Source organism: Camellia sinensis, chromosome 10 (assembly GCF_055761805.1).
Source record: "Camellia sinensis isolate YWXY chromosome 10, ASM5576180v1, whole genome shotgun sequence".
NCBI lineage: Eukaryota > Viridiplantae > Streptophyta > Magnoliopsida > Ericales > Theaceae > Camellia > Camellia sinensis.
In genome coordinates, this window is record NC_138970.1 from 54,343,329 (window position 1) to 54,415,417 (window position 72,089).

Here is a 72,089-nt window from a genome sequence, read left to right on the forward strand (position 1 = left end):
AGACATACATCACACTCACGCACACTTATTACAATTATGCCCTCGCGTAGAGGGTCCGAATAAATATACAGTCCCGAATAAAAGAATATTACAGTCTGAATAATATACAAATTCCTAATTTAATTAACAAATTAACTAAGAAAACTGTAAAACTGGCATGCAAGCCAGGATCTGCCTTGCTTCTGATGAATGATGCATGTTTGGGCTGCCTTGCGCGGAAATCCACCGGGATGCCCCAATTAGCCTCTGTTTAGCAGTTATTCTTGAAATATGCGCCAAACTCTAAAAAGTTACTGATTCTTGATTTGCTGCAACAGAGAGCAGGAAAGGGGCATAGCAATATATTTTCACAGATATATGCATGCCTCGATCCTCGTGCCACCAATCACGCATATCGAGGCATGATGGCCTAGGAGTCGAATTGCACAATTCAATATAGGATGAATGCACATGAAAACACAACATGACCTAACTCCATCATGGATGATCCGGAGTGTCGGTGACTTGGAATTGAGACACATTCCGTCACTCGGAGTACGAAATGCACCTCGTTTCTCGTGCCCGGGCTAACTCCTATTCCGAACACGATACAATATGCATGACATGCATGAAATGCAACTAAGATACAATCCTAACATGCACAATGCTATGGAATGACATGCCTCGAAATGCGTGCACACGGGCACGCAAACCGAGAAAATGACAGAATGCGATCTAAGATACAACCTAGTATGCACTATGCTGTAAAAATGAGATGCCTCGAAATGCGTGCACACGGGCACGCAAACCGAGGTAATGGCATATGCAATGTAAATGACATGGAAATATGATATGGGCTTACACTAACATGAGAGAGCCTTAGCCATACTCATATAAGGGGCCGATGGATGAAAATGAAGTGCCTCGAAATGCGTGCACACGGGCACGCAGACCGAGGCAATGGCATATGCAATGCAATATGGCATGAAAATATGATATGGGCTTATACCAACATGAGAGAGCCTCAGCCACACTCACATAGGATGCCGATGGATGAAAATGAAGTGCCTCGAAATACGTGCACACAGGCACGCAAACTGAGGCAATGGCATACGCAATGCAATATGGCTAAAATGGCATATAGAATGCAACATGGATTTACACTAACATGAGAGAGCCTCAGCCACACTCATATAAGAGGCCAGTAGATGAAAATGAAGTACCTCGAAATGCGTGCACACGGGCACGCAAACCGAGGCAATGGCATATGCAATGCAATGGCATGGAAATGACATGCAAACATGTTAATGGATTTTCAGCAATGAAATGTGGGGGAAAACAGCCCCGAAATGAGGCGAAAACACACCCGATGCATGGAATCTCTCCCGAAATGCAAAATTAGGCACATAGAATGAACTATAGCTATATGAAGCATGCATAATTGGTACATGGAATGAAAAGACAGAATCAAGGCAGCCTCAAAATAAGCATTTTACCAGTACAAATCATGGTGAAACAGCAAACAAGGATAGGGCAACAATGGCATGCAAAAATAGGGGCCAAGAGAGGGCAATGAAACAAGTGGTATATGCAACGCCCAAACTGAAAAATTACCTTCTACAACATTGAATAGGGACCAAAAATAGGCACATTTACAGAACTGTAAAAACCCTAAAAACAAATATAGATATGGCTAAGCTCTTATGCAAGAAAAAGGGCCAAAAGGTGGCCAAAGAGGCAAGTGGTATATGCACAGCCCAAACTGAAAAATTCCCTTCTACAACATTGAAGAGGGACCAAAAATATGCATATTTACAGAACTGTAAAAACCCCAAAACAGTATACAAACATGATAGAAATGCAATGCAAAATGAGGCTCAAAAGAGGCTATAACACAAAGTCTACAAAATATTCCCCAAACGGCCAAAGACCCTTAATAAAATATGAAGAATGGGCCAAAATAAGACTATTTTTAGTTCTGTAAAATGTCTAAAAACAGAAGCAAGATAGGCTAACAAAACATGCAAAAATGGGGATTAAAAGAGAGATATAACATGAAGTGTATAAAATATGCCTCAAACCATGAAAGGCCCTTAATGAAACATGAATAATGGGTCAAAATAAGAACTTTTATAGCTCTGTAAAATGAGCAAAAATGGAACCAAGATAGGCTGCCAAGTCATACAAGAATAGGGGACCAAAGATGGATATAGAGACAAGTGGTACATGGAGGTCCCAAACAAAGATGAGCCCTTCTTCAATGTTTAAGAGGGGATCAAAATAAGCCTACTTACAGTTCATGAGAAACTCCAAAATAGATCACACGTAGGTTAGAAAAAGCATGCAAAATATTGACATACAAAGAGGGTATTGAAGCAAGTGCAAGATGGAGGGCTCAAACAGGGTTGAGACCTTAATGAGACATGAAAATGAGCTCAAAAAAATGACCTTTTCAGTTTTGGTCGGAGCTCAAAACAGTAAGCATGATGGCTAGAGGAATGGTGCAAAAATGAACTAGAAAAGAGGGAAAATGGACTCACCCTTGAAGATCAATACTTTTGTTGCTTCTTGGACCAAATTTGTTGCCTCTTAGCTGCTGGAATTCCTCCCCTTGCTGCTGGGATGGAGTGGTGGTGGTAGAGCTTGGTGGTGATGAAGAAAATGAGGCGTAGCTTAGGAATTTTCAAGGAAAATGAGAGAGGTGGAGTGAGATAAGTGTATCAAGGCTTGAAGCAATTTTTTCTAACCCCTAAATGTGATATCACCTGCTGGTTATAAGGACAAAAAAGAGGGAGTAAAGGAGGGGCAAAGGTGGGGGACAATTAGGCAAGTTTTCCCCCACAAAATATCCCCCGGATTGGGATATTTTCTGGGGGAAACAACTATACAGCTGTAAAGTGGATATTGAGAGGAACATGGCCGGCCCCTTTTTGGAGCTCTAGGTGGCCGGCCGGCCACCTCCCCTAGCCAGACGGCTAGGGGTCAAAAGGGTCAAGTTGAAATAGTGGCCGGCCACCACTTTTTAGGGTCCTCCCATGTGTGTACAACACAACCTTATGGTTCAAAATTCAAGAAAAAGGGCCTAGGCTGTTCAACATTAGCCCGGAAGGAGGGGGTCAAAAGGGTCAAGTTGAAATACTGGCCGGCCACTAACTTTTAGGATCCTCCCAAGTGTGTACATCACAAATATGTGGTCCAAAGTTCAAGAAAGTGGCCCCAAGGTGTTCAACATTAGCCCGGAAGTGTGAAAAACGAGCATCGGAGGGCGTCAGAGGATATATAAATGGTTGCTGCAACAATTACTGGCCTCCAACCCTTCTACGGCCTTCCCAGTGATAAAACAGAGGTACCTGCCAAAAATGAACGAAAACCGTTGCAAAACGAATGTTCGGGGGCCAAAACGCGCAGTTCGGGGTCCCGAAAATGGGCTGTTAAGCACCGAAAGTGGCATTCGGCCACGAAGTGGGTTTCTCAGACCCCAGTGTCCCTCAAAAGGGAGTAAATAAGATGTATGCCAAAATTTAGAGCAAACGGAGATGGTTAGGTGGTCCCGAACCGAGGCACACGGCCAACGGTCCCGAAAAATCGGAAACCGGACTCCGAAATGGGCAAAATGGCATGCGGCCACAAAGTGTAGCCCACGGCCACTGAGAGATGGTCTACGGGACCTCTCCCTTCCCTCGGGAAAGGAAACAGAGAAAACCGAGTCTGGTTCGCAAACCGAGGCAAGGCACAGAAGAGAGTTCGGAAATCCGGAGGCAGGGCTCACGGCTGCGACTCTGAAACTTCTGAACGAGCACATCATGCAATATCACCAAGTGCTCTACTGGCGACGTCTGAGTCTTAAGGTCGGTCAAAAATGGGGTGTCTACACTTGGTGAAACTGTTTTCTAGAATTGTTATTGAAATGAAAGTTTGGAAAAGAGGGGTAATGAAAAGAAAAGAAAGGTGAATCGGTTTCAGTGTTGAATGAAATGGCTGATTTTGAGAAAAATTCATACATATGTATATTTTGTATAAACTGCCACCTTACTACTCTAGTATGAGATTGAGCATTCATGATCATAGTTATCTGTAAGTTGTTATTGTTGAGGACCATGTTAAGATCCCTACTGGACTATATGTTCATCCCACGTTGTTGAATCTTTTTTAGGTGATAATCAGGATGTGCTACAAGATTTTGGATCTTCATATTTGTTGGCCACGTGGCCTCTTTTGTGTTGGTGGAATGCCATTTATGAAAGAAGGGTTATACCCTTCTTCTTGACTGTTTAATGATGTAAGCCCAAGGGCAATTTATTTCATATGCTCATGTTGTATTTAATTTGCATACGAATGAGAGAATGGTTATTCATTTCTACTAGTCAAACATTTGAGTTTATTTCCGCATGTGATCTCTGAACTTGAATTAAAGTAATGAATTTGGTAATGATTTCGAGTAATAAAAAGTGGGGCGTGACATGGAGACACCATGGGGTTGAGGAAGCGACTTGGGAAAGGGAGGAGGAAGTCCGCTCCAAGTATCCAGATTTGTTTGAAAATGCCTAGTTGATTATTTTGAATTGTAGTGTTTTCCTTATGTTCAAATGAAGAAGTGTTGAATTGTTAATCACGAGTTGCTGTATGTATTGCTAATTTGAGCAATTGTATTTTGGTGAAATGATGAGAAAGGGAATGACTAGCGTTGGTTAAATAATGATGTTGCGAATTGGTAGTGTTGTTAAGATGATCATGGTTGCTAAACACCTTTCTTTAGTCAGTTTATTTTAAATTTCGGGGATGAAATTTCCTATGGTGGGGAGGTTGTGACGATCGGGCCCTTTCTTTTCCTTTTTCCTCATTTCATTGTTTCGCTTTCCTTTTACCTTTGTTGGACTTACAACATCCGGAAATGGTCCTCTAAATTAGAGTTCTTGTTCATGTTTGGTTCGGTGTCGATTTTTGCTAGTTCCGGAGCGCGTGAGGTGAGGTCCAGAGTGGCCGGGGGTCGAACCAGAAAATTTTCTGGACTGGTTGGCTGGCCGCACGTGCGGGGGCCCAGGGCTGCACGTGCAGGAGTGGGGCCGCATGTGCAGGAGGCCAGGCCGTACGTGCGGATTTCAGGGGAAGTGTGAGGCAACACACTACAATATATGCAGGTACGGGCTAGGTGCGTGCGGGAAGAGCAGCACGTGTGGGGAGAGCCGCACGTGCGGAGATAAGTGCTGCACGTGCGGGAGGGGCGCTCCGCACGTGCGGGAAGGTGCGCCGCACGTGCGGCAGTCGAGCAGATCCGGAACCCTATTTTTTTTTTTTTATCTTTTTGGTTCGAAGGTCTCACTCATTGTACACATTCTTCTCTCACTCTAAACCCTAATTTTCCTCCCCCTTCTCTCTAAAAAACACCTTAAACATCTAAAACTCTTTGATTTTGCTAATCATGGGTCAAGATCATCATCATCTCTCTTAAAATCTTGAAGATTCAAGGTTAAGGCTCCACTTGGGTGGTGGAAGTCAAGGCTCTTTCTCATCTTTGAAACTAGGGTTTCTCTTCTCCATCTTCTCAACACTTTGAGGTAGGGAAATTTCCTTGAGTTATATATATTTATGTTTGATTTGGGTGATTTTAAGGGTTTCACTAATGATATTGGAAGTTTGGTCTTGTCTCATAAATGCTAGGGTTAAAAGGTGGGTTTGATCTCTCTCTCCTTCTAAAAACCATTTTGTTGAAAATTTTAACTCACATAACAAGAGAGGTGATGCCATGGAAGAAAATATTTTAAAGGATGGAGATGTTTGATTTGCATTTGACATAAAAACCCTAGAAATTTTGGGAATTTTGAAAGGTGTGAACTTGCTTAGAAGCATCTCATTGTTTTGTACTAAGAAGGTGAATTTTCATTACATGTTTAGCAAAATGGAAATTTATATGAAATATGAGAAATGAAATGTGATCTTAACATGATTGTTAAACATTTGAAAGTGTGTTGTTGTGAATTGAGCATGAAGAGAAATGGTTGGTGCCATAGATTGATGGCATGGTTATATTGTGAGGTAATATGGAGAGGAAGAAATGAAAATGTGGCTAATTGATATTGTTGTAGAGATAGTTAAAAATGGAGTAATGCTATGAAGTATGGAAAATCCTTGCATTGCATATTCATTTTATTATTAATTTTGCATTGTGAATCTCAACTGAAGATATTTATTACATGAAAGACGATAACATTGTGTCAAGTAATGTGGAAATGTGTATGGGCATTAAATACGGTGGTAAGTCCGGTTAGGGGGAGTAGATGAACTTGATAAGTTGGCCTGAGTATCCATGGTGAAAGACTAGAAAACTGCGCAGATAAGTGTCGAGCCTTTCGTGTAATACCAGTAAAAATGACAGTTTTGGTAGTACTCGTAGAGTCTACTTGCAGACACCAGCCTAGGGATTACCAGTGTCGTATTTACCGCCCCTTGTGTTTTAAAATTTGAAGTTTTGAGAATTGTCCAGGTTATAAAAATGTTAATGAAAGCATGGTGATTATCAAGGAAGACATGATATGATATTATTTTGAAGAAGCATTGCATCGCATTCGCATTTTTATTTAATGGTGGACATCTTACATAAATGTATATACTTTGTTAGGGATTTCTCTACTGGGCATTGTGCTCACCCCTATGGGATTTTGGTGCAGGTAAAGATGTGGTGATCCCGCCGAACTGAGGGCGTGGAGATTTTTGTGAAGAGTACTTAGCTCTCCTATTTTGTTGTAATTTTTTTTTGTAAAGCCGAGGGCTAATGTGTATGGGTCCAAGAGACCACTTTTGTATAGCCAGGCTAATGCCTTGGAAGATGTAAGCCCTTCAGGGCATTTTATTGTTTTGAGAATTAACAATTCACTTGCTATAGATTCATGTATTCTTTTATGTCATGAATGTATACCGCATGTGAAACTTTTGTATTAAACCCATTTATTGTATACGCGAAGATGGAAGGATTATTGTCATTGTGCAGTGTGTGGCTATAAATTTGGAGTTCTTATTGTATTATTTTTGGGGCGTTACACGTAGTTCCGTAAAATGGCAAGATAATGGAAGTGTATGATTGATGTTTATATGTGAAGTGTTAATAATATGAGTTGTAACTGTTTGGATAATATTGAGCTATGTCAATGAATTGATTTGGATACTTAAAGAGAAGTGGATCTATTATGATGTAAATGTTGATTGGTTATGGAAATGTTGTAAGTTGGTTTATAAGTGGTAAACATTTATCGGATGCTAATGTTTTAGTTAATTCTCATATAATGTTTAGCATATCTCTACTGGGCTTTGGCTCACCCTACTTGGGACACCATTTTTCAGGTACAGGTGATATGTCGCCTCCAAGGTCTTAGCTTGGGAGGTCTAGGAGTTGAAGACTCCGTTTTGTCATTTATCTTTTTTTTTTTTTTTGTGTGTGTGTTAAATGTAAATCCAAGACGAGGGCTTTTATGTATAGAGTTAGAACTCTTCTTTTGTTGTAACCAAGTGATAACTTGGAAAGCTGTAAACCCATAGGAAATTTATTTGTTTAATATCTTTTGTAAAGAATACTCTGATGAATGTAATATGTAACATTTCTATTATGTTTTATGAATTTTATGAATGGATGATGTCTTTTTTTCGAGGGCGTTACATATATAGTCAATTAATACTAATTTTTTTTTCCAAAATCGAATCAACTGACCCTACCTAACGAAAAAAATATAAGAACGTTGGCTTTCTTTGTTAAATCATTGTCGCTGTCCTTAATACAATCCATTGGTAAAACAGGTAAAAGCATAAAACAAAAAAACAAAACAAATCACCATTAATATCTTTATTTTACTTTACTTTTATAGAGCATCTCCATTTTTTCATCATTTTATTTTTAAAAATTTATAAAAAAATGTCTAAAAATATGCTTCAATCATTTTATCAAATTTGAATTAAATTAAGAAAGAAAGAATTGTTTCATTAAATCAAGAATGAATCAAATCATTCAACAAAAATTAAAAAAAAAATGATATTTTGATGAAAAACTAAATAAAGAAACTAAAATATACATTTTATTTTGCCTATCTATTAATTCAAATTTATCCACCAACACTGCTATTTATTTTAGTTATTTATTCAAACATTATTTATTTTATGAAATGCTATATCAACAATAATTAGCAATAAAGATGAAGGGAAAAAATTCATAAGAGTCAAAGATATTTTCCCAAGGCTTTGAAGGCTAACTAATTTTGCTAATGAATTTGGCATAAGACAAAATGCTTAATTACAAGCTTAGTGTGTTGGAATTAAGAAAAAAATAATAAAAATATTAGGCATTTTAGCTAACAAACATTATATGCTCAATTGATGGGTTCTGGCTCACCATCGAAGTTGTTCCTCCCCACAAGAAAACGCAAGCCCCTGAGACGAGGTCAAAACAAGGGCAAAACATTGTCAAAAAGAAAAATAAATAACCATCTTTTAAAGAGAAAGAGATTGGAAGGGAAAGAGCCTTAGCTTGAACCTATACAAGAAAGAGGATGTGTCCCTAGCCCCTCTAATAAAGATTTGCCCTGCATTCTGATCAGTCCCCCTCCTGAATTTGATCCTCAAGTAATCGATGAAGTTATAAGGCTTCAATACAAGGTTGGTGTCGTGGTTGCCCATGAATATTTTGAGAAGAGAAGATCTCAATGAATCGGTACGTGTTTGCTGAAACATTCTCGCACTTATTTCTCTTCGTTCGTCGGGGGCCAGTGTGATGATCTCGCCATAGCATCCCTTCGGCAATTGGCTCCGTTTCTCTCGAATCTCCATCTCGACACCGGACAAGTTGATTAGCACGGTGACTATTGTGAATGGAGTAGCAGTTGGCATTTTTGGGCAAATGCAGTAACTAATAACTGAAATTTAAAGATGTTATAAACTTAAAGCAATAGAAGAGAAAATGAGAGCTACAGAAAATAGCAAATAATTATAATTAAGAGAGTATATATCACTTTTCATTCAATCTTATCCATATCAAAACATCTAGCAAACATTTGCTTATATAGACAAAATTTTGATAGATACAACATGGGAATTTGGAGAAGTTGGTAGAAATTAAGGATGGCAATGGATAACCTATCCTATGAGTATCTATGGAGACCCAATCCAAATACATGGGTTTTTTCTTTTTTTTCTTGTCTGTCGGTAGGGTAAGTGATGTTCTTTAAATCTCCACTAGGGATGGGTACCCACTAATTTCCCCATAATATTTTTTTTTTAGGTACATCGGAAAATAATTTCTCCATATGTTTTCACTAGGGATGACAATGAGAGTTAATGGAGTGGATATTAATACCCGTACCCATTCCCTTATAATTATTTTTTCCCATTCCCCATTCCCCATAGGTACTACCCTCCCCATCTCCTAATGGGTATGGATTTTTCCTAACCTAACTTGACCCTTTTTTTTTTTTTTTTTTTAAGATTCACAACCAAAGCTAAATATATATTCAATCTTATTTTATTTTATTTGGCTCAACAACAAAATCAAATACACATTAATTGACATTGTCACATTATTCTTATCAAATTTTATGTACATTTAGAATTTTTTAAATTTATTTAGAAAAATTATATTCCTACAAAAAAAAATTTTCATCTTCTTTTTTATTTTTTTTAAATTTTATGTATCTCCTTCTCCTCTCTATTAATTGATCTTCGATAATTTGAAGGTGAGTTATTGCTCTCGTTTCCATCTTCTTCTTTTTTTTTTCCTTTTTCTTTTTTTTTTTCATTTATAGAATGAATTTTCTTGTTTCAATATCTCCTACAATTGTTTTATTGGATTTCTCTCTGATTTGATGGGAACCTTAGATTGAATTTTCCAATTTTCATCTTAACTAGTGATCATCTTAATTGAAATTTTGTACATTTTTGTCTTCAATTTCTGTCATGACCTGAACCCGCCCCTAAAAGTTTGGGTCATAACCGGCCAGTAATCCATAGATTACCGAAGGCCTCAAACGATCATACCGAATATTTATGCTAATGGGGCCATAAACGGAAGCATATAATAAAGAGAAGTCCATTGAGCTGTGCCAATCATGAGCAAAATCATGGAGTTAACCACGTAACACAATAATACATATACATGCCCATCAAAAATATAAGAGCCAGACAAAAATCGTACATAATGTTTACAACCCAAGACTATGAAAGCATAACATAATAGGGTTAAAGTGTGATGTGAGCCAAGACAAAACTCCATCTTGGAGGCATGACTCGATTGGGTCACAAAAGGCTCCTAAGGCTGACTCTAGGGGTGTGCTCGGTGTGCTCCATGCTGCTGATCACCTACATGTGCATATATAAAATTGGATGAGCGAAGCTCAATGAGTAATAATATAGTAAAACAGTGTAAGTAGATGATCATAAAGTTCTCTCAATATCTATAGTCATATAAACCAAGCGGCCTTTGGCCCAAGCATATAACAAGCGGCCTCGGGCCCAATCATATATCAAGTGGCCTTGGGCCCAATCATATAACCAGTGGCCTTAGGCCCAATCATTTAACAAGCGGCCTCGGGCCCAATTATTTATCAAGCAGCCTTGGGCCCAATTATTTAACAAGTGGCCTCGGGCCCAATTATTTAACAAGCGGCCTCAGGCCCAATTATTTATCAAGCGGCCTCAGGCCCAATTATTTATCAAGCGACCTCGGGCCTAATTATTTATCAAGCGGCCTCGGGCCCAATTATTTATCAAGCGGCCTTAGGCCCAATCATTTAACAAGCGACCTCAGGCCTAATTAATTAACAAGCGGCCTCAAGCCCAATCAATTAACAAGTGGCCTCAGGGCCAATCATTTAACAAGCAGCCTCAGGCCCAATTATTTAACAAGCGGCCTCAGGTCCAATCATATTGGTATGTATGGACCCAAGAGGTGACTCGTACGGACTCTAGAGGTGACTCCCACAGTAGCACTTAGTTCCGTACCAGAAATCAGTAGGTCTTAAAGACTGAACAATTCATATCATGTCATAGCATAAACAGAATGGATAAACAGAACAGCCTTGTGTAACGCCCTCAAAAATAGACATAATGGCAATCATACATAGGATACATAATCATAAAGAAATAACACATTTTCATTCATTAGAGTATTCTTACAAATGATAACACATGTTAATAACAAAAGAATGCCCCACGGGCTTACATGTTTCCAAGTATAACTTGGGTATAACAAAAGAAGAGTTCTAACTCTTTACACATAAAGCCCTCGGCCTGAATTGACATTTTAAACAACAAAACAAAATAACAAAAGACGGAGCCTTCAACCCCTAAACCTCCCAAGCTAAGAGCTTGGAGGTGGCATGTCCCCTGTACCTGAAAATGGTGTCCCAAGAAGGGTGAGCCAAAGCCCAATAGAGATATGCTAAACCAAATATGAGAAATAACTAAAACATTAGCATCTGATAAATGTTCAACACTTATACATTGATTTACACCATTTCTATAACCCATCGTCATTGATATTCATCTTTCAACCTGGTTTCATTTCTATTTCGAATTCATTGTATTGACATGGTTCATTTATCCAAGTAATTCAAATGAGACTACAACTCATAAAGGAAACAACACTTCAATTCGTCAACAATTCAAAATGAGACTACAACTCATATTATCAACACTTCAATCATCAACATCATTCAGATGTATATAAGGTTTCGGGACTTTCACCCTAGACACTCCGGCCAACTTAATTGTCAATGGAGTCCATCCCCTATCTCCTCCCAAACAATGGAGTACATCCCCTCTCTCCTCCCAAACCATGGAGTACATCCCCTATCTCCTTCCAAACCAAGATATGTATGCAATGTATTTAAACACTTTATCATATACAATGACCAAATAATGCACATTTTCAATGTGTTATTCCAACCGTCATATTCAATGACATATTCCAATTGATTAGTTTCAGTTTACCTAATCATCATGCGATTCTATAACATTCATGGCTATCCTCCACCCATAGCACAAAACAGTTATTTCTAAACAGATAAATAAATTTACCAAATAGATAAATTATTACATTTTCCACATGTGAGTGATTTATCAATCCAACTACACCATTCAATCTCATGTTTTCCCAATTCCATAATTTCCAAACCAATTTCATATTTCCCCAATGTTTCATAATTTACACAAATAATTTATATAGCTCAAATTAGGGCATCATTCTCCCTTTCTCAAAATTTGCAATCAAGGCCAAATTTCTTTCATTTTACATAATTATTCCCATTATCAAGACCTCATATACACAATGGAACCCAAACATGGAAAACCCCTCTTTCAAACATTTCAAATTTCAAACCCTAACTTCCCAAAATTTCCAAATCTCACCATTTATACAAAATGACTAGTATTTATGTTAAAACTCATAAGAAGGAGTAGTTTATCCCTACCTCATAGCTAGGAGCCCAAAGGAGAAGAAGAAGAAACTTGAAAGTGCTCAAGATCCAAGATTTTTTGGATCAAAACGTAGCCCACGCAAAGCTCTACCCTTTTAACAAAGGGACTAGGGTAGAGAACCTCTAGAACAAGTGTATTTTGTAGAGAGAAGGAGTGTGTAGAGAGAGAGAGAGAGTCAGACCTAAGGTTTGGAGTGAAAGAGGAGATAAAAAAGTGATTAAAATTACGCTGCTGCAATCTGATATATGTGAAGCTCGCTCAAGCGAAGGACTTGTCGCTCGAGCGACCAGACACAACGATGGACCTCGGTCGAGCGCAAGAAGCCTCGCTCGAGTGCAAGAAGCCTCGCTCGAGTGAAGATGCCAAATTCTGGACAGCAACCATTTGTTCCAACACCCAACCAACCTGTTTCAAACTTACCTTACATATCCCAAAACTCAAATGCAATGAATTAAAAGATAGAAATAAGATATAGACAACAATAAACAACCATGGAACCTAATTCCGGAACACAATACATGATGGGCAAAACCAAGATCGCTATACCTTGGGCCCACCATATCATATAACAACAATTCACATTTCTTGTTCATAACTCATTTCACATTCCTTGGAAACTTGTGGATTTTGACAAAATACGATATTTAGAAGATCATGTCGCACATAAATCAAAATAGATAATGAAAATATATATTTACTATACTATTACACACAGTGATTTCCAGAAATGGTTTACCGGTCCTCGAATCATGACCTGCAAACAAAATGCGCATGACACAACATATCGGAACATAGAATCACTCTTTTGATCAAATTTACTTCTCTTACTCTTTTCTTAACCAAATAAATCAATTCCTTACTTTGCTCTTTAACTAATTATTTTTGTGGGTTGTAAACTCATTAGACCTCAATGGGTCATAATCCATGTCGAGGAAAATAGCAAAAAACGAAAGGAAACTGAGTTAGGAGAGGAAATAACATGAAATGGTTAGAAAGAAAGTGAACAACCTTCACTAATTTGAACATATCTATTTGTGTATTTAGAATTTGAATGTGATACTACCAACATTGGAAACTAGACTTCCGGGGCTTGAATCAAGAATCATCTAAAACGGAGTTAGGATGAAGGAGATATGCCTTTTTGAAGTTGGGCTAAAACAGGGGTTCCGCACGTGTGGAAGTCTTCATCACTCGTGCGGCCCAAATCTGGCCGCGCGGAAAAATCGGCCACTCAAGCGCCCAAGGAGAAGAATTAACCCCCTTTTTTTCTTCATGTTCCACTTGTGTTGTGCCCGTGGCCACTTGTGTGGTCTGGGCAAAATTAGACAGTTCGAAAATGGTTCAAAGATGCAAACTTCCTAAATTCATTTCCAAGCCCAAATTCATGTAAAAACAACTCAAAAACATGATAACTAAGCATGATACAAGTGTAATCCCTCATTAAACATATCAATCTTGCATCAACAATAATTTCATGGTCTCATCATTTTACAATTTCATACATTACATAAACAAATTCAAAATACATGATCCATGACCAATCTTTCAACAAATCTTGTTTTCATGAATTATCTAGAGTTTCTTTCATACATTATTCACAAGATTGAACTCCAACCATGCAAAATCAAAACATTCAAGTTCCCATTTCTTAGTTTAGCTCAAATAAACACATAACCCAAAACCCTAACCCAAAAGGGTTTCAAATCTTCAATTCTCTATATGTTTTCAAGCAATAAATGAGTTGTATACAAGAATTCCAAGTAAATTTCCATACCTTAGCTCAAATCTAGGGTTTGCCCCTTGAATCTCCACCAAAACTCTAGCTTCTCCTCTTCTTCTCTCTCTAGCAAAGCTCTCCCCCCAAAAAATAAATGATGAACTCAAGAACTAGAGAGATATATATAATATAGGCTAATTAAAACATTACGAATCGTAATTTTACGATATTTCACCATAGGCTCTAAAAATCATGCTAATCACACATATGAAGTCGGTTTTGGTTTATCACGCCTCTAAGGCATATAATTTTCAGTTCAAAGTTCTAATTGCAACAAATTTTCCTACATTCAACAGATATAAAATCCAAAATCACATAATTCACATACTTAACTTGCAAATTCATATTAAACACGTAAACACATGTATAATTAAGCATAATACGGGTTGGGTTATCACAATTTCCATGTTTTGGTTATGATTAATTGTGCATTTTTTATCGATAGTCACAATCTTGTTGTCGCTAGATTGTTGCCATCAAATTGCCGTTGCTTTAGTAAGAGGATGAGAGAGAGTGAGAATTAGAACTCTAATTGTAAATAGAGTAATGAAAACATATGGGGAAATTATTTTCCAATGTACCTAAATATATATATATATATACATATATATGGGGAAATTAGTGATTTAACAAATCCAACTATACCATTCAATTATACGCTATTCCAATTTCATATTTCCCACATCAATTTCATTGTTTATTCAAAATAATTGTTTAACACAAATTAGGGAAAAACTTTCCCTTTTTTCCCAATATCATACCCAAAACCCAACCTCACCATTTATTTTCATATAACATCATAAGCAAGCCCTTATCTACAGATATGAAAGTTAAATATAGAAAACCCCTCTTGCAAAATTCAAACCCAAACCTTAGCTTCACCCAAATCTTCCCAAACTCCACCATTTATACAAAATGAAAAATACCTAGGTTAAAACCCATACCAAAGAGTAGAATATCCTGACCTCAAGAGTAGAAGCCCAAAGGAGATGAAGAAGAACTTCAAAAATTGCTCCAAACTCGGTTTTGTTCGGATCAAGAGGAAGCCCACGAGATACTCTAACTCTTTAACAAAGGGACTAAGGTTGAGAGGTGCTTGGATCTTGAAGTATTTTTAGAGAGAGAGAGAGAGAGAGAGAGAGCTTTAGAGAGAGAGTGTTCCGGATTAGGGTTTTGGGAAGAAATGAAATCAAAAAGTGATGTAAAAAGACCCAGCTGCGAACTGATATACGTGTTCTTCGCTTGAGCGAAGGAGTTGTCGCTCGAGCGACCAGACACAACAAGTGACCTTGCTCGAGCATAAGAAGCTTTGCTCGAGCACATAATGCAAAGCTTCAGGTCTACCATAAATGCACATGCTCACTCGAGCGCAAGAAACCTCGCTCAAGTGAAGAAGCAATTTCACAAGCCTGGCTCGAGCGAAGAACTTCACCTTCCCAGAAAAGTTGCGTCTAGGAGAGAGATCTGAGGACTCTCAATTATCGCTCAACCGCAAGAAACCTCACTCGAGCGAAGAAGCAAATTACACAAGACTCGCTCGAGCGCAAGAAGTCTCGCTCGAGTGAAGAGGCCAAAATCTGGGTAACAACAATCTAAACCATGCAACAACCAACCTGTCCCAAACACATCCAACATATTCCAAAGCTTAAATTCAAAGAGTTAAAAGAGAAAAACGAGACATAGACACAATATACAACCACGGAACCCGAGTCCGGAACGTAATAAAGATCGGGTCAAAACCAGGATCGCTATAAGTGGTGAAATTACTATTATATATTGTCCTTAAATATTATATATTGTCTTTAAATGTTATAGAGAGAATAACATGTCATTGAGTATTTTGAAAATAAAATTCAAATTAATGATAAATTTTATAAATTTTTCCGTGAATTAATAATTATTTTTTTAAAGTACAATTTATTTATATTTTCCCCTATATTATATATACTCAGGAGCGGAGGCCATGTGTGAGTTTTGATAATTATATTGAAACCCCTATATATATAGATTATATTATATATAACTTCTATAAAATTATAATAATATCCCTTCTTCAAATTATAATACTCTCTCTATTATAAATTTTCTTTCTAATTGCAATGAACCTACTAAAATAAGTCCTTCTGTTATACACCTCCAAAAGGAGTGTACCATATACTAATTATTACTTTATGGCATTGATATTATAAATTTTCGTAACAAAATTATTTTCATTCATAACTAAAATAACTACTATATAAATTATAACTAAACAACACATCTTCAATTATAAAACACACACACACACACACACGCACACACACTGTTTTTACAATAAGTCATAACTAATATCAAATTGAGTCATTACGAATCATTACTGGATGTATAATCAAAGACCTCTTCAATCATAACTAAATAACAACCACAAGAAGTTATATCCAACACTATAATGTGTCATAACTAAAGAGCACAAAGATTATAACTGTGACATACGATAGACATTTTTTTTTGTGGTGTGTTTTATAGAATTTCCCTACTAAAATATATCATTTCTATCTCAACTTATCTTCTTTTTTAATTTTTCAATCCACCTAAAATAGTTATTCCACAATATTTGTATAAAATTTAACTTCAAATCCTTTAATTTAAAATTCACATCTATCCAAATAAATTCTTAATATTTACGTTTAGTAATATCTCATTGTTGTTTATTATGAGGAAAAAATAAAATCAATATTATTATTAATTTGTGCCCCCTCTTCACTAAATTCCTAGCTCCGCCACTGTATATATTGATGTCAAATTAAACAATTACTCTCCCTTGTATCTAATGAATTTACCTAATTATTCTTATTTTCCAATAATATATACATTATTCAAAAATAAAAATATGAGTTCTTAATGCAAATCATTATTTAAACATAATAAAATAAATTTTTTAGTCTACCAGACAGCCTGATTATTTCTTATTCGTTTAACCAACAAATGACTAACAGTATTCGCCAAAGTGTTAAGCCAAAACTGTAATGCAAACTGTAATTTCTTTATTACACGAGGGATATTAGTCTAATTCCGATTTAGCACCAAATTTCCAATTAAATTTGATGTCGTATTTTGAAAATAAAAATTGACCTAGCCCGCTTCGGTCTTTACACAGGTACTCTATCTGAAACCCATCCATTGAATTGCCAAACAAATCTCTGGGGACAGAAAACAACCTCGGAGTGAAAGTAGCTGTTCCAGTCATTTCTAGGATGTTGTTTCTTGCAATATTGGCTTTACCATTTGTGTTTAGAGCTCTTAGAATACAAAGAGAGAGGCTTGCGTAGACATTGAAGTGATGACAGCAGCAGCAAATGGACCACAACTCTTCCCTTACAAGAAACTTTCAAAGGCGACTCGCAACTTCAGCAAAGACAACTTGTTGGGAATTAGAGGTTTTGGCAGTGTTTACAAATGGGTTATGTCGAAACCTCCCACCAGTATTGCTGTCAAAAAAATCAATGCCACATCAAAACAAGGTTTGCTTGCTTTTCATATCCCGTTTATTAATACGGACATCACTACATTCATTTTAATTGGACTCATACTCCACTAGGATTAATGCAGTGCTACCACTACCAAGTATTGCCAGCACTTAATATAGCCCCACCCAAAGTTCAATTCTTGAGTTGGTTAGCGTGGAAAGGAAGGATAAAATGCTCTGAATTCTTGCAAAGAATAGGAGTGTTGAGCCCAAATGCCTCGGCTGTCTGTGTGTTCTGCAGATCTGGGGTGGAGTCCGTAAACCATGTTTTTCTGCACTGCCCTATCATTTGGAAAGTGTGGGCCATGTTAGTGAATTGGTGGAATTATAAGTGGGTTATCCCTGGATCAGTGGAGGGATTACTCCTGTCGTGGCCAGGCATAAAAGTGAAGAAGAAGTTGCAAGCAGTTTGGAAGATTATACCTCTAACGGTCATGTGGTCTGTGTGGAAAAGCAGAAACGAATGTTTATTTAATAAGGCACAACCGGATTGGAAGGCATTGGTAGATCTGATAAAGGCTAGAGTCGCGTTGTGGGTTTCTACATCATTAAAGGGGTTTAATTATTCGGTGCAAGATGTTATCTTCAACTTGAGGCAAGTGTGTCACTGTGTGTAATTAAGTACTGAATTGCTTCTGGTTTTGTGGTTGGTTAGTTGGTCTGTTCTGAAGTCTATGTTGAGTTTGTCTTAAATTGGTTCAGTTGGCTATGGAGTGTACTTTCAAGGCTCATAGCCAGAGGAGTGTCCATCTGCATCTCTGCTCTTATTCAAAGCAAGGTGTCTGGTTTGTTTGTTTGGGCTGTTGCTAGGCAATGTAGCTTAAGGCAAATCTGCTCCATCTGTATGCTCCAGCAGTGGTGACTTCTGCAGTTCTGTTGCAAGCTTGCAGGTTGCTGTTTTGTTCTGGTTTGGACTGTTTTTGGACTGGTTAGCTCTCTCTGCTCTGGGCTGTTATGCATTGCTGTGGTCTGCTATGGGGGGTCTGAATTCTGGCTGGTCCTTTGACCTTGTGTGGGTTTTGGTAGAGTTTCTTAATACTGGTTCAGTGGCATGGAGATGCAAGGTTATCTGTTGCTGGTTTGTGTTAGCCCCTTGCTTTGTTGTGTGTTTCTGTTATAGTGCAGTGTAGTGCAGTGTTCTTGTTATCTGCTGCAGTTTTGCCCCTTGCTTTGTTGTTTGTTTTTTCCTTTTTCTTTTTTGTTGGTCTCTCACCAACTGGAGGTTTGAGCTTTTTAGCTCTTAGCTCCTCTTTATTGATGTTTCCCATTGTACCTTGTACGTGCTTCATCAATAAAGTTTTCTTTGCCGATCAAAAAAAAAAGTATTGCCAGCACTTGTCCTGAAAATATACCCATTTTTTTTGACCTGATGAAAGTTTATATATTGTATAACCTAAGCTCTCTATTTTTTTTCTTTTTTTTTGTTGGTTTTAGGACTTGGATTGTTGTTGTCAAGATTTGATTTATAATTAATGTATTATTTTATTGATATTAATTTGAAATAAAATTATGTATAGCATTACTCTTTTGAAAATTGTCATCATGTGTTCACGTATCAAAACCATTTTTCTGTCTAATCTAGGTGAGAAGGAATACTTGGCAGAAATCTACACTATTAGCCGTCTAAGGCACAAAAACTTACTACGACTCCAAGGTTCGTGCTATGACCATGACCAACTCCTACTAGTTTATGAACATATGCCTAATGGCAGCCTTGACTGCTTCATCGGCAAGGACAACACCTTCCTTGATTGGGCAACCAGGTACAAGGTATTACTGGGATTAGCATCAACATTAGTTTATCTACATGAAGAATGTGGCAACCCTGTTGTACATAGAGATGCGAAGCCAAACACTGTCATGTTGCATTCACAATACAATGCACATATAGGCGACTTTGGCCTTGCCAGGCTACTTCAAAACGAAGCCTCGGTCACAACCAGGATAGCAGGGACACTAGGGTATTTGGCGCCAGAGGTTAGCTTCACGGGTAGGGCTACCCCAGAGTCTAATGTTTATAGCTTTGGAATGGTGGTTTTGGAAGTGGTTTGTGGGAAGAGATCAAAAGGCATCATGGATGAGAATAGTTTAGTGGATAGCATATGGACGTTATACGAAAAGGGTGTCGATGCATTGCTCGATTGCGTGGATAGATTGCTTGAAGGGAAATTTGATGAGGAGGAAGTGAAGAGGAGTTTGGTTGTAGGGCTTGCTTGTTTGCATCCAGATTTTATGCTCCGACCTCGGATGAGAAAGGTGGTTCAGGTTTTCATGGATCCTCCCCTGAATTTGCCCGAATCGTAGCCTAATTTGGTATGCTTGTCACTTAACTCTTCTACAATAACTTCAACTACAACTGATTTAGGTTGTAGCAAAGTCGATGGTGGAGGTTCTATGGAGACTTTGCCAGATGAGACCACAGTCCAATATGGGTCGTGTCATGTATAGGAGGTTCTTGGAAAATTGATGTATAAAATGTAGCCTTTTATGCAGCAGATTGAATATGGTAGAGTGCAACTACACAGGGTGATTGAAAGTTTAATTTCAATTATCTTAAGTTTTTGCATTGTTTTTGAGTAATTGTAAAGCATGACAGTTGGTTTACTATATCTTAAGAGTATTGTTATACAAGGCAAGAAAATTAGGTCAAATATTCAAGTCCAGTGATGGGGCAATTAATTAGGATATTTAATGCAATATTGTCTCTCATATCTTCTCTAATAATTAACCAATTATATCACTTACACATCATTGGGTCTAGAAAGTGGACTTGTATATCATTTTTTATATTTTAATGGTTCATAATAGGTTTAAGTAAGAATTTACCTATAACAGAGATGTGAGATTTCATTTCATTTTATAATTTTTATTATTCTCAACAAGAAATAAACATGATTCGGGATAAAAGAAAATTTTTAAAATAAATCTACGCTTACATTTTATTGAAATAAATCCACTTATAATATACATATTGTAAATATTATATTGAAACAAATAATTTGAAATTTACAAAGGAAAATGCTAATAAAGATTTTTGTATTAAGATTTTGAATTTGAACGGAGAAAAGAAAAGAGGAGGACGAAGTGGTATGCTATTAGACTAAATTTTGATTTTATTATACTTTACATCATATAGATTGTTTGTTAGGTCTCGTGGATCTTGTACAGTAGGTCTTTGGTCCAATAAAGAGTTTGGGGACCTCTCTCAAGAGAAGGGGCTCCAATGGGGGGTTTGGATACTTTGATAATTTTTTTTTTTACGTGTTATTTTAATTTTTATGTTTATAAATAATAAAAAAAGGTGTCTATTTTTTGGAGAGAGTCATAATTGTTTTCTGATTATAGTGAAAATCACAGTGACTATTCTCTTTGATTCATTTTATTTTTTTTTGTTTACTATTTTGTGTCCCATCAATCCTGATTAGGAAAACCGATTTCCTAACATTGTCATATATATATATATATACTAGCATTAATCACGTGCTATGCACGGTATCACACAAATAATTAAAAAATAATATTAATATTATATATTATTTTAAAATTATTTTAAAATGTAGACAGAAAAGAGATTTAAAATCAAATGATTTTTAATTATTTTTATAATAATTACAATTATTATTATTTTAGTCTTGTCATCAATGGTGTGTTCTACATATTAAAAACAAAAATGTGTTATAACGTAATTAGTAAAAAATAAAGGCAAAAAATAGAATAAATTATAAAAATTATACTTACAGTAAAACATAAAAAAAAAACTATGACATTGAAATTTTGTAATTGTAGTTTATCTTATGTTAGAGTTCATCCGATAATATAGCAAATCAAATATGCCAATTAATTTTTACCCTTTTATCTTCTTTATGAAACTCAATAAAAATGGTTGACATTAAGATTAATTTACAGAATAAAATAGCAAAGCGAACAAAAGGAGTCCCTTTTCTTGGTTATTCCAAATCCCCCTTCAAATATATCAATTTTTTTTTTGATCAGCAAATCAAAAAACTTTATTGATAAGAAAGCTATACATAACATATGAATTACATCAATAAAGAGGAGGCAAGAGCACAAACATATACAAGCTCAAGCCATGAAAGTTGGCGAGGAACCAACAGAAAGAAAAAGAAAAAGAAAACAGCAAAAACATGACAGACCCAAACAAACCCCATAGCAGCAGCCAGCAACAAACCTTTCCCCAAACCAGCAGCAGACCTTAGATGCATTCCTTTACCTTGATGGTCTCACAAAGCTCTGATCCACACACTACAAGAATTAACACTTTTGGCAACAAAAAAATTGGTCGCTAAAAGTCAATTTTTGGTCGGCAAAAGTTATCTGCGACCAAATTTTTTGGTCGCTACTTTGGTCGCCAATTGAGGGTCGGCAAAAGTAATTCGCGACCAAAATTTTCGTTGGTCGGCAAAAGTTGGATTTGCCGACTAAATTTTTGGTCGCTAAATATTTAATTACCGCGACTAATTCATTTTGTCGCTAAAACACTTTGGTCGCAAAAAGTCACCTTTTGCCGACCAAATTTCTTAGTCGCCAATTGACACATTTCGCGACCAAAAAGTTTGGTCGCCAATTGTGACATTTCGCGACCAAATTTTTTGGTCGCCAATTGTGACATTCTGCGACCAAAATTGGCTTGGTCGCCAATTGTTACTTTTCGCGACCAAAACTGTTGGTCGGCAAAAGTGAGTTTCCACGACCAACAAAATTTTTGGTTGGCAATAGATGTATTTTTTGCGACCAAAACTCTTGGTCGGCAATTGTCATTTTTTGCGAAAAAAAATAATTTATTTGTCGCGACTAATAAATTGGTCGCCAAAGCAGGAAAACAATACACCTGTAATTCCTAATAATTCATTCAATCCATAATAAACCTATAATTTTAAAGCATCATTCAAATTAACGGATGCTGTAGGGGCTCAATACTCCAGAACTATTTTATCTTAATATATTGTTATGCTTTGTTTACCAAAAAAGAAAACAAGGTGTGCAAAACCTCTCTAATAAATAATATCAAAATTTTCTTTTATTTCTTTCTCAAGCTATGTAAGGGCACAAGTTCATAGCATATTCATCGTCATGTGATGAATGTGTCAGGAAAGAAAAAATTATACAAAAATAAAATATATTTTTACAAAATTTTCTCATAAACTAATGTAAATCAAATAATAAATTTTAAAATTTTAACATAAAGCCAAGCTCTTCATATCTCATGTCAATCCTCATAATCATAATCCACACCATAGGCTCCACAGCTTTCAACACCTTCACCGTAATCAGTCTTGTGGTCAAATTCATTATCATACTTTCTTATTTCAGACTCAATCTGTCGGTGCTAAACTTCTTGTTAAACTTTGTATCGCATTTTGCAATTATGCCTTCCGTGTTGGCATTCTCGGCACCTTGGCTCTGTAAAGACATTGAAATGGATGTATAGAAATACATTAGCCAACTCTCAGTGTAGCTTTGTCTCATAGCAAGTAATAAATTTCAGATTAATGAAACAAAAATAACAGTAAAATAACATGGCATCATATTGTAACTTGATTTGTTAGATTTGAAATTGAGAATTCATGTAAATATGATGAATAATCCCACCAAATGATTATTTCAATCCTTCCATCTAACTTGAGCCAAACACACGCGGCTTATCATCATACAATTACCTGTTTTAGAAAATGACAATGAAGACTGTATTTTCCTCCACGTCTCGTTTTCATTTATAAAAAGGGCTGCAACCTTCATTGGCAAGAAGAACTGAAGTTTCCTTTGTTAAGTGCGCCATTGAATTACCATAGGACAACGTTGGTTGGAGTCATTGCAATGGAGCTGAAGTCTTGTAAATTTCAGTGGGAAAGTAAGTTTATATTCAAGTGACCATTAACTTGAGGTCGAGACCATTTGTGTTGTGGGGATTGGTATTTGTCAATTTGTTCTACCCTTCCAATTCTTATTTTTGATTTGTTTCCATCACTAACCAAACCAAACTGGCCCAATACACATCGGTTGGATTTGGTTATTTAGTTTTCCCATTAACTATGGTGCATATGGCCACAAAATGGATAGGCTTGGCTCACATCTCATAATCAAACCATAAAGCACTTCCGAGAGTACAAAGAATGCGGCATTGATGACATACTAGGAGATTTATCTCTGCAGCTAATAGGGTATTCCATGAGCTTTCAGCATTTCACATGCTATGTAGTGTATGAACTACCGACATTTTTCTACTATATAAGTTCAGAACTCTGAATTAATGTTTTCTCTCTCCCCCCTATGGTTATTTAGATTTTTTATTCAAATCATTTCAGTGCAAAAAGTGGTGCTAATAGAAGAGACAAAGTGAACGGATGTGAGGATCCTCTGAGGTGCAAACTAGAACAGTTTTACGGCAAAATGAGGGTTAAATATTCCTACCAGAAAATGAAGCAGGACAGCGTGTCTCAATCTCCTGAGTTTTACATGTTTCAATTGAATGGCACTCTTTGAGATTAGACAAATGCATGTATTCAATATCTAACTTGGCAACATATTCAACAATACAACAAAGGGCTTTACATGTGTTTATTTGTGTAATCAGTACATTCAAAGGACTCCACATCTAAACTAGTGCTCGTTCTTCTATGATTTTACTTACAGAAAGACTATAGCAGTCAAAAGGCCGTGAGTACAATAAAACAAATGTTATTGGTTTTGTTGTCAAATCAATTTCATCTCATTAGCTACATATCATGGGTATTTACAGCATCATGATCATGCCTATTAACCAACTTTTGCTCCAAATTACCTACACTTGAAGAGGGTAATATCTGAAAGAAAGGAACAAAGAAAAGGCAGCATTACCGTTTCATGTTTACTATTCATTTGTTCCCAAATAATCTTTTTGTAATGCATCTCTTCCTTACTGTGCAGATATTTGTCAACCTGTAAAAAATTTGACATTGTTTCGAAGTTATAAATTCACTGATCTGATAAGTCAATCAGGTAACATTTACCAATTAAGTCAAGAACACAACTTGCTTTAAAACTTGCAGCATACCTCAACATCATCGATATCAGAAAGGCTTTCTGACTCGTCAATTGCTGCCATTCTACTCAGATGCTCATATCTATGCAGCTGACCAGATACCTTGTTACCATCTTGGCATCCATCAGAAGCTCCTGAAACATCAGAATGTTACTTTGACTTAAGCTTTCAAGTTTAATCCCTAAAATAATGCATGACAGGAATTTCATGAGAACAATTCACTACAAGTTGGGTCTTGAATGACGAATGACCAGATACCTTGTTAATGCATCTAATTTTACTGGGGTGCAGTTCTATAATAAAGTTTTTCTCAATTTGATGATTCCAACTTTTTTTTTTTCACTAAAAGTTAGTGATGATTCCAATTTATGCCAACCTCTTTCAGGAGGCATTTGCTCATCACATAAAAAGAGCCAATTGGATAATCTAGTAACTATTAAATGCCCAATAAAAATTAAAATAATTTAAACATTACTTGTATTCCGTCAAGCAGTTCCTGAAGTGATTCATTTAGTGCCGCTAGCTCTGCAGAATTTTTACCTACAAAATTTGATAACCAGGGATGAACATACTTTAACAGGGCTGAACATAATGAGGACTATTTAGAAAAGAATTACCAGTTTTGCTGTCATTTTCATCAATATCCAAGATACCCAGATCATCATCATTAGTGTCATCATCATTCAATCCAGTTTTGTTGCCACTGGCAACACCTCCAGGTGGTACAAGTGCAGAAACCTCAAAGCACATGAAATGTGCAAAGAAAGAACTCTTCAGTTTAAGCAATAAGAACTCAAGTTTAAACACTAAAAAGAAAAAGAAATATTAGTTGTGTTTCCAAAAATTGGTAGAAAAATCGAAACCTCATCTACAAGGAGTGGAATAAAAATGGTAAGCATTTTGGTGTACACCTCTGAAACTGTAGAAGTGTCTGCATTGTTTGCACTTAGGCTGGCTCCTGTGGAAGCTTCAGGCCACATGGTTGGATTTCTTGATGCTTTGGTACTAGCTTGAAGCTCATTCACAAATTCACGAGCCTGTAGACAATTAAGACAATTCTCAAAACACCATATTTTCAAACTTGTCAAATTCCTTATTGGTTATAAACAATATAATCACTATCAGAAATTTTCCAGGACTTAAATAATCAGACAATGCATTACTTACATAAAAAACATACTCCTACAAATACAACTTTACTCTCACCAAGTCGTAAATAGCAACACGACACCATAGGGCAAGCTGTGTTATATGGACTTTTTACTTCCCTCAGTGTACTCCATCAAATATGACAAGGGTAAGGGTGTGTACGACACTAGTACCCTATTTAGACATTTTATATAAAGTTCGAATAAAAAGACACTCACATTTGTCAGTAATGAAACAATTCTAGCTTCTCACACAAATGAGATATGCATTCCATATTTTTCTTAGATCTTATTTAATTTGAAATATATTTCTTAAAAATTTACAACATCCTATCTAAGAATATTATACAATATGAATTATAAATGAGTGTTTAAGACTTGCCCCCATACCCATACCCAACTTTTGGATGCATATTCCAATGCTCCACAATTTAGGTTTAGAAAAGAATTGATGCTTGAACACGCACTCGCACCTAATACTCAAACTCAAGTCCATGTACAATAAAGGGCAAAGTTGAACAACCTAACATCAGTTACATGATATGAAGTTGGTATAGTGCATAATCAGGAGAAGTTCAGATACAACAATAACATAATGGCAGTATAAAGCTAAGGTTTGACAATCCATATCTTGGATTACAAGATAGTGACAGAGATCCTTAAAAGAGGTCAATAAAAAAAGGAAGACAGATGAAGATACAATTCTGCAAATTATTGGCACATGGTCTTGATGTTTTTAAGAGAGAAAAAATGAAACACTGGATATTGAGGGAACAAAAGTGGGAAATTTTAAACTCCACCATTTCCGCTTCACAAATTAAATAGAATTTCAATATAGAATGCCATATGTATTAGTAAAACCAAAAGCATGGCATGGTGGAACCATACTCATCTTGAATTGTATGAGTAAATGGTTGAAAGGCTTATGGACTCACTCAGTCTATGAAATATATTAAAAATTTTAGATGTACATTTATAAACCATTTGATGCATGTGCACATAGTGGGAAAAAAAAAAAGAAGTGAGGGTGGGGAGGGGGGACACAATATAGAGGCCAAAAGGCAGAAGAAAACCTACAGAATCAGCCTTAAATAGTTGCTTGTGTGTGTGTGTGTGTGTGTGTGTGTGTGTGTGTGTGTGAGAGAGAGAGAGAGAGAGAGAGAGAACACCAAGTATCAGCCCACTTAACCAACCAAACTTGATAAACCTATTCTCAGTTCAATTCCTAGATCTAGTTTCACCATGCAGCTGCTAGTGATGTTGCATCCTGACTTAAGAGACTCTATACAAAGCACCTTTCATGATTTGATAGGTTATCTTTTTGATGCATCTTATATTTAAGAGTGACAACTATCCAGTCTATTTAGTAGAGCTTGAAGGTAAATACTGTGGTTCCTATCTTACCAAAAGCATGAGAACAGATAGAACATTAGCTAGATTAAACTTAGCAAACAGTCAGGGAAGTTTTAAATTTCTCAAAATGTCTACAGACGGTTGAACTAATAGTTTAAAGAATATAGAAAGGTATCACCAAACAGATGTCGATGCCCGAGAGAGTCTGAAGATACACAATAGTTGTTTTCTTCAGGTCAAGGCACACCACCAGTGAACCAACATTAAAGTTTAAAAATTTACAATAAATAATGGAATGCGTTAATACAAGTAATAACTCTAATTGAAGATAGAATATGTAACTTGGAACATGAGACATAACAATAGAGTAACTGTAAGAAAATGTAATAGAGGTTTATTTGCCTAGACCTCATGACGTAGAAGCAAATTATGGGAGGTACAATAAGCTTTTCTCAATGGACCCAAGCAGTTCTTGTCAAGACTTTACATATGCAAAGGAAACATGGGCATTCAGAGAAATAGAATAAATAAGAAGATGAACGACTAAAGATACATATTGATAATTGGGCAACTCCTATGTAATTTAACCTTCAAGTGTTGCAAAAGGTGAGCATATTTTTTTTTTTGCAAAAGGCGAGCATATGTCCTGCATTTATACCGAAGATCAGCGTGATCAGGCCTCTTCAATTGTCCCCTCTGTTTAATCCAACAAGCAAAGCTCAGGGCTCGGATTCATGTTATACATATTGACAATTTCCTAGAATAAAGCAACATCCCTTGAACATACCTGAGAGAAGTAACTTTTGTCATTTATCATAAAATCCACCAAACTAGCAAAGTAGTTTTTCAAGAACTCGGACGCTCTCCGAACAAAAGTAGTTTTTAATTTTTCAAGTTTTGCCCTCTTCTCTTTAACCTGTGAGAGTTTGATGTGCCACCTTTAGAAAGAGAAGATATCTCAAAATTGTCATCCACAATAGGGAAAATTGTAATCCAATTCAGGGGCAAGAACAAACTTTCATTATCAGTTAAGAAAAACTCAATAACAAATTGGTCTTCTTGAGTTCACATCACTAACTGATCCTGATCCTCAATGCTTATAAATATATATATATATATATATATATATATATATTAAATTAAAAATTAAAAAAAAAAAGAAAGAAAAAAGAAAAGGAGTCCCTGATCCACAATAGAGAAAAGAATAGAAAGGCATGTGACTGCACATATGGGTTGGCTCCAGAATCCATTTACTGGAACAGGTAGTTCAGCAGCCCGCAGTTATAATAATCAGGTAGTCAATGTACTGGTTCAGTTAGCAATTTAGATAAACTAAATACAAACAAATAATCTTCTTTATATGGACCAGTCAGCTGGAGTTGAGCTTGAACACAACTGGACAAACTTCAGAGTTCCAAAACAGGACCTAGAATAGGAATATCAATGTAAAATGTAAAGTTGACACACATTCATAGTGCAACGAACAATCACTAATTCATGTGAAAGGTTGACAATCACTAATTCATGTAAAGTTAACACACATGAAAGGTTCGATCAATTCAATATGAAAACTAGTTTTTCATGAAAGGTTGACAATATGAAGACTAATTCATGTGAAAGGTTGACAATATGAATTGATCCAAAGTCTTCAATTGATCCATAGTTTTCTTTCAGACATCCAATCTTCAACATTGAATTAGTCTTCAACATTGAATTAGATGTATACATTTCAATCTTAAAAATTATAAGAAAATGCAAATGGTAGGAAAACAACTACGTTGCAAAGTCCCATTATTTGATTTCACACACACACAAAACACACACAAAACACACACACACACACACACACACAGAAAATTACGACAAAAACAATGAAAAAAAAACCATAAAGGCTCTAAGCTTCTTGTTTAATCTGAACTAGAGAAAATGGGGCAAAAAACAGAAACGAAGCATATCCTCTTACTCAAACTAGGTTCAACCAATCCCATGTAGATTTCAAAAGCGTTACTTGTAACTGTGTTTCCAAGCATATCCTCTTACTTAAGCATACACTTAATACTGACTGGGAAAGTTGACATCATTCATGTTAACAGTTCATTTTCATCAGTTTCTACCTACTCACCTGATCCCTTCTAGGTCTTTGTAACAAGTTTCTAGTTCAACCGATCAATATGGACAGAAACATAGCCAACATGTTTTAGTTTAAGAAAATGTTTGAGCCCTAAGATAATTAACCACTAAGGAAGAACATACAGGCCAAATAAGAGTATTATACCTTCAAAGATAGCAGAAGAGTAATTGTTTCCAAGCTGTGCTGGCCCCGATCAACATAGTCTCCTAAGAAGAGATAATCGATATATCTGATAGTCATACATGAAATTAGCATCATGATAAAAGGGTGGGAAAAAAATTGCTAGTAATTGCATAATCTCACCAAATATCAAACATAAAACAGAGTATCAGAGTAAAACCCACCTAATATCAAACACAAAACAGAGTATCAGAGTAAAATCCAGCTAAATACTGTTCATGAGGAGTTCAAAATCAAACATAATAATCTTCTTAACACTGCAACTTGATCAAAGAAGTAACCCAAATAGATATTTGTACTGTGATAGTAGAGTCAAATAAACCCTAAAAGGGATAAACATAAAGTTCAGAGGCGAAGAATGGGAAGTCAATAAAGTTGAAGAGTAGTGTGATACTTCAATGTAAAGGAATTCTCGGGTAGAAAACGATTTCTAAGATTTCTGAGATCGAAAATAAAACCCTAAATCCTGAAGTTACCAAAACCCTAGATCTGTAAATAACCTTTCTGTGAATGTTACCAGATATAAATGGACTCATTTCAAGATAAATGAGTAAAAGTAATTTATGGTCAACTTTACATAAATAATGTCAAAAGGCCAACATAGCCATCAATTCCAATAAAAAGGAACCCAATTCATAACTCACTTTGTCCTTGTCCACTTTTGATAAGCTCAGCTCCTCTTGAAAGGATTTATTCAACTTCAGTTCCTCTAGGAATGGAAAAGAGATCAGGTGAGAAATTTAAGATGACAAAATGTGATATTACAATTGGACATTGAAAGAGTAGGGAAGAACCTTGTAATTTTAGCTGAATATTTGCTAACTTGTCACGTTCTTTCTCAAGTTCTAAGCCCAAGTTATTTATTTCCGACTCATGAGCTACCTGAATCGCTGCCAGAGACATGTTTTTCTCTTCTAACAAATATGCAAGCTCCTAGAAAGCATTCATATATGTGTTGTCAACTTCAATCATTACGGACAAAGAACAAAAATGAAACACGCTAACTAATCGACTTCAAGAGAGGAAACATGAAAAAAAGAAAAAAAGAAAAAAAAAAAAACAGAAGTTGCCTCATAAACACAGTGAAGTGATAACTTCTCAGGGAATGTGCTAATCCCAAAATTAAATTTTAATAAAAAATATTTAATCCATACAAAGGTTCCTAAAACTAAGAAATTTTAGCAAGCTAGCCAAAAATCAATTTGGAAATTGTAACATCAGGATCCAATCTAAGACACAAAATAGGTGATACATATTCATTAACTATATCTCACTCAAACTATGATATATAATTGTCAGAACAAAACAGAACAAAAGGTACCATTACCTTTTCATTGCCCTGAATACCAGATTGTTTTGATTCTATCTTAGTGTGAAATGTGAATGATTTCAGGCTGCATAGTTTGTGCAATCCCATTGCTTAGTCCATCCTGTGTTGTAGACAATTCCATTGTGTGTTTGATCACCAATAGAATGAAATTTTACAAGAGCTTTATGCTGCCAATTGGGCGACTGATCACTACTCCCTTGGACAAATTCCAGATAAGATCAGCCAATGATGCCCAATTCAAAGATGAATATTTATATTAGTGAAAATTTTATGATAAGGCTCATCCTAAAAACTTTAAATGTTTATTAATTTGGTGTCTGAAACTTAGAATGTGGCATTAGAACAACATAAACGTACTGCAGTCATCTAATTACCATTGCTGTGTAGATTTTATTCTGGATGTATAATTAGTTGTTTCTCTTACATGGGTTGCTACTGCAGGGAGTAAGTGTTGGTACCATCAAAACGAAGGCCAATGTCTGCTGTGTTCAGTTTCCTGTTGATTCTAGTCGTTACCTTGCATTTGGTTCAGCGGATCATAGAATTTATTACTATGATCTCCGTAACACAAAAATGCCACTGTGTACAATGATTGGACACAACAAAACTGTGAGCTACGTGAAGTTCATAGATTCAACAAATCTTGTTTCTGCATCGACAGACAACACACTGATGCTTTGGGATTTGTCAATGGCCTCATCCCGGGTTCTTGACAGTCCTCTTCACTCATTCACCGGCCACACAAATGTGAAGGTATATATCTATAAATACATACATGTATGTGCACATATATAAATTATCATGGCATGGGTTGAGAGTGCTGCTATATTTTGTTCTGTTCTTATTATCATTGCCTGAACAATTAATGTGCTTATATAAGCGATTTGAAGCAATCAAGCTTATTAGTACAAAATTACTAGCAATAAGTGGTAAGCATTTTTTTTTCTTCTCTTTTTTGAAGTAATGGGAAGGGCTTCCAATAGTTGTTGGCTCTCTCAATTTGTTGGAATTTTTTTTCCTTTCTAGTTCTTCACATGCAACTTGAGGTATTTTATATATGTTGTACTTTTTATTCATAGAATTAATGTATCAATTTCTTGAGAGGTTGCACATGGGATTGGTGTATTTTGGTATTTTGTTCATACCATTTGTTGATTCTTTAATTTCTTAACTTATCTTGCACCATGGATGTGCACACAAATATTCGAGGAGAAAAAAAGGAAGAACAGCACATTTCAATAATTCTAAGATGGAAGTTAGAATTTCATAGTAACCATAATTGGCTCTTGTATATTTTTTCTGGCAACTTTCCTGGTTTTCACAGACTTGGTCCAATAAAGAAGAAAAAGGTGATTAGTGAATTTGGATGAAGATGCCACACACAGTCACATCTGTAGTGAAGATGGACAACTTACGTATCCAGTATTCCTTAGGACAAGAAATTTTTTAACCACTACACATTGACATTTGTGTAAAATTTATGACCTAAATTATTTGTCTTAGTTTTGAATAGAGTGTAATCTTTATTTATCAAAAAAATTATGAGCTAAATCTTATCTATCAGAAAAATTCGTGTGGTATATCTCAGAGTTGGAAACAGGAAAGGTAAGGAAATGCCACATTCTAAGTTTCAGACACATTAGAACAACATACCAATAACAGAACCCTAACAGCAACCTAAATTCCACATGAAAAACTTCAAAATCAAAAATCCAAGTGCTCTGTAGTCAAAGTCCCTAGTTTATTTCTATTGAATTGGATCGGATAGGATAATCAATAACCAGAATTTTTAAAAAATAAAATAAAATAAAATAGAACTTGCCATCTTCATTGACCCTAAAGTAAAGATATGCCTGCATTGTATAGATAAACATCCAAACATCAATAATTGCAAAGCATCCCTCAAAGTATCAGGAAAACCCCAAGATCCAACAAAGAAAAATCTGAAATAACCCTAATCAATAATAGTAATTCGCAGACAAAGATTTAAGAATTATAATTCGAAAATAAAACCCCAAATCCTGAAGTTACCAAAACCCTAGATCTGTAAATTACCTTTCTCAAATTCAACAAGCAATCAAGGGCCACATTAAAAAATCTAAAACAGCATATATATCCATTACACAAAAACACTAAAAACCCTAAATCAATACACCCAACCCAAGATTTCAAAACCAAGAACGGCCATTAAAATTACAAAAAAAAAAAAATCACAAATCTGTATATACCTGCTTGTACTTCTTTTGCCTCTTCCCATCCGCAGTCTCGATCACAAACTCCGTCGAAAATATATTCGTAAGCTCTGCTCCGTACCCGTTCCTCCCACCGGTCGTCTTCTTCGTCAAGTCGTCGTAATTACTACTCGTCAGGAGGTGCCCGAAGATCATCTCGGGCACATAAACCCCTTCCTCCTGATGAATCTCCACTGGAACACCATCCCCATTGTTGTAAACACTAATACAGTTCTGTTCCACATCGATCGTCACCTTGACGGATATAAGTTGAAAAAAAATACCCAGATGAATCAGAAATGGCGAAGACGGACGGCGGCGCAGACGGACGGCAAGGTCGATTGGTGCAACTGAGCTTTGATCGAATTCGTCTGAGGTGTGTGAAAGAGGCGCGTATTTAGGATTTATGTGTTTGAATTAGTAAATTATCCCCTACCAATTTTTTTGGTCGGCTGATGTCTGTATGGGAATTTTGATACCAAAACGACGTCGTTTTGGTATCAGCGACCAATATAATTTGGTCGCTGAAAGATCATTCAGCTCCCGCCCAGATTTTATTCTCCCGCCCAGATTTTTGGCGACAAAAATTGTAATTTGGTCGCCAAAAATTACTTATTTGCAACAAAAAAAATTTGGTCGGTAATAGAAAAAAATTTTAGCTACGAAATTTTAATTTGGTTGGCAAATATTATTTTTTTGCGACCAAAATTTTTTTAGTCGGCAAAAGTGGTCGGCAAATGTGTAAATTCTTGTAGTGACAAGGCAGTAGAAAAAAAAATCATTCCAAAACATCATTCCAACAAAACATATAACAACAGCATCATGCAAGTCAACCATTAAAAATCAAAATTAAAGTTCAAACTTAAGCTACGCCCATCTAAGGCCTACCTGAAAACCATTATTTTGGTCTGGCTCCACTAGTAAGCTCTTGTTTGGGATGAGCTAACTTAGCTTGACTTTTTGTCCATTTTAACCTGATTAAAAAAGTTGTGTTTGGGATAAATTTTGCCTTTTTGTAGTTGATTTAATAGTTGTACGAGAAAAAGTGAAATGATTATGGTTTAGATGTGATATTTTATCTTATTAACTAAATTAACATGTTTTGTTTTTATTGATTAATTTAACCAAAATAGCTCATGCCAAAGTCTAAGACCAATATTTTGTTGATTTTAAAATTAATATGTATATATATAAATTTAACTTTCATATTAAAAATATTAATCACACCAATACTCATTCAACTATTTAGGAATATTAACTCATTCCTTCAGATAATTTTTCTTGGTCTAGACCCACTAAAACAATTCTCATTATTTGAATTATATGCCACTATTAAAATTAACCTATTAAATAAATAAATAAAACATATTTATATATAAAATAATGTAAATGAACACCCACAAACTTTAGCTTAACTATTTTAGTGTTTAAGAACTAATCTATTGATAAAAACTCGAATTTAGACTTGATTCTTTTTTTGACCTAATTTTTTAGACTGTACAGGTTATTTGGCTACAGTTAATATTGACAGTGAAGTCTATTACGATTTATATCTTAAGGATAGATTTTACACTCCATATATATATTTTTAAAAGAAGTAATGTTATGCGATTATATTTTTTTAGCACTTGTGTCCTTCAAAGCTTTTGGGGAAGTGTATTTGAATCTTTTTTTATTATTATTTTATTTTGGAAGTCTTTGGTGTTATGTATGCTGGTTTTGGAAGAGTACAATCCGATTTAAACTTGTTGGGTTTGGTTGTTCGCACTTATTCTTGTCAAAAGTTCCTTGGAGACTTAGAAATTCTATTCTATGGTCGACACTAGCCTTCCTAAGGGTTGACCCTTACCTGTCGGTGAAGTTTCTGGGAGTGTTGCTGGAAAATAGGATAGACACCAGACTGGAGAGGGTCGACCTTCTTATGTCTGTGTGTTAGTTGCTGGAAGATAGGGTAGACACCAGACTAGGAGAGGGTCGACCCTCTTATGTCTGTGTGTTAGTTACTGGAAGATAGGGCAGACACCAGACTGGGAGAGGGTCAACCCTCTTATGTCTGTGTGTTGGTTGTTGGAAGATAGGGTCGACCCCCTTCTATCTAAGGGTTGACTCCTGCGTGTTTTCTTTTAAAAATTTTTGAGGTTCGAAAGGGCCCTTTCTAAGGGGGTTTTGGGCCCTATTATTTTATTTGACCTTAGGGCTTTTCCTCACTACTATAAATAGGCCCAAACCATTTTTCTCTCATGATTTTTCTTTCCTTTTTCCTTTTAAATCATGATTCCTCTCTGTGGATGCGCCCTCGAGGGCTTATGCTTCTCCACAGTTCGGACTCAATATGTCACGGTTCTAAATCTAATCTCACAATGTGCGATGTGAGATCGATAAATCACCAAAGAGTCCAAATCCGACAAATCGTTTTGGAAAACTGATTTTTAAGAAAGAAGTGTCAAACATGGACTGCTTTGCCAGATACAAAGTTGCCATCTAAATATTTATTTTGGAGAAATTTAGTAAACCCTGACTCGTGCCCAAGGCCACGTGTCCGTTATCACCAAAGTTGCCTCAGCTCGGGAACTTGGGTATGATTAGGGAAGGTCAGCTATGAGCACCCCCGCTTGCTCGATCCGAAGATCGGCCTGTACTAAGCATGATATCGAATTTTGAAAACATATGTGTTCTTATTCCATATGTGATGCGCACAACACACAAGTATAGACTAGATCACCTAATTTGGAACAAAGCATCGCATATCCGTTTGTCTTGAAAATGGTTTGAAGTTTGCTACTCGCAAGTAGGCTAAAACACGGGTTTCGACGAATTATTCCAATTCAAGCAACCCAACCTTCACCCATAGACATTTAGGCAGTTATATCACATAAGCACATAGCCTCATGGTAAGCGTGCTATCATGGCAAAACTCACATACATGCAAGATGCTAAAGCATAAATACTCACAGTGTACTCCGAGCCAAAACAAGGAATATGTTAGTAATCAAATGTATGATCCAAATCTATGTTAAGATGGCTAATGCATCGCAGGAAAAATGCAACTAGAATAGGCTCGGCTAATCTAAGATGGCATATGATATACGGCAATTTGATACACGTATTCAAGTTGGAATTTAAATACAATGTAGTTAGTATGATGCGCGGAGCCTGGTGCATGCAATACAAATGAATGAATGCAAACATGCATAGCATAAGGTATGCTAACTGAAGCGTGCCCTAGAACTAACCATCATAAGCAGTTAAGTAAAATGGAGAAAGAAATGGTGGTTGGAAGACATGTATCATACACATGCACGCTTATTACAAAATTGCCCTCTCTCGGAAGGTCCGAATGAATAATACAAATTAATTAACTAACAAGCTAATTAAATATTACAGACCCTTAATTAATTAAACAAATTAATTAAATTACTGAAAGTAGTAAAACAGCCTCGGGAAGAGGATGAATGCATGCACGCTCGGCTCCGCTCGGAAATCCACCGCCATGTCAGATGTTGCCTCTGTTTACACTGCTCTGCACCTCTGAGGACTGCACAAGTCTCAAGGTTACTTCTAGACTACTCCCTGAGCACTGTGGGAGGTCACCAACCAAGAGGAAACACCACCGGCCATGGAATTATGGTCATCGACCAAAAAATGGGATCACCGGCACTATTTTGGTAGTCGGCCAGCACTGAAAGTTACTGACCGGCCATCTCCTCCTGCAGAACACTGGTTTGCTGCAACAGAGGACAGACAGAACATGGCGATGCCTTTTCAAAGCAATTTATGCACTACCACCCTCCTCAGCATGTTTGAGACTTCGAGGAGCAAGGTTCTCGACTCTCGGGCCATCAATCACGCATTTCGATGCATGATGGCCCAAGGTGCCAAGTGTGCAATTTGATATCAAATGAAATGCACACAAACACATAATGATCCTAACCGCTATCATAATTGATCAAGAGGCAAGGGATGCAAACATGCACAATGCTATGCAATCTAGACATGCAAGCAAACTAATACAACATGAGCATGTGAACAAGCATGCAAACATGCAAGCATGTAACAACATATTAAAGTCATGACAAAATGCAAGCTAACAAGCATGGAAAATGCAGCTTAAGCATACAACAATATCCAATGGGCCAAGTATGCAACAACATACAAGGCAAGCATGCAAGAACATGCAAAGGATGGGCTTACACCAAGATGGATAGCTCTCCAATAGGTCCAAAACAGTAGCCAATATGATGCAACAAAAGCATGGAATAGATATGCAAACATGCATGCACAAAGGCCTATTATCTAAGGCATAAAAGAGGCAACTCTTAAACACATTTAAAAGAGACTAATATGGACAAATGACAAGCATGCTAAGCTTTGAAATCATATTAAGAGAGGTGCCAAACCAATCAAACTACCCAAGTAAAGCACGCAACCAAGCCCAAAATTTGGAAACTAGCCATGGGACTCGAACCAAGACTACATGATGCAAACCTCAAAGGGCCATGGGGACCTAAAACAGTCCCAAGGCAGGTCTAATCAGGACCAAAAGTGAGCTCGAAACTAGCCAATACAAGCTAGATAAAAGGGGCAAAATCATGAGGCATGCAAGGCCACCGAAGAGATGTTACACTACACCTAATACAACCAAACATGGAAGGTAATACCCCTGTTTCGTAATATGTTAATTGGTCCTTAATATGAGTATGATTATGTGTTTAATATGATTTTGTGTGCTATTATGTGATTTTGAATTTCTATCTGTCCACCGTAGGGTTATCTGTTTGATTATCCACTTTGGAAATTAAATTAAAGGCCTTATCGGTCACAGGACCCGAAATTGATTACGCCATTATGATTGGCATAATTTTTAGAACCTACGGTGGAATTTAATTGAAAATTGATTCGGGTAAGATTAAACAGATTAAATTGATTAATTAGGGCCCAATTGCTTTATATTAAAGTAATATGTGAGTGAGAGCTTGTAAGGGACTTTATACACTCAAACTCCCTCTTTAATTCTCATTTTTGACTGATAAGAACTCTAAGAAAAGGGGAGAGAGGGTCGGCTATGGGAGATTAAGGAGAGAATTGTGCAATTTTGGTCTTAAGGCTTGGAGAATTGAAGTCCAACTCTAAATTAGACCATAGATTGAGAAGATTGAGCTCTTAGGTTAGTGGTTGATTATGAATTCATGAGTTTGAACTCGTAATTTTGTGAATTAAAGATTAATTGGTGATCAAGAACAAGAGTTGTGCTCTAATCGATGAATTTGAAGTTGGAATGCACATGCATGTATAGGATCACCATGATTTTGCATAAAGAAACATGTATTAAGTTGAATGTGGAAATATGAGTGTTAAATCCTACATGCAAGCATGTTTTTGTTGTGTTCCATGAGAATGAACACCATTTGCATTAATTGGAATAGAAATGAAGTCAAGATTAGCATGCATGTTTGAATAATTAAAGATAGGAGCTTTGAATGCATGAACGCATATGATAGAATTGAACTTGAATTAAATTGAGCCATGCATGTGCTTGATTCATGAAATTGAGCCCCATGATGATGTGTTTTGGTGTTTATACCATGTTAATACAAGGATATGTGAAATTGGAGTCATAGTATGCAAGAAACATTGGTTGAATGTTGAATTTGGACTCAAGAACACAATCTGGGAAACCCAGAATTTTGATGTCCGCTCGAGCGGGAAAAACCTTCTCCCAGTACTTTTTGCAGACTTGGTATCCGCTCGAGCGGGGGAGGCCATGCTCGAGTGGAGGAGCTATTTAGACAGGCCTTCCACTCGAGCGTCCTATTACGCGCTCGAGCGTATTTTTCATGCAACCAGTACTTTTGCAGGCCTTAAGGGTCCGCCCGAGTGGGGAAGTCCACGGTCAAGCGGGGACCCTGTTTTCTGAAAATCTGAAAATGCATTATGCGTTTTGTTTTTCCGTTCCCTTTCACTTCTAAACACTCTTAGGCATACATTGAGCATCGTAATTGAATTAAATAGATAAGAATAAAGCCTAAAGAGGAATATGTGAATTAAAGAACGGATTGAATTATTTGTGACCCATATGTGCCTTGTGATGTGTAGGGTCAAGATCCAGGACAAATTCACAAACCGATCACTGTGAATAATATCTGAAATATGTTGTTATCCAATTGCTCACTTCTATGTAAGTTTTGTAAAGTTCATTAATTTTGAATGGTGGACACAGTTTAACATGATAAGTTTGAAAGGCTTAAATACCGGTTTGATATGACAAGTTTGAAAGGCTTAAATGCCAGTTTGATACGAAAGGCCTATGAGCCAGTTTGTTATGAAAGGCCTATGAGCCAGTTTGATACGAAAGGCCTATGAGCCTGTTTGATACGAAAGGCCTATGAGCCAGTTTGATATGAAAGGCCTATGAGCCAGTTTGATATAAATGTGGGCCGAAGGCCGTTTGATATAAAATGGGCCGAAGGCCGTTTGACATAAATATGGGCCGAAGGCCGATTGACATAAACGATTGGGCCGAAGGCCGATGGACATGAATGAATGGGCCAGAGGCCGTTTTGACATAAACGAATAGGCCAAAGGCCAGCTTGATCTGAATAATACGAATGAATTGGGCCCGAGGCCGTATGATGTGTTTGGAACCTCAGTTAATTAACTTACATATGTTTATGTATGTTTGTGTTAGTTAGAAATGCAAATTGGGCCCAAGGCCGTTCGATGTGTATTGTTCCATTGTATATTCGTTATTTGATATTATTCATTGGGCTATCGCTCACGCTCATTCATGTGTTTGTAGGTGATCTAAAAGAGGTCCAGACCCCGCCCCAGTGGAGCCAGTGTGGAACAACTAAGGTTTGGAGAGTCAGCCTTTGCGTCTCACGTACGAGACACATCTTCGCCCTTTTGCCATTCTATGTAATTTTGTCATGTTGGTGAAGCCTTTGTACATGTCTGCATATAATTCCCATGGGTTGACTTAGTTTTGGATGATCCTGTTGTATGGAACTTTTTGGTACTATAATTTTTGTTGTGAGTTATTAATATATTTATGTCTGGAATGTTAGGACGTGCATGTAAGCACAACTCTATGGACAAAGTTTTAAATTGCTTCCGTTCGGCCCCTTTTACTCTGATGAGTTTTGTCTTATTTGTTTTGAGGCCGTAGATAATCTCATGATTACTGGCCGGTTATGGCCTTAACCCATAGGGGCGGGTTCGGGTCGTGATAGAGTGGTTTCAAAGCACGTGTTAATAACTCACGCACTTGTCCAAAAGAGCAATAAGCGTCTAGAAAAGATCTAGGATGCATTCATGTGATAAGTATGAATCTGAAAGCATCAAGAATACGCTTAAATGTTTAATGTGAACGGTTTTATGTTATAAGTTTGTGATTTGCTTGCATTGCAAATTCTTTGAATATGTATGCTCTTTCGTATATGCATACTTGTGTATCTTTTGTATAAGGTATAATGCAAGTTTAATTAGATGAAGAGAACATATGATTATATGAGATATGAAATGTTACACTACTGTGTACAACAAGTTTGTTTTGATATAATGCACATACATGAACATATGAATCATGAAAAGTTGCATATGTGTATTCGATTCTGCAAATGAGTGTCTATGTGAAATATGAATATGATTTGAGTATAAAATTAGTGAATGCTCAGCATGCGATAATTGATAAGTATGCAATCATCTGTTACGTATGTGATTAATTGTGTCTGGACGATACATAAAATGAGAATATAACAATGTGCCTATGTGCGAATGTACCCATGTGTATCTGTGTTTATTTTCGTGTTGGGCATCCCAGTATTTGGCAAGGTTTAATAAGAGTATGTGTAGAGTATGGATAAATTAAGGGCATATAGGTTGGGAGGCTCTTCCACAGCCCAACTTGATAGTCTGGAAAGAGTAGTACAAGAAATGGCAAAGGTCTTACGACACCAGCGTCAGTTGCCGCTACGGCAAAAACCTTTGCCATCACCAGTGTAAGAAACACCGAGGAGCTTGTTATCAGATTTTTGGGGCTTGTTATAGGGATGGTAAAATGGACCATGTGGTAAGGGACTGTCCCGGAACTGAACAAATGTGAGTAAATTTTCTGCCTCAGTTGAATTTGTGCCAATGGTAGGAGTTGCTAATCAAGATAGAGTAATTGCACTCGTCCCAGAAAGCACTCAGAATACTGCGACCGTTATCCCAGGTATCTATATCGTTTATAAACGAATGCCTATGTGTTGATTGATTCTGAATTAGTACATGTGTACATCTTTACTTGGGATATTATTTGATTCGGATCGACATATTCTTTCGTATCTACTGCATGTGTACCTAGATTGGTTAGACCCACAAGATCGAGACCGTATTCATTGAATGTATATGCTCCATTTGGGAAATTTGTGAAATACGCATTGGGATATCGATTAACTCTGCACATGCACATGTACATCTGAACCTATGCTCAGGGTGATTTGTTATATTACTGTCTTCAATGACTAAACCACTGGAATTATGGCTCTGTGATTGTCGGACCGAGTTGAACACCCCAAATAGTGAACTCTATAAATTGTGAGATCATGCATTTTGATTAGTAGAGAATTGACTGGACTATGTGACTATATTATGCTTGACTCGTAAACCTATGCTTCTGTGACTGATTTGGGATTTTTACGTAACAATCCTATGCTATGTACAACCGAGGAACCTTGTTTAATGTGTTGTTGTGCACCATGTGTTTGCATATAAGACTTGTTTGGGAAATACTGGGTTGATTATGGTATATACCTCCTGATCTGAATTACTGCATGCATATGCAACTACACCTGAATTCATGTGGACAATGCCATATTCTACATGACTTGAAATACTTTGATATGAACAGTTGTGATGAATGATTCTAATATGACCTTGAGAACTGATAAATTTAGGACAGTTGTGAAACTATCAACTATATGCCTAAACAAACAAAATGAGCCTTGCTAAACCGAATGTACCCCATATGAGAAAACTTTTATCTGATTCGATCCGATAGAACCTTTGTCTGATTAAACCTGATAGAACCCTCATTGGATATAATTTGATGGAACCTTTGGCTGATTTAATCTAACAAGACCTTTGCTTGGATCAACCGATAAGACCCTCTATCTAATTTGACATTGTTAAAGGGGATTAAGAATTCTTTATAAATAAATAGCCAGATTATTCTCGGCAGAAAAACTGATAGACCCAAAACTTGAGTCCGTTTGGAATACCTGACTTATTTGAAAGAACTTTGTGGGCTATCAACAGATTGATCTAACCATGAACACCATTGAGAACCAACCTTCAACTATTGAGGACATATGTGTTATAGATGAACTGAATTGTGCAAATCCAGTGATTGGGTGTCTTAAGGAACAATGCTGGTGTGTTGTCATATTCTTGCCCGTTTGACGCTGTGGAAACCGATGACAACAGATTGATTTGATTGTGAATCGTACTGAATATTTGTCCTCGACTAATCAGAATATGTTTCATGTGTTTGCTTCAGTGTTATCAGATTTTGGGAAATCAGGTTATAGTGAGTGGTATTGTGTTTGTTTGATGACATTCTTGGGACGTCCTTTCGTGCTAGGGGACGTTAAGCGTATGTAGCACCTTTGTTGAGAAATCTATTTTGCCACCGACGGTTTTGTACGGGTGGATTTGTCTAATCGGTCTCGAGTCGGCCACCGACGGTCGTGAACGGGTGTGCTTTGATTCCGAGACGATTATTCCTTTGTTCTATACGGAATGTCATCCTTTGGTATTATGTAGATGTTATTAACATCCAAGGAGCTTTGAAAAACCCTGGTTATCAGAAAGTGTGTGAATTCAGTACGCCTTGTGTAAATAACTGCTCAGTGCCATTATATTCTGCAATTGGGGTTCTGAGGATATGTAAATTGTGTTCTACATGTGATCGACTGTTTTTGATAATATTTTTGACGCCATGGGGGTTAATATATGAATTACCTTATGCTTTTGACGACTATCAGATAATGTGGGAAGACTCAATAGAACGGGGAATTGCATGTGAACCGAATTGTAAACTGTTGAATGATTGAGAAAACATGTATTATGTTAGAAATGGACTACTCTAGTGTTATTGCACTTTACAATCGATACCATGGGGAGGTATAAGTTATGTATGCTGTGTGGTTCATTGCTTTGTCGTTACCCTTGTTGACTCGGGAATCGGTATCTGGATCTACGTTATATTCCTGAAAACTTTTGATTGACCATGGATAACTGTGATGAGTCACTGAACTAAATACTGAATCGGGCTGTGAATTGTGGAATTGTTGAAGAGTAAATTGAACTTTTGTGACAAGGGAATAGACTGAACTTCTGTGATAAAGTTAGCTGACATTTGAAATAAATATGTTGGTAACTTACCTTGAAGAGGGCAATTGGTGAATGCGTGTCTAAATGTGTTCAGTACCAACAAGTCAAAGTTGAACATTGGATATTGGCGGAACTACTTCACTCTCTCTCTATTTTGGAACGGAAGTAGAAATATGTGGCTACGAATTTCATTGTGGGGCTACCTTGAGCACCCAAGGTATAAGTCCCGTTTGGATTATGGTATGTAGGATTACGAAGTTTGCGCGTTCTCTCCCTGTAAAATTTTTGTATGATGACTAGTAGACTAGCCACTGTTTGTATCGATAGGATTGTTCGTTTGCATGGGGTCCCAGTACCTATTATTTTAGATAGAAATTCTAAAATGTGATTGAATTCTAACAAGCCTTCAAGAGGCAATGGGGACTGAATTATGATTTGGCGCTGTTTTCCATCCGCAAATTGATGTATAATCAGAAAGAACTTTCATATTTTTGGGAGAAATGCTCCATAGATGTGCGTTAGATTTTTTAGGGAAGTTAGAAAAATCTGTCCATCACTGGCAGACTCTGCTTGCAACGACAGCCTACACTCTGGTTTCGGTGTGATACCATACAAGCCAGGTATGGAAGAAAAGGTAAGCCTTTGACTGATTGAGAACAAAGTGTTGCTTGATTTTGAAACTAAGCAGATAACTATCGAAAGGATTGGAACCATAGAATAAGAAATTATTCCGAATTGTGTTCGACTGAAGATAAATTAAGTTTGGAGGACCAAACTTCCTAAAGGGGGGAAGACTGTAATACCCCTGTTTCGTAATATGTTAATTGGTCCTTAATATGAGTATGATTATGTGTTTAATATGATTTTGTGTGCCATTGTGTGGTTTTAAATTTCTATTTGTCCACCGTAGGAATGTCTGTTTGATTATCTGCTTTGGAAATTAAATTAAAGGCCTTATCGGCCACAGGACCCGAAATTGATTATGCCATTGTGATTGGCATAATTTTTAGAACCTACGGTGGAATTTAATTGAAAATTGATTCGGGTCAGATTAAACTGAATAAATTGATTAATTAGTGCCCAATTGCTTTATATTAAAGTAATGTGTGAGTGGGAGCTTGTAAGGGACTTTATACACTCAAACTCCCTCTTTAATTCTCATTTTTGGTTAATAAGAACTCTAAGAAAAGGGGGGCAGAGGGTCGGCTATGGGAGAATAAGGGGAGAATTGTGCAATTTTGGTCTTTAGGCTTGGAGAATTGAAGTCCAACTCTAAATTAGACCATAGATTGAGAAGATTGAGCTCTTAGGTAAGTGATTGATTATGAATTCATGAGTTTGAACTTGTAATTTTGTGAATTAAAGATTAATTGGTGATCAAGAACAAGAGTTGTGCTCTAATTGATGAATTTGAAGTTGGAATGCACATGCATGTATAAGATCACCATAATTTTGCATAAACAAACATGTATTAAGTTGAATGTGGAAATATGAGTGTTAAATCCTACATGCAAGCATGTTTTTGTTGTGTTCCATGAGAATGAACACCATTTTCATTAATTGGAATAGAAATGAAGTCAAGATTAGCATGCATGTTTGAATAATTAAAGATAGGAGCTTTGAATGCATGAATGCATATGATAGAATTGAACTTGAATTAAATTGAGCCACGCATGTGCTTGATTCATGAAATTGAGCCCCATGATGATGTGTTTTGGTGTTTATACCATGTTAATACAAGAATATGTGATATTGGAGCCATGGTATGCAAGAAACATTGGTTGAATATCAAATTTGGACTCAAGAACACCATTTGGGAAACCCAGAATTTTGATGTCCGCTCGAGCGGGAAAAACGTGCTCCTAGTACTTTTTGCAGACTTGGTATCCGCTCGAGCTGGGGAGGCCACGCTCGAGCGGGGGAGCTATTTAGACAGGCCTTCCGCTCGAGCATCCTATTACGCGTTCGAGCGTATTTTTCATGCAACCAGTACATTTGCAGGCCTTAAGGGTCTGCTCGAGCGGGGAAGTCCACGCTCGAGCGGGGACCCTGTTTTCTGAAAATCTGAAAATGCATTATGCGTTCTGTTTTTCCGTTCCCTTTCACTTCTAAACACTCTTAGGCATACATTGAGCATCGTAATTGAATTAAATAGATAAGAATGAAGCCTAAAGAGGAATATGTGAATTAAAGAACGGATTGAATTATTTGTGATCCATATGTGCTATGTGATGTGTAGGGTCAAGCTCCAGGGAAAATTCACAAGCCGATCACTGTGAGTAATATTTGAAATATATTGTTATCCAATTGCTCACTTTTATGTAAGTTTTGTAAAGTTCATTAATTTTGAATGGTGGACACAGTTTAATAGGACAAGTTTGAAAGGCTTAAATGCCAGTTTGATATGACAAGTTTGAAAGGCTTAAATGCTAGTTTGATACGAAAGGCCTATGAGTCAGTTTGATATGAAAGGCCTATGAGCCAGTTTGATACGAAAGGCCTATGAGCCAGTTTGATAAGAAAGGCCTATGAGCCAGTTTGATATGAGAGGCCTATGAGCTAGTTTGATACTAAAGCCCTATGAGCCAGTTTGATATTAACTTGGGCCGAAGGCTATTTGATATAAATATGGGCCGAAGGCCGTTTGACATAAATGTGGGCCGAAGGCCGATTGACATAAACGATTGGGCCGAAGGCCAATGCACATGAATGAATGGGCCAGAGGCCGTTTTGACATAAACGAATGGGCCAAAGGCCAATTTGATCTGAATAATACGAATGAATTGGGCCCGAGGCCGTATGATGTGTTTGGAACCTCAGTTACTTAACTTACATATGTTTATCTATGTTTGTGTTAGTTAGAAATGCAAATTGGGCCCAAGGCCGTTCGATGCATATTGTTCCAATGTATATTCGTTATTTGATATTATTCATTGGGCTATCGCTCACGCTCATTCATGTGTTTGTAGGTGAGCTAAGAGAGGTCCAGAACCCACCCCAGTGAAGCCAGTGTGGAACAACTATGGTTTGGAGAGTCAGCCTTTGCGTCTCATGTACGAGACACATCTTCGCCCTTTTTCCATTCTATGTAATTTTGTCAGGTTGGCGAAGCCTTTGTACATGTCTGCATATAATTCCCATGGGTTGACTTAGTTTTGGATGTTCCTGTTGTATGGAACTTTTTGGTACTGTAATTTTTGTTGTGAGTTTTTAACATATTTATGTCTGGAATATTATGACGTGCATGTAAGCACAACTCTATGGACAAAGGTTTAAATTGCTTTCGTTCGGCCCCTTTTTCTCTGATGAGTTTTGTCTTATTTGTTTTGAGGCCGTAGGTAATCTCATGATTACTGGCCGGTTATGGCCTTAACCCATAGTGGCGGGTTCGGGTCGTGACATGGCATGACTCAAGCAACAAAAATCAGAGATATGACATGTTAAAATGAGCCCAAAAACCCGCTTAGATGGCATCTAAATGGTCTAAGCATGATGGCATACACAATGGTCCAAACATGGAGCATAAAACAACAACTCTTTAAGGCATTAAAGGAGCATCAAATGTAAGTAAACAAGCATGCCACATGGACTGAAATGACATGGTAAGTGACTCCAAATCACTGAAATAAGCCAAATAATGCATGCTAGGGGGTTCAAAACTCAAAGCCTACAAGCTAGATTGCATGGTAGCTATACAAAGAAAGTCATGGACAACCAAAACAACCAAAATCAAAGCTCAAGCATGTTAAAACAAGGCTAGAAGCTTCACAAAGTTGAGCCAAAATCATGCTAAAAACACATGTTACAACATGATGCATGCTAAGGCCAAAACATGGGATTACAAGACAAGTGCATGGAGCATACATGGCATGTCTAAACCAACTTTGGACAGAGGTAAATCATGGCAAAAAAACAAAAAATATAAACTAAGACCTTAAACAAGGTGATCACACATGAGGCAAATATGACAACTATTGAAGACAACAGGGAGAGGGGATGGCCCTCTCCTTCTTAGGACCTCAAAACACCATCACCACCACTAAAATCCAATTTCAGTGGTGAGAAGGCCAATACAAGGTGGTCCCGGAGATCACAAAAAAGGCACAAAAATGAGGCCAAACAAGGCCTAAGAGGGTGTAAACAACCCCAAACACCAAAGTGATCTTAAACAACTATTTTAAACACTTAAAAACAGAACTTTTATCAGTTATAACTTAAGCTTAAAAACAGATGAAAGATAGGCTAAAAGCTTGTGCAAAAAAGGGAAATCTATAGCAAGGAACTTAGCCTTGTAGAACCTCTTCAAGAACCAAGCTCCAGCAGGTTTCTCTGATCAAAATCAGCTCAAAAACTTTAACAACAACCCTCTAATGCCTCAGCAACCCAAGGGTGGTGTAATGCTAGGTGTTCAAGTGCAAAAGTAAGACATAAACTCACTTTTGAGGCACAAAATGAGATCAAATAAGGGAATATAGATACAAAGTTGTATCTCACTCTCTAACCCTAATTCTCTAAACCTGGAGGAGGGAGGAGGGGCTCTCCTCTTATAGAGGTTCAATTCTAAAGCTTCTAACAGAAGCTAACCAAGAGGCAAATCCCTCCATACACGTGTATGGAGGGGGTGTAAAGTGGATGCCAGCTGTGACAGCTGGCATAAAATATCTGCCAAAAGTAGATGGAAAGGGGTCGGCTGGAAAATATGGCCGATTGACCAACAAAAATGGCCGACTGACCGACCAAACTATTTGGCCGGTCGCAAGAAAAGAGAGCCGGTGGCCTCAAGCCAAGGCTGGTGAGGTATGGGGATGGCCAACAAGCCATTCCCTTCCATTAGAAGCAAAAACACAAGTGTTTGGTGTACAACCAAGCACAAAACAAACAAGTCGAGAGGTCTTGAGGCAAGGCACGCGACCGAAACCTCTGAGAACTTAAGACGAACACAAACATGGATGATCACCTAGTATTCAAACAGTGATGTCCAAGTCTTGAAGACGGTCAAAAATGGGGTGTCTACAGTTGCCCCTCTTTGACAGAACTCGAAAGTCATAATAATGACGGGAGTGAATATCAAAGCCCAGAGACGACCCATTTTTGACAAGGCCGAAGACTTAGACAAGCATGGAAGATAGCAAGATATGCGCCCGAAGGCAGGGGCAAAATGCAAGAACAATACATGGTGCCGAACATAACTTATGATCATGCAATGAGAGCTGTAATGAAGCAAATACATACAATAAATGCAACAGTTTTAAGCAAGCCAAAAACCAAACTACATTATAATGCAGAAAGAATGTAAGAAGATTATGCAATCTTAGCGAGCATGTGCGATAGATACACAAAAGTGAACGAAGGGTGATAGATACACAAAGCAAGCGTGTGATAGATACCCAAAGTAAACGTGTGATGGATACATAAAGCGAGCGTGTGATAGATGCCCAAAGTAAATGTGTGATGGATACGCAATGTCAGTGTGTGATAGATACCCAAAGTAAACGTGTGATGGATACAAAAAGCGAGCGTGTGATAGATACCCAAAGTAAACGTGTGATGGATACACAATGTGAGTGTGTGATAGATACACAAAGGGTGAACACAAAGTGTGATAGATGCACTAAAGGTGAACACGAAGTGTGATAGATGCACTAAGTGAACAGGTGTGATGGATACACAAAAGGTGAACACAAAGTGTGATAGATGCACTAAGTGAACAGAGCATGATAGATACACTAAAGGTGAACACAAAGCGTGATAGATACACTAAGTGAACAAGTGTGATGGATACACAAAAGGTGAACACAAAGTGTGATAGATGCACTAAGTGAACAGAGTATGATAGATACACTAAAGGTGAACACAAAGTGTGATAGATGCACTAAGTGAACAAGTGTGATGGATACACAAAAGGTGAACACAAAGTGTGATAGATGCACTAAGTGAACAAGATATGATAGATACACAAAATGAGGATGTGTGTGATAGATACAGAAAATGAGAATGTGTGTGATAGATACATGAAATGAAAGAAGTGTGATTGACACAGTAAGTGAAGAGAGTGTGATTGTTACACTAAATAAATGAAGTGTGATTGATAAACTAAGTGAATGAAGAAAGTGTGATAGATACACTAAGGGTGAATAAGGTGTAATTGATACACTAAATAAATGAAGTGTGATTGATACACTAACTAAATGAAGTGTGATTGATACACTAAATAAATGATCTCAAACGGAACTTCTTTGCATGAACCCTACATACAATATCGTGCATGAATGAGAAAGAAACTTGATGGTTACAATGCAATACAATGCATGATGTTTAAGGAATGCGATAAACAAACCTAACGGCGCTTTAGAAAGCACCTCATGGGGTGAGTGGCGATGAACCGTTCAACTATGACGGGGGTTTCCCCTCGTGCTCTTCGGACACTTACCTTCAACTGACAGTACAAAGGCTCTGAAATGCTAACAAGGGTTCTTCACGTAGAACACTTTGGATGCTGCCTTTCTTCCTGATCATATTCACAACTTTCCCTATTCTCCAACGGGGTGACGGACTAGGTTGGTTCAGTATCCAGAATTGAGGTGCATACACGCTATCTCAACCTATGGGGCTTCCATATAGATTTCAAGCCGAGGACACGCCTCTGGGTATTTAAACCAGACTTTAGTCTCGGAAATCCCGAACATTTGCGTTCTAGGCAACAGCCATTCGAACTCTAGTTTTCACCGTCGCAATTGATCTCTTAGGAACTCATTGTAAACACAACCAAGATGCCTCTGGCAGGGACTGGTATTCGGGAGAGCACTTCTGATCGCCATTCTGGCCCGAAGCAGACTTGATCTTGAGCTTGAGATAGAGGCACACTCATTCTTCAGAGCACTGACAAGGCCTGAAGAGGTATATCCGGAGTACAATCACGAAATTTGATGAAGTCGAAACACACTGAGATGCTCCGATTTTCCTTCTTTTCTTTTGCCTTGCAATCTGGAACCTAGATAGCTTTAGATTGGTCCTTGTTCTACTGTTCGCGCATGACCTGGGTTGAACCTTGCGGTTTTATGAAAGAACGAATCTTGTTTTGCACAGATGTGGAGAACGGCACGACACTTAGAGCACAAAACAAATCATTTTGAAATTGAGAAATGAGTTCTCGACCGGGTATTGAGCCTACGACTGAACACAGCGCACCACGACTCAACAAAGGAAAACAAAAGGTAAACAACCTAAACACATCGAGTAACACTCGAAGTGACTCAAAACAAGAATCGAGATAAAACAAAAAGACACGACACTCTGACGTGCACAGGGAGCCTGTTTCTCTGGGTATTGTTTCCCACCCTTTCTTATTTGTGATTCTCACATCACTCGGCCCTTAGGCTCTGTTTTTTTTTTTTTTTTTTTTTTTTTTTTTTTTTTTCTGAAAAAGCCCTTTTCCTCACTTTTTCTCTCAATGCGCATCTCTCTATTCTTCAATCTCTCATTTTTTTATCCCTCCCCTGGGTGGTTGATGGATAAACAAGAAGTTATGGGCTCTTGCCCCTAGCATTCTGCTAGATTCTCTTTCTTCTGCTTACAACAGTGAACTCCCCCTCCATAGAGGGATTGTGATGCGGCTAGATGTGCAGCAGATCTGCAATTGGCATTGGTTGACGATGCTCTACTGGGGAGTTTGGACGTGATTAGATCTGTCCAAATGAGGGAATGGAATATCCTGCTCCATTCCAGTTCATGCTTCGTACTTAGCTTGATACCTCGCTGCTTGGAGGATGAGAGAACTTTCAGCCCTATGTTGTTAACTTTAGTTGTGCCCTTCTTGGCGAATAGGGTACCCTTTCTGGCAAGTATGGTGCCCTTTCTGGCAAATGCATTGACAGCGGGGGAAAGACAGGAAGCCTAACTCAACTGTGCCCCTAGTTCATCATTTTGACCATTTTGTTTTGGTTTTCTACTAAAACAATTTTGACCAAAATAAGAGTTAGATTAACATGCTTGTTCAATTTTCTGATTTAAAATCATGCAAGTTAGGTTGTGAGCACTGAAAATTTTCCTTTTTGGGTCCAAGAAAATGGTCCAGTTTTGGAAAAAGGGAATAATTTTCGAGAAAATTAGTCAACCTCAGTAAAAATTCTCAAAAACTATTTTTGCAAACGGCCACTGCTCTACAAGCATGGAACCTACTCTTGAGATGTACAACCTCAGATCCAGAACAATGGAAAATTGCTCCTTGTCTGAACGGCATCGCAGCACACTGAATGGCAACGGAAAGTTTCCCCTTGTTTGAATGGTATTGCGGCGCATTGTATGGTAACGGAAAGTTGCCCCTTGCTCGGATAGCACCGCTGCGCATTATAATCAGCCTTCAGAGTGACGATCACAACCAAACTCTCGGATGTAGAGAAAACAAAGATAATCAAAACCATTACATGGACACAATCCATTTGGGAGTGTTTGTGGCTGGACTTTAGGATGAAGTTGCCTACGTATCCCAAACATGGGAATCAAGCCTTACGTAGTTCTGATTAAGGTACACTCGGGTATTAACCTCTCCTTTCACGCTCTAACTTTTGCCAAGGCCACCCTTCTGGGTTTTCAACCTTGCAAGCTTTGTTTTTCTCTTCTTTTCAATTCTTTTCTTTTTCATCTTTTCTTTTCATTTTCTTCATTTTTCTTCTTTTTTTTTTATTTTATTCTTTGCATTTTCTTTTTTTTGGTTCTTTTTCTTCTTTTTCTTGCTCTAACTTTTGCCTGAGTCACCCTTCCGGGTTTTCGGCCCAGCGAGCCTCTCAAGGGTAAAAGTTTAGCTTTGTCCATGTTGAATGGTTTGAGATCTCGGAGCCATCTGAATCTAAGAGAATGGTTGTTGTTCGCTGATGCTACAGAAGTCCATCCAGTGGAGGGTGAATTTGCCCCTAGTGTTGTGGATAGGAACTTGGTTGTCCTTCAGCAATACTTTCTTCTTTCCCCTTCTGGGATTTGGCATTCTTGCCAGTCTTCCCTGGTTTACAGAAAAGACTCATCTTTGACTCTTCGAGCGCATCTGACATTTTTGCCCGTAGTTCAAGGGCTGCTTTTGATCTAGCTTCGCAATCTTCCTTTGATCACATCTGATATTCTCACCCTCTAGTTCATGGGCTGCTTCTGATCCGGCCACACGGGCCTCACATTGTGGTTGACCTTTGAACATTCTGAATTAAGGTTCAAGGTTTGAAAATGAGGGGCTGAGTCTCAGGGCTGAGAGCGATCCTAAGCTGCACAATCTCAAGAGCTATTCCACATAGGTCTTCGTAGAACAGCGCAAAACATTTTTTTGAAAAATTTTAAGAAAGCGACTAATCGCTCGTGCTGAAGACAGTGTAGAACCAATCTGGATCAAGTCAGGATCTTTCTCAGTACTCATATTAACAAACATGATCTCATTCATTAAGGGCTTAGCATGCCTCTCTTTCTCTCACTTGATCAAATTTTTGCAAATCCCGAGGAATTCCTTCCTCTTTGTTTTCAACACATTGTTTAAAAAGTTTTTTTTAAAAAAACTTAGGTCAATACAATGACTTAAAGGCACAAAAGAGCAGGTGAAATGCACTGCTGTTTCATTCAAACTTTTGGCACAACTGGCAGAAAGCAGAAGCAAACACAAGAGTGTGAAAATCACTGCTGTTTCATTCAGATCTGTTGGCATAACTGGCTCTAAGGCAGAAACAGACTCAAAAGAAAGCAAAAAGACTAACACAAAACAAGATAGTGATGTCTGAGGTAACACCCCCGAAATCATTCGACTCCAACGTAACAGGACTGACTCGATATAACAAGACAGACCCGACTGACTCAGTAAGAAAAGACTGACTCTATACAACGGGACAGACTCTAAACGACATAACAAAATTGACTCAACACCCGAGTTAGAAAGTACAAAAACTAGCATTCACAAATGCTCAAAACAGTGCGTGCCATACGCCACATCTGGAGTAAACTGAGTGCCCCCCGTAGGTGGTTCATCCCCTGATCACATATTCGTACTATCCGCCAAGTTCACTGACCTAGTGGCGATAGACTTTGCTGAGCTGGTGCGGCGATGACCTTGCTGTCAAACAGATCTTGTACATCATGGCGAAGACGAAAGCAACTGTCAGTGTCATGACTGGTTTGTTGATGGTAGGCACAGTATTTAGTCTGGTCATGCTTTGGAGGGATAGGATCAGGTAGAGGCCGTTGTTCCAATGGTTTCAAATGTCCTTTCCAGAGTAAGACCTCTAGAGCCTTTGACAAAGGCATATAAAGTGGGATAAAAACCCTCTAGACTTGAGGTGGATATTAGGTTTTTTGTGAGCTACTTCCGGATGCACCGGTGAATGGGGTAGCTGTTTTTGATGTGGTGGTGGTGACCATGTCCACTTCAGATGATCTTGCAACTGCATCACCACTAGTGGTCGCATTCGAACTACGGGAAAACGCCCTCCTGGGCTGCTCCTTCTCCTGGTCAATGAGGCCCTACTTCATAGCGTCCTCGATCTGTACGCTAATCTCATGTAGACCTACAAAGGTGGGGAGGGGGAGAATGATCATCTTCTGCATGAGCTTGGGCTGGAGGTTGCGCACAACCATCCGTATTTGATCTTTGTCAGTCAGCCTAATGGTCATTATTGAGGCCTTGGCCCTGCAGCGGGTTACAAAGTCAAAAAATCTCTCATTCGGCTCTTGTCTGGTCGTTTCAAGATCACGGGTTGTAATCTCAATCTGCGTGTTATAGGAGTATTGAGCTATGAAGGCCTCAGCCATCTCCTCCCAAGTCCTCATGACGGAATCTTTCAATTTTGCATACCAAATGGCTGCTACACTCGACAGGGTCTGGCCGAACAAAGAAAGCTTTTGTAATCTGGTAAGGCCCATCGACCTTAGTATGTCCGAAAATAGACACAAATGCACCATGGGATCCCCAGATCCGTCAAAGTGGTCAATATGTGGCATCTTAAACTAGTCCGGCAAAGTTACGACCGAATCGGTATACCCATCCTCAATGTCCGGGATGGACTTCACACCTTGAGATTTCTTGAATAGCTTTTTAAGCTTGCTCACTTTTAATGCCGTGGGGTCCACCTCGAACTCAAGGGGGGAATCCGGTAGGTTGGTCTGCACTTTGGATAGCTGGGGTAGGATCGGGGGCGGAGCCAGCCCTATTAGAATGTTTGTATCATCCTGGACGTTAACTGTCTCCCCGAGTATAGGAACTCTTGGTGGGGGAGGAGCCTGGTGTGAAGCGGATGCTCCAGTCTGCTGCTGTAGCCTGATAATTACCTCAGCCTGTTGGGCCATGACCTCAGCCTGCTGTTTGGCAAATTCTACTTGACGAGCAGCGTCTTGTTGTATGGTTTTCATACTTTGGCCCTGTTTGGTACAGCTTAAATTCAGCTTATTTCAGCTTTCAGCTTAATTTAAGCTATTTTGATGTGTTTGGTTTAGCTTATAGCTTATAACTTATAGCTTTGTGGAAGTCAGAAAACAGCTTATTCTTTGAGTGGGGCAGGAGATGCTTTAAGAATAAGCTGGAAATCAGCTTAAGCTGAAAGTTATAAGCTATAAGCTGTTTAGGCATAAGCTATAAGCACTTTCCCACAGCTCTACCAAACAGGGCCTTTCTTGGAGTTGACGCATCATCTCCTCCATTCCTGCCATATTGCCCTAATCTAACTGATCTATCGGTATATCTGTCTCTGTGGTAGAAACAGATATCTCAACCCAACTGCACACAGGTGAGATGGATAATGACTACTGATCCGAAGACTGTTGAACTGATGATCTGTGCCTGACTGGCCTTTTTGCCTTGCCTCTGGCGAAGGAACACTGATTTGCTCTTGAACTGAATCTCTGACCTGACAAAGTCTATCAGCACAAGCCCAAGCTATGGTTCCGAGACTACCTTGCAAAAGAAGAAAATAGACAGCATCTCAGCTTGATTTCACCAAAACAGATATGTGCAAAGCTGAATAACTGTGCTCTCTATTGAATTCTGTCCCAAATTCTGCCTGCAAACTGATACCCTCAGGTAAAACTGATTCCCAAATATTGGTGCCCTCAGGCTTGATACTCAGACTTGCAAATTGATACGTGCATTCCCTGTAGAGACACGCTCTAAAAGCATATAGCAAACAAGTGAGAGCCAAAACACCCCTATGTTGGGATAGGGTTTCCCTGCCCTATTTTGTCAGGAGCTAGGGTTTCACTACGCACGCAGCAGTTTCAAACAACCTACAATTGGGTAAGCAACCTGTCCTAGTTTGGAATGGTCACTGTGGATTCCGATATGCACTAGGTCAAATGGTCAAAAAGGGTGCCCCGGTAAAAACTGGGGTTTGTGTTCCCATCGTGGTAGAGCCCGTAACCGGTCAGCCTTATGGCACGCTTCTCAAAGTGAACCTCCAGCAAATCACTCAGGAATAGCAAATGGCAAACATGGTATCCTAGGCTCACCAATGCAAATGCAATGGAAAGAAACACATAAGTGTAATCAAAACAAGATATCATGAATTCGAGTCAAGTTCTCTAACTCCCCAGCAGGGTCGCCTGAAACTGTGGACGCGCCCTTGAGGGCTTATGCTTCTCCACAGTTCAGACTCAATATGTCACGGTTCTGAATCTAATCTCACAATGTGCGATGTGAGATCAATAAATCACCAAAGAGTCCAAATCCGGCAAATCGTTTTGGAAAATTGATTTTTAAGAAAGAAGTGCCAAACATGGACTGCTTTGCCAGATACAGAGTCGCCACCTAAATATTTATTTTGGGGGAATTTAAGAAACCCTGACTCGTGCCTAAGGCCACGTGTCCATTATCACCAAAGTTGCCTCGGCTCGGGAACTTGGGTACGATTGGAGAAGGTCAGCTATGAGCACCCCCGCTCGCCCGATCTGAAGATCGGCCTGTACTAAGCATGATATCGAATTTTGAAACCATATGTGTTCTTATTCTAGCTAATTATCTAGCATTTACTATGTGATGCGCACAACACACAAGTATAGACCAGATCATCTAATATCGAACAAAGCATCGCATATCCGTTTGTCTTGAAAATGGTTTGAAGTTTGCTACTCGCAAATAGGCTAAAACACGGGTTTCGACGAATTATTCCAATTCAAGCAACCCAACCTCCACCCATAGACATTTAGGCAGTTATATCACATAAGCACATAGCCTCATGGTAAGCGTGCTATCATGGCAAAACTCATATACATGCAAGATGCTAAAGCATAAATACTCACAGTGTACTTCGAGCCAAAACAAGGAATATGTTAGTAATCAAATGTATGATCCAAATCCATGTTAAGATGGCTAATGCATCGTAGGCAGCCACTAGAATAGGCTCGGCTAATCCAAGATGGCATATGATATACGGCAATATGATACACGTATTCAAGTTGGAATTTAAATACAATATAGTTAGTATGATGCGCGGAGCCTGGTGCATGCAATACAAATGAATGAATGCAAACATGCATAGCATAAGGTATGCTGATTGAAACGTGCCCTAAAACTAACCATCATAAACGGTTAAGTAAAAAGGAGAAAGAAATAGTGGCTGGAAGACATGCATCACACACACGCACACTTATTACAAAATCGTCCTCTCTCGGAAGGTCCGAATGAATAATACAAATTAATTAACTAACAAGCTAATTAAATATTACAGACCCTTAAATAAACTAAAAGCAGTAAAACAGCCTCGGGAAGAGGGACGAATGCATGCACGCTCAGCTCCGCTCGGAAATCCACCGCCATGTCACATGTTGCCACTGTTTACACTGCTCTGCACCTCTGAGGACTGCACAAGTCTCAAGGTTACTTCTGGACTACTCCCTATGCACTGTGGGAGGTCACCGACCAAGAGGAAACACCACCGGCCACGAAATTATGGTCATCGACCAAAAAATGGGATCACCGGCACTATTTTGGCAGTCGACCGACACTGAAAGTTGCCGACCGGCCATCTCTTCCTGCAGAACATTGGTTTGCTGCAACAGAGGATAGACAGAACATGGCGATGCCTTTTCAAAGCAATTTATGCACTACCACCCTCCTCAGTATGTTTGAGACTTAGAGGAGCATGGTTCTCGACCCTCGGGCCATCAATCACGTATTTCGATGCATGATGGCCCAAGGTGCCAAGTGTGGAATTTGATATCAAATGAAATGCACACAAACACACAATGATCCTAACCTCTATCATAATTGATCAAGAGGCAAGGGATGCAAACATGCACAATGCTATGCAACCTAAATATGCAAGCAAACAAATGCAACATGAGCATGTGAACAAGCATGCAAACATGCAAGCATGTAACAACATATTAAAGTCATGACAAAATGCAAGCTAACAAGCATGGAAAATGCAGCTTAAGCATACAACAATATGCAATGGCCAAGTATGCAACAACATACAAGGCAAGCATGCAAGAACATGCAAAGGATGGGCTTACACCAAGATGGACAGCTCTCCAATAGGTCCAAAACAGTGGCCAATATGATGCAACAAAAGCATGGAATAGATGTGTAAACATGCATGCACAAAGGCCTATCATCTAAGGCATAAAAGAGGCAACTCTTAAACACATTTAAAAGAGACTAATATGGAAAAATGACAAGCATGCTAAGCTCTGAAATCATATTAAGAGTGGTGCCAAACCAATCAAACTACCCAAGTAAAGCATGCAACCAAGCCCAAAATTTGGAAACTAGCCATGGGACTCGAACCAAGACTACATGAAGCAAACCTCAAAGGGCCATGGGGACCTAAAACAGTCCCAAGGCAGGTCTAATCAAGACCAAAAGTGAGCTCGAAACTAGCCAATACAAGCTAGATTAAAGGGGCAAAATCATGAGGCATGCAAGGCCACCGAAGAGGTGTTACACTACACCTAATACAACGAAACATGGCATGACTCAAGCAACCAAAATTAGAGATATGACATGTTAAAATGAGCCCAAAAACCCACTTAGATGGCATCTAAATGGTCTAAGCATGATGTCATACACAATGGTCCAAACATGGAGCATAAAACAACAACTCTTTAAGGCATTAAAGGAGCATCAAATGTAAGTAAACAAGCATGCCACATGGACTGAAATGACATGATAAGTGACTCCAAATCACTGAAATAAGCCAAGTAATGCATGCTATGGGGTTCAAAACTCAAAGCCTACAAGCTAGATTGCATGGTAGCTATACAAAGCAAGTCATGGACAACCAAAACAATCAAAATTAGAGCTCAATCATGTTAAAACAAGGCTAGAAGGTTCACAAAGTTGAGCCAAAATCATGCTAAAAACACATGTTACAACATGATGCATGCTAAGGCCAAAACATGGGATTACAAGACAAGTGTATAGAGCATACATGGCATGTCTAAACCAAATTTGGACAGAGGTAAATCATGGCAAAATAACACCAAATATAAACTAAGACATGGCCAACATGAACTTAAACAAGGTGCTCACACATAAGGCAAATATGACAAGTATTGAAGACAACAAGGAGAGGGGATGGCCCTCTCCTTCATAGGACCTCAAAACACCAACACCACCACTAAAATCCCTTTGGATTTTAGTGGTGAGAAGGCCAATACGACGTGGTCTCAGAGCTCATAAAAAAGGCACAAAAATGAGGCTAAACAAGGCCTAAGAGGGGGTAAACAACCCCAATCACCAAAGTGATCTTAAACAACTATTTTAAGCACTTGAAAATAGAACTTTTATCAGTTATAACTTAAGCTTAAAAATAGATGCAAGATAGGCTAAAAGCTTGTGTAAAAAAGGGAAATCTATTGCAAGGAACTCCGCCTTGTAGAACCTCTTCAAGAACCAAGCTCCAGCAGGTTTCTCTGATCAAAATAAGGTCAAAAACCTTAACAACAACCCTCTAATGCCTCAGCAACCCAAGGGTGGGGTAATGCTAGGTGTTCAAGTGCAAAAGTAAGACACAAACTCACTTTTGAGGCACAAAATGGGATCGAATAAGGGAATATAGATACAAAGTTGTATCTCACTCTCTAACCCTAATTCTCTGAACCTGGAGGAGGAAGGAGGGGCTCTCCTCTTATAGAGGTTCAATTCTAAAGCTTCTAAGAGAAGCTAACCAGGAGGCAAATCCCTCCATACACGTGTATGGAGGGGGTGTAAAGTGGATGCCAGCTGTGACAACTGGCATAAAATATCTGCCAAAAGCAGATGGAAAGGGGTCGGCTGGAAAATATGGCCGATTGACCAACAAAAATGGCTGGCCGACCAAAATATTTTGCCGGTAGCAAGAAAAGAGAGCCGGTGGCCTCAACCCAAGGCCGGTGAGCTGTGAGGATGGCCAACAAGCCATTCCCTTTCCTCAGAAGAAAAAACACAAGTGTTTGGTGTACAACCAAGCACAAAACAAACAAGTCGAGACGTCTTGAGGCAAGGTGCGCGACCGAAACCTCCGAGAACTCAAGACGGACACGAACATGGATGATCACATAGTGTTCAAACGGTGACGTCCAAGTCTTGAGGACGGTCAAAAATGGGGTGTCTACACTCTCTTCTCTCTCTAAAACTCAACTTTTTCACTTAAATCTCTAGATCTACTCACCTAGAGTGATCTTTTCACCTTGCTCCTTTGAGATAAAGTGTAGTGCTTATCAAGGGATTCGTTTTGATCGGAGCAAAACGTGGTTTCCTCACCATTGATTTTTAAGCTTTTTCTATTCTCTCTCATCTAAGCTTGAGGTAGGGATATTTTACACTTTGTTATGAATTTTAACCTTGTTATTTGTTGTTATAAAAATATGGTGAGATTTGGGATGTTTGGAGAAAACTTAGGGTTGAGGTTCAAATTTATGAAAGAGGGATTTTTTTTGTGTTGTTGTATATCTGACCATGGGGTTAGGATAGGAGGTGGATTTGTGTTAAAATAGATGAATTTGACTTTTGGGTTGTATAAATAACGGAATTGGTGTGAGAAATATGAAATTGGGAAGTTGTGTGAATGAATGGTGAAGTTAGATTTGTTTAATCACTGACCTATGAAAAATTTGATAATTTATCTATTGATAAATGATATATCTGTTTAGAAATATTTGTTTTGGGCTGTCGGTGGAGGATAACAATGATTGTTGTAGAAATTGCATGAGGATTAGGTGAATTGAAACTAATCAATTGAATTATGTCATTGAATATGATGGTATGATTAAACATTGAATATGTGTTGGGAAAAGTCATTGCATATGATAATGTTTTTAAATACATTGTATATGTATCATTGTTTGGGAGGAGATAGGGGACGTACTCCATTTATAATTAAGTTGGCCGGAGTGTCCAGGGTGAAAGTCCCGAAATCTTGTGCATATATGGGTGCCGATTCCCTCAGATGAAGATTCCGTATAATGTCAAAACTTCAAATTTTGTGCATATATGGGTGCTGATTCCCTCGGATGAAAATTCTGCAAAATGGAAAAACTTCAAATCTTGTGCATATATGGGTGATAATTCCCTCGGATGAAAATTTCGTAAAATGGAAAAATTGAAGTGTTTGAATAATAGTTGTATTATATTGTGAATCACTGAGTTGTAGCCTTATTTTGGATTGTTTAGATAACAATGAATTTGTCTCAAGAATTGGCTCAGAGTTAGTTGAATTAATATGAATTGAATAGATTTAAATGGAATTGAGATATGTGTATCAGTGTTGAACGAATATAGAAAGAATGTGAGTTGGTTATGAATGTGGAATGTTTACCTGACATTTATATCTTAGTTAAACTTCATATATTGTGTTAGGCTATTTCTACTGGGCTTTGGCTCACCCTACTTGGGAAACTATTTTCAGTTACCAGTGTTATGCTCCCTCCAAGGGCGTAGCTTGGGAGGACTTAGGAGCTGGAGACTCTATTATGTTATTTGTTGTTTGGATGTTTAAATGTTTATTCAAGCCAAGGGCTTTACATGTATTGAGCTTATGACTCTCTTTTGTTGCAACCAAGTAATGTCTTGGAAAGATGTAAGCCTGAAGGGCATTCGCTTATGTTAAACTCTTTTGTATTATAATTTCATGCGATGAAAGGACTACATACACTCTAATTTATGTAGCTGTTATTTATGTTGTTGTGGATCATATTTGTGGTGTTATAATTTTGGGGGCGTTTCAACTTGGTATCAGAGCGTATCGGGTTTGAATACTTTGGGTACGTGGGAGATGGTTATTACCACAATGGATTTGTCTCACTTAGTTGAGGCATTAGTGTGCATTTGTATGCTTATGTGATAACATGCTTGTATGATTATGTAGGTATGGGATTTAATTTCTTGGATGCTGATTGAGTCCATGGGTTTCTGGGAGTCCTGTTGGAAAGGCACTTGATCACTGTCGTTTCTAACCGAAACTCTAGCAACGTCGCGGGACGGTCATTATCCAGAAATGAAATTCGTATGTGTTTACATGATTACGTGCTTATGTGGAATGAGTTAGTGTTTTCTATTTTACGAGGACTTGAGTGAATTGGCTTTGGTACATTAGAGACTGTACTAATCTTTGAGTTACCTTTACTAGGATGCCTAGACGAGGAAGTGAGAATTTCCCTCCTTCCACACGGGAAGAATTGCGGAAATAGTTTGTGGAGTTGCACCAAAGTATTACACCTTTGGTACAGTTTGAAGCATGGTTTGCTAACCTATCGAGATTTGCTCTGGAGTTGGTGGAGACTGAGGAACTTCGTTGTTCAGAGTTTGAGAGTAAGCTGTGTGACGATATCCGAGAAAGGATTGTCGGGTCTTGGCAGAGAAGTTATAGTGTGCTTGTTAAGGCTGCGGCTCATGTAGAGGCAGCGGTACTATCCATGGGTCAGAGTAGAGAGGAGGCCATCTTGGCAACCCCAGTGACTCGGGGTGTTAGTAAACCACTTAAGAGGCAGAGGGGTTTCAACCCACAACAGTTTCAGAGAGAGCAATCTAGATCTACCTTTCTAGTGCTGAGTTCAAGTTTAGGACAAGGTAAGCAGAGGGGTTTTACATGTTTCAAATGTGGTCAGTTGGGCCACAAGTCTCCAGCCTGCCCTTAGAGGAAAATGACAGGGTTGGTAGTTCAACCAGTGATTGCACCGCTAGGAGCATCCAGTCAACCAAGATCTGGAGTGATCGAGTGCTTGATGGGGAAGCAATCATTGGGATCCTCACCAGTTTAGACTTTGAGCCAGTCACGTATTCGGAAACCACTTACATGCTAGGGGTGTAATCAATCGGGCCGTCTTAAACGTTTCTGCACCTAGCCGGGGGCTTCTTTGGGAGTTTTGCAACCTAGTCAAGTTCAACCTTATTCGTCTGGGCAAGGACAATACCGTTATGAAAAACAAGCAGGCCAGATTTTGAGGGCCTCGGGAGAGTCGAGTTCTCAGACCCCTAGTGGGGAATTATGCATTTGTTCCAGGTGTGGCCAATTTGGACACATCAGTAGTTCCTGTCTGTGGCTTGTGAGCTCTTAGGGTACTTTGGGCTCGAGAATAACCGACTTTAGCAGTCCAGTGAGGGACAGTTGTAGTGGTAGTACTACTGGGATGGTGTTGTTTTGACTATTCTGTTTTGTAACTGGTGGGTTATTGTTGTAATTATTAGGTTCTGTTATGTAACCAATGTGTTTTGGGGATGTTGAGACATCATAACTACTTACATATATATGTACCTTTGTTTCCTTATTTCCCTGGATTGGATGGATTGGAGTATGTAATGACTCTAAAGTCTTATTAATATGATAAATTATTGTAGAATCAGAAAATTTTCGTATTAATGCACATTTATGCGTGTGATTTAGTTTGGAAAGGTGATGGCTGATGAGCCATAGTTAGAAATTAAAAAGAGTTGTTGAGGGATGTGTGTTTTGGTCGGAATTACCATGGGGCGAGAACAATTATACTTGCCGGGTGTACGTAATTTCATGAGTATGTCTTATTTGGTCTTATGTGCGTGGTAGAGATTTTGGTCTACTATCGTGGGACTTCCTTGAGAGTATGTGAAGTGTGCGATTGACACTAAGTTTTGTACACATAACATGATGTTTTTAAGGAGGAATAGCGCATAGTTTCATTAGGTATAGACTTGTACCTTCATGGTAGGTAATGTTGTTGAATCTTCATATTTTTTTGATTGGTTGTTTCATTTGAGGGGATGTTAATCCCTTATCAAAATCGTGGTTGTTAGCATTGGCGAGTGGTACGTTGTGAGCAGCTGTTAATATGTTTTGGGCAGTAGTATAGTGGATGTTTCCTAAGTTTTAGGACACTTTTATTATGTTTGAATGCGATAGGTATGTACCTTAATTCTGGTTAAGTCAGGATATGTTGTCGGAAGGGTTGGTTGGGTGTGCAACCCGTGGTTAGGGCGTGACCGTGTGTAGGGTCACAGTGGTACGGTGTTTATAGATGAAGGTTTGGGATAATGGCGAGGAGATTGAGGACTTCATTTGTTCTTCTGGAGAGTTAGGACGGTAAGTCTTTGAAAGACCTGTCGATGTCTTGTGTTTGTACCGGGGCTTGGTTCGGAGTAGTTGTTCAGTAGTAGCAACGGCTAGTGGATTGGCTCAGAGGCTTAGTATTTTGATTGTACACTTGTTACGAGTGACGAATAGAATGCAGATTAATGAGTTGAACTTACTGGTCATTGAGGGATGGAAGTGTTATGTTTGCTTGTGCTTGGTTTTGAGTGGTTACGTAGTAACGATGGTGTTGTGGTGTGGTAAGCCTTTGCTAGTTAACTTGGGGCCAGGGAACAAGTATGTGAATTTCATTATTGTGAATTCGGCCAAGGTTGTGAGTACATTCTCAGAATGAGGGATTTAGTGTGGGTGTAAGATATTGTGTAGTTAATGATTGGGTTGAGTAGTTTAATATTTGACAGTGCTGGGTCACGTTGGTGGTGGCATTTGTCGTCCAGTGTGGATAGTGGAACTCCGAGTGAGGCAGTAAGATTGTGTAGGGTGAGCGACGCACTCTATCAGAGTTGTTTCGACTTGTTCAGTCCTTGTGTGCATGGTATAAGACACTGGTGTGTGCGTTGACTTGGGATGGTGTATTATGCTTGACTTGAAAAGTTCAGTTGAGACTCAAATGTGAAACTAGGATGTGCGTGCCACTTAGGCATATGTGTGAGGGGTGAATGAAAAAAAAAAGAAAAGAAATCAGAGTAACTTGGGTTAACATTGAAGAATCTAGAGTGATTCATTGGACTGGAGAGGTTGTGTATAGAACTCCATTTAGGAGTTGGTGAGGTTGGGCAGGATGTTGGTGTTTGAAGACTGGTACGAGTGAATAAAGTTGGATAGTTGATTGGTCAATACTTGGGTTGGTTGACATATAGTCACCTCGAGAATCAGTCGAAATTGTAGGTTGTGTAATTAAACGGTGTCTTGGTGTGGAATGTAAGTCCCTCATGGACAGTTGGAAGGTTGTTTGAGTGGTAGTAACCAGTTTTGGATTTCGGTTGAGAACTTTGGTCTTATAAGCGCTTTGCACCATTATGTGATCAATGGTGTGCAATTTCTTTCTTTGTATTATTGCGTTACTGGCATTTCTAAAATTTATAAGGGTTCTCATTATGGAAAATCTGGTTTTGGGTATTGTAACACCACCGTGAGTGTAATGGATTTTGTGGGATGACTATGTTGTGATTTACTCGAGGAATGTTGAAGAATAATTTGGAGGAAAACCAAGTGTTTTGGAACAAATGGAATAGATTAAGCATTTTCTTTAACTTGAACGGAATATCTTATACCATGTGTTGAGAAGTCACATTTTGATCTAGCCTAAGTTACTGGTTACATGTTGTATGCCCTTTGGCAAGGGCTTGGAATTGTCGAGTATTGATGTGCCATGACGTTATTGATCATTTGTGTTTTATTTTGCGTTCTCGTTCTACGAGAGTTGACTAAAAGCCTTGTGTATGAGTAGTTTCTCTTTCCTATGTTGAAGTGTTAAGCACTCAATGGTGATTTGAGTATTGTAGGTAGTCGAGTCGTTGTGGATGTTTTGAAGTGCGGTTGTTATTTAAGTTGTTGTTACGGTTATTATTATTATCAGAGGTATGTGTTCTTGTCTTATAAACCACCGCGAGTTTTGCCGGTTGGGGAGGTATTCATGTTTGTTCCTTGTTGTTGAGTCGAGTCTTGTGAAGCAAGACGTTTCTATTAGTAAAGGTATCATGGAAACATCTCGAGATTAAGGAAGTAACTTGGGAGCATGAATTGGAAGTTCGTGAGAAATATCCGGACTTATTCGTTGGTATTTGAACATATGTTGAGATTTTAGTTTGTTAATGAAATGTTAAAACATTGTATATGTTGTGGGTGTCTTGAAAACATGGATTCAATATGAGCATTGTATATGTTCTAGGAATATAGAATATTGTATGTGTTGTATCAAATTTGGAAACATTGTATATGTTTGGATTATGAAAGCATTGTAAATGTTGAATACGTTTCGAAGACGCAAGTTTAAGTTGAACATTGTATAAGTTGTTTGAGTCTTGGAAATGCAAATTTATCATAAACATTGAATATGTTTTGAAAATATGAGATGCACGTATTGAAACTGGTTAAATTTCAGAAGATTCATATTGATAATATATGTTCAGATATATCTATTGTGGAACTGTTCTCTTGTGGAAGGATTGAATGACCGTAGGTGGGTCATGGTAATGAGAATTGAATTGTAATCATTAGAAAATTGGGCAATCATGGTTTTGAAACTTGTACTAAAATTTTGGGGACGAAATTTCCTAAGGTGGGAAGGTCGTAGCACCTGTATCCTTCAAAGCTTTTGGAGAAGTGTATTCGAATCCTTTTTTTTTATTATTTTATTTTGGAAGTCTTTGGTGTTATGTATGTTGGTTTTGGAGGAGTACAATCCGATTTAAACTTGTTGGGTTTCATTGTTCGCACTTATTCTTGTCAAAAGTTCCTTGGAGACTTAGAAATTCTATTCTAGGGTCGACACTTGCCTTCCTAAGGGTTAACCCTTACCTGTTGGTGAAGTTTCTCGGAGTGTTGGTCATGACCCGAACCCGCCCCTATGGATTAAGGTCATAACCGGCTAGTAATCAAAGGATTACCTGCGGCCTCAAACCAAAACAAAAGATATTCCATCAGAGTTAAGGGGCCAAACGGAAGCCAGTTTAAAAATTTTGTCCAATGAGCTATGCTTACATGGAAAATCAAAACATTTCACATATACTTAATAATAACTCACACCACATATCAGTAGTTAACATTTTGTATACCCAGGATCATTCAAACACATAGTCAACTAAATCAAAAGCTTATACACATAAATGGTCCATCATGACCAATAGAAGTAGCAAAAGAAATACAAAAGATCATAAACAAGCCTCTTGTGTGAGGCACCTGGGCTGACTTCACAAAACTCGGGTTCCTTTCTTTAATTCCACTAAGGCTGGGGTTGAATGTCCCTTTGCTCACCTACATACATATAAATGAGAGTGAGCTAACGCCCAGTGAATAATATCAAAGTAAAGAAGTTAATGAATGAGATTCATTCATAAATGAATCATACTTATAATGTACATATTTGAACCAGTATTCTCATTCACACCAGATTTACAAATCTCAACAAAACAAAACGACCTTGGGTCCAACACATCATATCCATATGCAAACGACCTCAGGTCCATCTATACGAAACGACTTTTGGTCCAACCAATTCTCTATTCGAAACGACCTTTGGTCCAATTCGAACACATCAAACGGCCTTGGGCCCATTCTCTTCATATTCGTATCCATGCGCATTTCATATTAATGATCATGATCCCTTTCATTCAAACGGCCCTTGGCCCAATCGTTCATATCTGTCGGCCTTTGGCCCAATCATTCATGTCCGACGGCCTTTGGCCCAATCATTCATGTCCAACAGTCTTTAGCCCAATCATTCATGTCCGACAGCCTTTGGCCCAATCATTCATGTCCGACGGCCTTAGGCCCAATTCAGGTATATCAAACATATCAACGGCAAATGGAAAATGACAAACGGCAAACGACCTTAGGCCCAATTCAAATGTATCAAACGGCAAATGGCAAACGGCAAATGGAAAACGGCAAACGGCCTTAGGCCCAATTCAAATATATCAAACGTATCAAACGGCCTTATACAATTTAGGCATATAGAATACTCATTCATATTTTAAATCAACAAATCCATGGAGCTTATACAAAAGTAGCATTTGGAAAGTAGCATACTTGAAAATATCTTTACTAAGATATTACTCGCAGTGTTCTGCCGGTGGATTCGTCCTTATGCTTGACCCTACATAATACATAACACATATCGGGTCACAAACGATTCAATCCATTTTTAATGCATACATTCCTCTTAGGCCTCTTTCTTATCTTCTTGATTCATTTACAAATGCGCAATGTATGCCTAAGAGTGCTTAGAAATGAAAAAGAACGGAAAACGATACATGAAACCACTTTTTAAAATTACTGAAACAGGACTCCCAGCTCGAGCGTAGGTTTCCTCGCTCGAGCGGACCCCTTTGGTTTGCAAAAGTGCTAGTTGCCTCAAATTTACGCTCGAGCGTGACTTCGGACGCTCGAGCTGAAAGTCACTCTACATAGCTCCCCGCTCGAGCGTGAATGTCCCCGCTCGAGCGGACATTACTGACTACAAAACTGCTGGGAGCTTGTATTTCACGCTCGAGCAGCACTGTGGACGCGCCCAAACATCCCGGGAGAATCCCGTTTTGTTCATTGGGCATACTACAGTTCGGACTCAATGTCACGGTCCTGTATCTAATCTCGCAGAGTGCAATGCAAGACCAATGAATCATCAAAGAGTGCAAATCCGACAAATCGTTTTGGAAAACAGATTTTTAAGAAAGAAGTGCCAAACATGGACTGCTTTGCTAGATATAGAGTCGCCACTTAAATATTTTATTTTGAGGGAATTTAGGAAACCCTGACTCGTGCCTAAGGCCACGTGTCCGTCATCACCAAAGTTGCCTCGGCTCGGGAACTAGGGTACGATTGGGAAAGGTCACGTCGTGAGCACCCCTGCTCGCCCGATCAAAGATCGGCCTCTACTAACCATGATATCGAGTTTTGAAAACATTATATGCTCTTATTCCGGTTATTAGCCTAGAATTACTATGTGATGCGCACAGCATACAAGCATAGACTGGATTGCCTAAGTTGGAACAAAGCATCGTATATCCGTTTGTTTTGAAAATGGATTGAAGTTTGTTACTCACAAGTGGGCTAAATCACGGATTTCGATGAATTGTTCCAATTCAAGCAATCTAACCTTCATCCACAGGCATTCAGGCAGTTATGTCACATAAGCAATTAGCCTCATGGTAAGCATGCTTTCATGTTAACACTTACACACATGCAAGATGCTAAAACATAAATACTCACAGTGTACTCCGAGCCAAAACAATGAACACGTTAGTAATCAATTGTATGATCCAAGTCCATGTTAAAATGGCTAATGCATTGCAGGCAAAATGCAACTAGAATAGGCTTGGCTAATCTAAAGTGGCATATGAGATGCGACAATTTGATACATGTATTCAAGTTGGAATTTAAATACAATGCAGTTAGTATGATGCGCCGAGCCCGGTGCATGCAATAAAGATGAATGATGCAAATATGCATAGCATAAGGATGCTAATTGAAATGTGCCCAAGAACTAACCATCGTAAGCGGTTAAGTAAAAGGGAGAAAGAAGTGGAGGTTGGAAGACATGCATCACACACACGCACGCTTATTGCACAATTGCACCCTCTCGGGGGAGGGACCGAAAGAATAATACGAATTAATTAACTAACAAGCTAATTAAATATTACACAATACTTAATTAATGAGTTAATTAAGCTAAGAAAGCAGCAAAGAGGCCTCGGGAAGAGGGATGAATACATGTACACTCGGCTCCGCTCGGAAATCCATCGCCATACTCATGCTGCCTCTGTTTACACTGCTCTGCACCTCTGAACACTGCGCAAGTCCCAAGGAAGCTTCAGAATCACTCCTTGAGCACTGTGGGATGTCACCGACCAAGAGGTGAGGCCACCGGCCATGGAGAACTGGTCATCGACCATTTGTGGTAATACCGGCTAAAAATTAATGGCCGGCCGGCATTTAAGATGGTCAACCGACCATCTCTTCTTGCAGAATCCTGTTTTGCTACAGCAGAGGACAGACAGAACATGGCAATGCATTTTCAAAGCAACGTTTGCACCACCACCCTCCTTATCATGTTTGAGACTCAAAGGAGTATGGTTCTCGACCCTCTGGCCATCAATCACGCATTTCAATGCATGATGGCCCAAGGTGCCAAGTGTGCATTTTAATGTCAAATGAAATTCACACAAAACACATAAAGGACCCAAACCTCTATCATGGTTTATCAAGAGGCAAGGGAATGCACACTCAATGCAATGCAACTTAAGCATGCAAGCAAGCACGCAAAGAAACCAAGCATGCAACAACATGTGAGGCAAACATGCAACTAATATGCAATAGGCATACAACCTAAACATGTAAGCTAGTATGGCATGCAACAAAATGCAATGGGGTTAGCATGAAACAACATGCAAGATACTAACATGCAACAACATGTAATATACTAAGTATGCAACGAGCATGTTATGAGCCAAGTACACAACGAGGGACAATTGAACTAGCATGCTACAACATGCAATTCATCAAATATGCAACAAATATGTGACAACATACAAGGCAAGCATGCAACAACATGCGGGGATGGACTTAAACCAAAATGGGCAGCTCTCGAATAGGTCGAAATCAGCGGCCCAAGTCAAGAATTGGAGGCATGAAAATGCAAAACAATCATGCACAAGTGAGTGGTCCAACACTTAGGCAACCATGCACAATCCTCAAGCATGAGCAAGATGTGATAAATGTGAGAAAATGACAGTGCATTAAGCTCTGAAAATATGTGAGGAATGATGCCAAATCAACCAAATAAAGCAAGCGAAGCATGCAAGATGGTCCAAGGCCTAAGGCTAACCAAAGGGCTCAAACCATGGCCATACAAGGGAAGTCCCAAATGGTCAAAGGCACTCAAAATAGTCCCAATGCAGGTCGAGACAAGGCCAAAAACACACTTAGATGGCATCCAAATGGCCTAAGCATGGAAGCATACGCAATGATCCGTTCAAGAAGCATAAAACACAAACTCTTTAAGACATTAAAGGAGTGATAAGTGTAAGTTTGTAGGCCTGAAATATGGGCTGAAACAACATTCTAAGTGATGCCAGACCATTGAAATGATCCTAAATAGAGAATGCTAACAACTTGGACACTCAAAGCCTACAAGTTAGATTACATGGTAGCTATACAGAGCAAGTCATGGATGATCAAGATAACCAAAATCAGACCTCAAGCATATCGAAACATGGATAAAAGCTTCTTGAAGTCAGGCCAAAATCATGCTAAAAACACATGTTACAACATGATGCATGTTAAGGCCAAATCATGGGATTACAAGACAAGTGTATGAAGCATACATGGCATGTCTAAACCAACTCAAAATAGAGGTGTATCATGGAAAAACAAAGCCTAATACATGCTGAAATGGAGCTAAAACAAACTAAACACACATGCTACCACATAAGCCATTTATGCAAGCATTAAAGACAACAAGGAGAGAGGATGACCCTCTCCTATTTTGGACCTCAAAGCCACCTCTCCACCACTGAAAATCCTCTAGATTTCAGTGGTAGAGAGGTCATGCAAAGACCAAAACAATGGCCAAAAGGTATGGCCTAAAACAAGGCCTAACAAGGCCTTGGAGGGGGGAGACAACCCCAAACCTCAAAGTGACCTTAAACAAAGTTCTGAAACACACAAAATCAGAACTTTTATTAGTTATAGTCGAAGCTTAAAAAAAAAGAAAGAAGGGCTAAAAGCCTATGCCAAAATGGGGGATTTAAAGCAAGAAACTCACCCTTGTAGAAACTCTTCAAGAATAAAGCTCTAGCAGGTTTCTTTGATCAAAATCAACTCAAGAACCCGAACAATAACCCTCTAATGCCTCAGCAACCCAAGGATGGTGTAATGCTAGGTGTTCAAGTGCAAAAGTAAGACAAAAACTCATTTGAAGGCATAAAATAGGATCAAATAAGGGAGTATATATACAAAACTATATCTCACCCTCTAACCCTAATTTTTCTGAACCCTGGAGGAGGGAGGAGGGGCTCCCTCTTTATAGAGGCTCAAATTCTAAGGCTTCCAAGAGAAGCCAAGCAAAGAACAAATCCCCCCATACACGTGTATGAAGGGGGTGTAATGTGGATGCTAGCTGTGACAGCTAGCATAAAATATCTGCCAAAAGCAGATGGAAAGGGGTCGGCTGGAAAATATGGTCGATTGACCAACAAAAATGGTCGGCCGACCAAAAACATTGCCGACTGACCAAAATCTTTGGCCGGTAGCAAGGAAACAAGGCCGGTGGCCTCAAGCCAAGGCCGGTGAGGTATGGGGATGGCCAACAAGCCATTTCCTGCCCTCAGAAGCAAAAACACAAGTGTTTGGTATACAACCAAGCACAAAACAAAC

At 38.4% G+C, this 72,089-nt stretch overlaps 1 protein-coding gene and 1 pseudogene across 11 annotated transcripts; one reads left to right on the forward strand and one right to left on the reverse strand.

The window, feature by feature from the left end:
* The first annotated feature begins 17,525 nt into the window (after positions 1 to 17,525).
* Positions 17,526 to 20,178, forward strand: LOC114262160 (L-type lectin-domain containing receptor kinase IX.1 pseudogene; annotated as a pseudogene).
* Positions 20,179 to 22,731: 2,553 nt separating this feature from the next.
* LOC114289274 (exocyst complex component SEC3A) lies at positions 22,732 to 33,673 on the reverse strand. Of its 11 annotated transcripts, none has more exons than XM_082891403.1 (12): positions 33,121 to 33,673; positions 30,357 to 30,495; positions 30,207 to 30,271; positions 29,686 to 29,726; positions 29,527 to 29,611; positions 28,039 to 28,167; positions 27,840 to 27,947; positions 25,368 to 25,787; positions 25,226 to 25,290; positions 24,763 to 24,884; positions 24,567 to 24,647; positions 22,732 to 23,132 (listed from the first exon to the last, which is right to left on the reverse strand). In XM_082891403.1, coding segments are annotated over exons 1-5 (405 nt in total). In that variant the 5' UTR covers positions 33,280 to 33,673; the 3' UTR covers positions 22,732 to 23,132; positions 24,567 to 24,647; positions 24,763 to 24,884; positions 25,226 to 25,290; positions 25,368 to 25,787; positions 27,840 to 27,947; positions 28,039 to 28,167; positions 29,527 to 29,610. The 11 variants fall into 11 exon arrangements, with proteins under 11 accessions (XP_082747529.1, XP_082747528.1, XP_082747534.1 ...); XM_082891402.1 differs by having other exon boundaries at positions 28,039 to 28,189; XM_082891408.1 differs by lacking the exon at positions 29,686 to 29,726.
* Between the last annotated feature and the right edge of the window lie 38,416 nt (positions 33,674 to 72,089).

What these genes read in the sequence shown, in the direction of transcription:
- LOC114289274 (XM_082891401.1), bottom strand. Translation starts at nt 33,149, where the DNA reads ATGGGAAGAGGCAAAAGAAGTACAAGCAG. An exon ending in GGCAAAAGAAGTACAAGCAG is followed by an intron (nt 29,612 to 33,120) that starts GTATATACAGAT and finishes TATGACTATCAG; the next exon opens with ATATATCGATTATCTCTTCT. An exon ending in ACAAAAGTTACTTCTCTCAG is followed by an intron (nt 27,948 to 28,038) that starts GTATGTTCAAGG and finishes TGGATTAAACAG; the next exon opens with AGGGGACAATTGAAGAGGCC.